At 45.0% G+C, this 72089-nt stretch overlaps 1 long non-coding RNA gene across 1 annotated transcript; it reads left to right on the top strand.

The window, feature by feature from the left end:
• Positions 1–12950: 12950 nt before the first annotated feature.
• Positions 12951–51786, top strand: LOC141165003 (uncharacterized). The gene is made up of 3 exons (XR_012251025.1): positions 12951–13074; positions 23665–23799; positions 50197–51786. It is a non-coding gene; the product is annotated as an uncharacterized lncRNA (long non-coding RNA).
• The last annotated feature ends 20303 nt before the right edge of the window (positions 51787–72089 follow it).

Here is a 72089-nt window from a genome sequence, read left to right as displayed (position 1 = left end):
CCTTGAACAAGAACTGTGAGTAAAACTCGAATGACTGCACTCCACTGCCTCCGTCAGTTATTTCAGCTGCGCCATCCCGACTGCACTGCAAGCCCCAGCATCACCACCCACCATCAAGCTCTACACTGCCCTGAGGCCCGCTCCACCTGTGGGGAGCTGTTCCATCCTAGCTGCCCTATCAACTGCCCCAGGGGTCTGCAGCAGCGCTGGTACAAATTACCAGAAACCACAGGTGGCGTCACAATCAAACTGCAAATCCCATATAAACTATCCCCCTTTTTGTTGACATCCTTGGGCCACGGACCGGGCCAGCCACTGTGACATATTCCCCCCCAGCATCCATAGGCCCGGACACCGAGTACCCCACTGCCCTGGGGGCGCGTCAATTGTAGGACCTTAGGTATCCATGGTTACGACCATTAGCAACTAGCTAACTAACTGTCACTATATCAGTGGTCTTAACCATGGATACGTAAGGTCCTGCACTTGAGGAAAGAGAGATAGCGAATGAGAAAAAATATACTACATTTCTAATTGGAGGTATTTGCTAATATTATTTTTATTACACCTACTACATATTGGGATAGGATCTTGGAGACGGGAATACCCCTTTAATGTTATATCAGCAATAAAATTGAATTTATATAAAAATAAACATACAAAAAAGTATAAGAAAATAAATGTTACACTAATAAATGTAAACTTAACACCCCAATGTATAATAAAAAATATAAAACAGGCAGTGTACATTGAATCAAACTCTTCTAATAAGGAGTAGAAAAATTACTATGGTATAACTGATAATATGAAGAGAGCCAAACCCTTGTATTAAGGGATTAGCAATATCTTAAAAAAAATGTATCAGTGATACAGGCAGAACTGAACCCTCCCAATAAGGAATTAGAAATATGAATAAAATATACTCGGAAATATATAGATGGAACCAAACTGGCCCAATAAAAGATTACAAATATCAATAAAGTATACTCTATGAAACAAATGCAACCTACCCCTTCCAAAAAAGGATTATAAACATCAAGTGATGTAGTAGAACTAAACCCAACCAACTGAGAAAAGAAACTTACAAAAAAGTGTGATTTATTATGAATTAGAACGCATCCAATATGTGATTAGATAAACATAAAATAAATAATATGAAGGGGTAAGACTCAATAAAACTGTAATTCTCTAGTATGTACCATAAGTATGTAAGGGATGGAAAGTGGTTACTGGGATCACAAAATTACTGACCCAAACTCATGGTGTCAATGTAGAGTGCTCCAGCTGACTACACTCCAACACACGTTTCACATGTGTCTCCTCAGGAAGCACATGTGAAAATCACTCCCTGAGGAAGCACATGTGAAACTCGCCTTGGAATTTTGTGGTTTAAATCTTTCTGCTAGTCTCTAATAAGATCTTACTAAGCCTTTCCCAGAATGTAAGATGTTTCAGATTAATTTAACGTAAAAATTACGGTAGGTTAGAAATATCACAAATAACAGAAAATTAAGGAAGACTTGTATGTTTGGTGTAACTTTAGCGAATTTAAACATGTAGTTTTGATCTTTTGGCAATAATCATACTTCCTGTCAGCACAATTGTTCATTACACAAAGTAGTACAGGTGGGCAAAAAATGGTTGTGATCTCAAAAATTGCTATGTAAAGAGCCAAACTATGACATTTCACTGTTTTGTAAGAACTGATATATTTTTGTTACCAAGGTAGAGCTAAATTGAATTAAAATACAATGAAAGCTTTCCCATCGTATAACGTGATTAAAGATATGCCATTAGTTTAGGATTATTCACTTTAATAGGGCCACATTGAATTTAAGTGCAAAACAGGATGGCCGGGACAAGGAAAAATTAGTGAGGAAGTTGCCAAAGCATCAGACCTTTAGTCTAAGAATCTAAAGGGTTCCCGGAGGTTGGACCACCACATATCATAAATTGTTGGCATATCCTAGTGATATGTCATCACTGTAGACAGGAAAAGCCCTTTAAATCATCCCTCCAGTCAAAGGATCATATTTCAGAAAATGTCAGCAGTCTCTAGAGACTATATGTCTAAACTTAGATTTCAGCTCAGTCTTTTGAGGTGGACAGACTATGGACATCATTCATCAGTATCTGCCCACCTACTCCATAATACACTGACTAGTAGAAGGCAAGTGCGTAGATGCCCAATGAGTGGTCGGGGCTGCATTCATGGTCCGGTGTACAGTTTCAGTGGGAGTGGAAACCTGTCAGCTTGGAAATGTGGTGCTGTTTATGAGCCACATGTCATAATGCAGGAGCAGCTGAGAAGATATATATCTATATCTGCAGTATATGTATGGGAAAAGATTCAGTAAACCTTGTACTTTTTGCATTGAATTCCCTGCTCATTTTGGGTACAGAGGTCTAGGGGATGGTCCTAATCAATATGTGAGCATGTTCTTGATACATACACAGATCAGGACTAGTGTTGAGCGAGCATGCTCGACACTGCTCGGTACTCGCCCGAGCATCTCACTACTCGGGATGTTCGGCGAGCACCGAGCATTTCCGGGTTACTCGGGCGGGAGCTCGGGTCTCCGCCCTGCGCGTTTGGCGCTCTTTACAGAGCCAATGAACATGCAGGGATTGCCAGCCAGTCACTGTAATGCCGCAGCCATGTTGTTTGTGCATTACAGTGATTGGCTGGCCGCACAGCGTCACCTCGAGTATTTAAAACCGGGCGCCGCCATCTTGGACACAGTTGCCCGGGATCAGAAAGTGTAGGGTCAGTGCTGCTGAGTTAGGGAGAGATATATAGTGCGAAATAGGTAATGTAGGGTCTCTAAAGCCTGCAAAATCAAACAAACAGTCCTTCTCAGGACTAATATCCATCCCAGATATCAGGCAGGCAGGCTGTATAGGAGACGCAGTAGTTATACCAACAAACAGTGCATTACAGTTCTGTGTGCTTCTGCTGGTCAAATTGCTAGACTTATCCCCCGGTCTCAGGGGCCAGTAAAAATCCTTTTTTTCATCTAAATCCTGTATTTTTTTTTTCCTCAGTCAGACTGTACAAATAAGCATCTTATTAACCTTTAGGTATCCCCCCCTCCCCCCCTAAAAAAAATAAAGTGTGTCTGTGACTGTTCAGACACCAATATATCTGTTTAAAAGAGTCTGGTGTAGGACAGATAACTAGAACTGTGGTTTTGCAGTTCCACGGTTCAAATCTCAGTATTATGTAGCTTTTGGCCTTTTTTTCCGTAAAAAAAACATTAATAGTGTCTCCCTGACTGTTCAGACACAAATATATCTGTTTAAAAGATTCTGGTGTAGGCGAGATAACTAGAACTGTGGTTTTGCAGTTCCACGGTTCAAATCTTAGTATTAAGCAGCTTTTAGCCTTTTTTCCGTAAAAAAAACCAGTAATAGCGTCTCCCTGACTGTTCAGACACAAATATATCTGTTTAAAAGATTCTAGTGTAGGCCAGATAACTATAACTGTGGTTTTGCAGTTCCACGGTTCAAATCTCTGAAATAATCCTGTTTTTGGCTTTTTTTCCGTAAAAAAAACAGTAATAGTGTCTCCCTGACTGTTCAGACACAAATATATATGTTTAAAAGATTCTGGTGTAGGCCAGATAACTATAACTGTGGTTTTGCAGTTCCACGGTTCAAATCTCTGTATTATCCTGCTTTTGGCCTTTTTTTCCGTAAAAAAAAAAAAAACAGTAATAGTGTCTCCCTGACTGTTCAGACACAAATATATCTGTTTAAAAGATTCTGGTGTAGGCCAGATAATTATAACTGTGGTTTTGCAGTTCCACGGTTCAAATCTCTGTATTATCCTGCTTTTGGCCTTTTTTCCATAAAAAAAAACAGTAATAGTGTCTCCCTGACTGTTCAGACACAAATATATCTGTTTAAAAGATTCTAGTGTAGGCCAGATAATTATAACTGTGGTTTTGCAGTTCCACGGTTCAAATCTCTGTATTATCCTGCTTTTGGACTTTTTTCCGTAAAAAAACACAGTAATAGTATCTTGCTGACTGTTCAGACACAAATATATCAAGATTCTGGTGTAGGCCAGATCAATAGAACTGTGGTTTTGCAGTTCCACGGTTCAAATCTCAGTATTAAGCAGCTTTTGGCCTTTTTTCCGTGAAAAAAAACAGTAATAGTGTCCCCCTGACTGTTCAGACACAAATATATCTGTTTAAAAGATTCTGGTGTAGGCCAGAGAAACAGAATTGTGGTTTTCCTCTTCCACGGTTCTAATCTTCTTTATATTACCCTTTTTCCATTGATCGTGCGAGTGTAAGCTATTTTACTTCATTTACAATGGGCAAGGCTCGTGGCAAGGGACATGGAACTGGACGTTCTAGTGATTGTGCGTGGAGAGGACGAGGCCGTGGCCAAGGTGAAAATGTGCCACAACCAACAGCCACATCTTCTCGCTCCCACTTCTTGATCGAATTACTAGGGAAGCACACTACAACACCAGTATTGCGAACTGATGAGTGTGAACAGGTTATTATTTGGATAGCAGATAATACTTCCAGTTACCTGGGCACCACCACCTCTGGTCTGTCTTCCACACGATCAAGTTTTAGTAGCCGTGAGTCTCGACCACATACTCCTCCTCACCCTGATGCTCCTTCCTCCCACCATGCCGAGTGTCGTCAGACAGCAACTGATACCACAGTTGGACACTCTGAAGAGCTGGTCACTGGTCCATTTCCATATTTGTGCCCCTCGCCTGCTCCGCTTGAAGTGGTGGAAGAGGAGATCCCATGTAGCGATGCCCAAATATTTGAACAGCCACGGCCACAGGAAGTCGACGCTGGCAATTTGTCACAAGAGGTGGACGATGATGAGATACAATTTCTACGAAGTGAGGAGGAGGATCGTGGTGCGCAAGTGGAAGAGCAGGAGGTGGTGGATGATCTAGTAACTGACTCAACGTGGCAGGAGGACACGCAGAGCGAGGCCAGCAGCACACAGGGGGAGGGAGGCAGAGTACCCCAACAGGCAGGAAGAAGCAGTGTGGTGGCCGCACACAGAAGGCGGGCAACAGTTCCCCATAGCACCAACACGAGGGACGTTACCAGTACAACCGGTAGGTCTTCTAGAGTCTGGAATTTTTTTAAAAACTGTGCTGATAACCCCAAAAAGGCCATTTGTACCACCTGCCATGCCAGCATCAGCAGGGGTGACAAAACTACTAGCCTGACCACCACCAGCATGATCAGGCACATGTCAGCAAAGCACCCGACTTTGTGGGGCGAACCCCAGGGTCCACGACCAGTGTCAGCGGGTGTCACCACTGCTTCTTCCGCTGTTGTGCGTGTAAGAGAACCGCCTGTTGTGCGTGCAAGGCAATCCCCTGTCCATACTGCATGCAAAGATGCCCCCTACTCTCAGTCTTCACTTGTTATGGCAGTTTCTCAAGAATCAGCATCAACGTCCATGTCCCACTGCAGCGTTCAATTGTCCATATCCCAGACCTTTGAACGAAAGCGCAAATTCGCAGCCAACGCCCCACAGGCCACCGTCCTAAATTTGCACATTTCACGACTGCTTGCGTTGGAAATGCTGCCTTTTAGGCTGGTGGAGACGGAATCCTTCCGCAACCTTATGGCGGTGGCCGTCCCTCGGTACTCGGTCCCCAGCCGACACTATTTTGCTCAGTGTGCCATCCCCGCACTACACAAGCACGTGTCCCAAACATCTGCCATGCCCTCAACAACGCAGTTACTGGGAGAGTGCACCTGAAAACGGACACGTGGACAAGTGCTTGTGGCCAGGGACGGTACATCTCCCTGACGACACACTGGGTAAACATAGTGGAAGCCGGGACCCAGTCGGACCTTGGGATGGAACACGTCCTCCCCACACCAAGGATTGCGGGCCCTATGTCAGTCAGAGTTGCCCCCACAGTGTACAGCTCCTGCGCATCATCCTCCTCCTTCTCATGTTCAGCCTCCATCTCAGATATCACCACATCAGTTACAAGCTGGAAGCACTGTAGTACTGCCTCCGCCAAGCGGCAACAGGCTGTGCTGAAACTCCTAAGCTTAGGTGATAAACCTCACACTGCTTGTGAGTTGTGGACAGCTGTGAAAGAGCAGGCAGATCTGTGGCTGAGACCGCTGAACCTACATCCAGGCATGGTCGTGTGTAACAATGGCCGTAACCTGGTGGTGGCTCTGAGGCGAAGCGAGATCACACACGTACCATGCCTGGCTCATGTGCTTAACCTCGTGGTTCAGCGGTTTCTTAAATTGTACCCCGAGTTGCCAGATCTGCTCGTCAAAGTACGCCGCTTGTCAGCTCATTTTCGGAAGTCGGCTACAGCTTCCGCCGCCCTTGCTGTGTTGCAGCAGTGTTTGCAGCTTCCGGCACACCGACTGGTGTGTGATGTCTCCACACATTGGAACTCTACCCTCCACATGTTGCAAAGGATTTGTGAGCAGAAGAGAGCAGTTGTGGAGTACCAGCTGCAACAAGGCCGTCGATATTCAGGTCAGACTCCACACATAAGACCTCAGGAGTGGACCTGGATGTCTGACATATGTACCATCCTGACAAACTTTGAGGAGTCCACCAAGATGGTAAGTGGCGATGACGCCATCATTAGCGTCAGCATCCCACTTGTCTGTCTTTTGCAACGCTCTCTGCAGAGAATTAAAGAGGAGGCATTGCAGCCAGAGTATGATGAGATGGATCAAGAACACACAGCCCAGCCTCATCTCATCCCAACGTGCATTGGGGGGCAATGAGGGAGAGGAGGAGGAGGAGGAGGATGAGGAAGAACAGTAGCTGGTATCATGAGCTGTAGACGGTAGTACCTGTACAACTGTCATACCGTCAGTTCAGCGTGGGTGGCCGGAGGACAGGAGGGAGGAGGAGAGCATGGTCAGTCGTCATCTTTGTGAGGACACGGAAGTCTTGCCCGTTACCAGTCTGGCACGCATGGCTGACTTTATGTTACGCTGCCTTAACCGTGACCCTCGCGTTGTCAAAATGTTGGGTGACAGTCATTACTGGTTGGTGACACTTTTAGACCCCCGCTACAAGGATAACTTTCACTCTCTCTTATTCCTGAGGTGGAGAGGTCTAAAAAAATGGGGCAGTACCAGAAGCCATCTGAATACTCTAGTGGCAGAGGTCACAGTTCATTGCCCAACCAAGGCGTACAGGCGAGAGAGACGCAACTCCAATCCAGCAGAGGCAGGGGAACACTATCAACGTTCTGGGACAGTTTTCTGAGACCCGCCCAGCTTACAGGCCCTGAGGCGCGGGGTACTCTCACAAGGAGTGGAAAGTTTCAAAAGATGGTGAGGGAGTACCTTGCCGATCGTACCAGCGTTCTCCGTGATTCCTCTGTGCCTTTTAATTATTGGGTATCCAAGCTGGACACTTGGAATGAACTCGCTCTGTATGCCTTGGAGGTCCTGGTCTGCCCTGCCACTGGCGTGTTATCGGAGCGTGTTTATAGTGCCGCTGGGGGAATTATAACTGATAAGCGCATTCGCCTGTCAACTGACAATGCTGATAAGCTGACCCTTATCAAAATGAACAAGGGCTGGATTGGGCCAGACTTCTTATCACCACCAAATGACAGCAGAGTAACATAAAGTCAAATCCAGTGTGTTATTTCGGGAGGTGTATTCCCATGCTCCGCTTCACACCCACACATGGGTATTCGCTTCCTCATTTCGGCTGTGTTTTGCTCTTCTCCTTATCCTCAGCCTCCACCACCACTATACCATCAGGGTGACTGTGGTCCGTGTTGCCAGCATTGCAAGTTCCTCCGTCCTAATTTTTGGCAGCCTTTGCTTGGAAGGCATAGGGAAAGACTATGGGAGACCCACTCCCCAATAATGGGAATAATGTTTTTAATATGCTGTACTGCATGGCTCTTGTAAGGGGCATGAAAACCGTCTTGTTAAGCTACTCTGAACTCCACATCTCTTCCAAGGGGCATTAAAACCGCCTTGTTAAACCACTCTGACCTCCACGTCTCTTCCAAGGGGAATTAAAACAGTCTTGTTAAGTTACTGTGACCTCCATGTCTCTTCCAAGGGACATTAAAACAGACTTGTTAAGTTACTGTGACCTCCACGTCTCTTCCAAGGGGCATTAAAACCATCTTGTTAAGCTACTGTGACCTCCAAGACTCTTCCAAGGGGCATTGATATTGTCTTTTTATTCCACTGCGACCTCCACCACTCTTCCAAGGGGCATTAAAACTGTCTTGTTAAGCTACTGTAACCTCCACCACTCTTCCAAGGGGCATTAAACCATCTTGTTAAGCTACTGTGACCTCCACCACTCTTCCAAGGAGCATTGATATTGTCTTTTTATTCCACTGCGACCTCCACCACTCTTCCAAGGGGCATTAAAACTGTCTTGTTAAGCTACTGTGACCTCCTTGTCTCTTCCAAGGGGCATTAAAACCGTCTTGTTAAGCTACTGTGACCTCCACCACTCTTCCAAGGGACATTGATATTGTCTTTTTATTCCACTGCGACCTCCACCACTCTTCCAAGGGGCATTAAAATTGTCTTGTTAAGCTAATGTGACCTCCACCACTCTTCCAAGGGGCATTAAAACTGTCTTGTTAAGCTACTGTGACCTCCTTGTCTCTTCCAAGGGGCAATAAAACCGTCTTGTTAAGCTACTGTGACCTCCACCACTCTTCCAAGGGGCATTAAAACTGTCTTGTTAAGCTACTGTGACCTCCTTGTCTCTTCCAAGGGGCAATAAAACCGTCTTGTTAAGCTACTGTGACCTCAACCACTCTTCCAAGGGACATTGATATTGTCTTTTTATTCCACGGCGACCTCCACCACTCTTCCAAGGGGCATTAAAATTGTCTTGTTAAGCTAATGTGACCTCCACCACTCTTCCAAGGGGCATTAAAACTGTCTTGTTAAGCTACTGTGACCTCCTTGTCTCTTCCAAGGGGCAATAAAACCGTCTTGTTAAGCTACTGTGACCTCCACCACTCTTCCAAGGGGCATTAAAACTGTCTTGTTAAGCTACTGTGACCTCCTTGTCTCTTCCAAGGGGCAATAGAACCATCTTGTTAAGCTACTGTGACCTCCACCACTCTTCCAAGGGGCATTAAAACCGTCTTGCTAAGCTACTGCGACCTCCACCACTCTTCCAAGAGGCATTAAAACCGTCTTGTTAGGGTACTGTGACCTCCACCACTCTTCCAAGGGGCATTGATATTGTCTTTTTATTCCACTGCGACCTCCACCACTCTTCCAAGGGGCATTAAAACCGTCTTGTTAAGCTACTGTGACCTCCACGTCTCTTCCAAGGGGAATTAAAACCATCTTGTTAAGCTACTGTGACCTCCACCACTCTTCCAAGGGGCATTAAAACTGTCTTGTTAAACCACTCTGAACTCCACAGCTCTTCCAAGGGGCATTAAAACCGTCTTGTTAAACCACTCTGAACTCCACAGCTCTTCCAAGGGGCATTGAAATGTTGTTTTTAATTAACTCTAACCTCCACGACTCTTCCAACGGGCATTGCATTTCCTCCTAATTTTAGTCAGCTTTTGCTTTTCAATGCATAGGCGAACACTAAGGGAGACCCACTCCCCAATAATGGGTAGAAGGTTTTTAGTATGCTGTAATCCACGTCTGTTTCAAGGGGCATTGCAGTTCCTCATAATTTTTGGAAAGCCTTCCATTCACTGCTTAGGCCAACTGTGTACAGGAGACCCAGTTGCTATAAATGGAAAAAACGGTTTTGTTAAGGCCCTCTGACCTCCATGTCACTTCCAAGGGGCATTGGAGCGCCTCAAAATTTTTGGTATGCATTGCACTCACTGTATGCCCTATAACTGTGAAGCCGAACCGCTCCTTTTGGTACAGAAACATATCCTACAAGACATTTGTGGTTGACTGGCCTGATATTTATGTGAATGGTCCCTGTTCCTCCTGCTCTTTCTCCTTTGCCACCACCTCATCCATCATTCATCACCTGAAGCTTTGTTTTAACGGGAGTCATAGAACTGGGATAGTAGCAGGAAAACATCCATCAATCCTCGGAGGAGGCAGGATATGTGCCAAAACGCTGACCACCTCAGGCCTAGCCGCTACTACATACATGCGCTTGCATTCCAAGGAACAGAAAGCTAGGGAGATGGATGGCCTCATGGTCATGAATAATTTACTCGTTGTGTAGGAGGCCGACCACTGCTGCTGTCTACCTTCTGAACTTTGTGTTGAAGCCTGATTGACCCAGGACCCGCAATCCAATAGGTCTGGAGGACGTGTTGCATCCCAGTGTCCAACTGTGTCCCGGCTTCCACAATATTAACCTAGTGTGAAGGCGTCAGTCAGATGGACCATCTCTGGCCACATTTACTTGTCCACGTGTTTGTGGTTAGGCTGTCCTTCAAATAGGGGCGGCTGGGGACTGTTTATGGACACCCGGCCGCCCCCAGGCGCCTGGGAACCGTGTGTGGGCACCCGGCCGCGGGGTGGCTGGGGACCGAGTATGGATACCAGGCCACCGACGCAGCCATGACGTGGTGGCCAGATTCCGCCTCCACATGCCTAAAAGGCCCAATTTCAAGTGCAAGCAAGCAAGCAGTATGGTATTGCAGCCTGGGGGTGGGTGGGTGGCAGGCTGCATACTTGCGCTTGCATTGCAAGGAATGAGGGAGGTACAATTGAACACTGCTCTGGGACAAGGACTTGCACGGGGATAGTTGCAAGCAGGGCCGGCGTCAGCACCCGGCGCACCCGGGCAAATGCCGGGGCCCTGAGCAGGCAGAGGGGCCCACTGGCGGTCGCGCACCCCGCTGGGCTATGGGCGGAGGAGAGCGGTGTCAGCGCCCGCCCTTCCCCCCGCTTGCTCAGAGCCCCGGCAGCTGGATACTTACCTCTCCCCGTGTCCTCCGCAGATCAACTGTCTTCCTGCTCTGCGCTCCCTGTGTCTTTACACCGCGCCCTCCCCTGAGCCGTCACAGGGAGCGCTGAGCGGGAAGACACCGACAACGCTGGAGTTCGGACCCGAGCAGCGGGCAGCAGGTAGCAGGTGAGGAGAAGGGAGGTGAGTATTTGATTTTTTTTTTTAATGTATGGAGGCATGGGGCAGTATAAAGAGAAGGGGGGGTGTGGCATCCTCCATGGAGCATTATAAAGAGAGGGGGGGGGCATCCTGCATGGGGCATTATAAAGAGAGGGGGGGACATCCTGCATGGGTCATTATAAAGAGGGGGGGGTGACATCCTGCATGGGGCATTATAAGGTGGGGAACAGCCTGCATGGGGCATTATAAGGTGGGGAACAGCCTGCATGGGGCATTATAAAGGGGGGGGGCAGCCTGCATAGTGCATTATGTGGGGGGGAACAGCCTGCATGGAGCATTAAAAGGGGGGGGCTGTATGGGGCATTATGTGGGGGGTAACAGCCTGCATGGAGCATTAAAAGGGGGGGGGCCTGTATGGGGCATTATGTGGGGGGTAACAGCCTGCATGGGGCATTATGTGGGGGGTAACAGCCTGCATGCAGCATTATATGGGGGCCAGTATCCTGTATGGAGCGTTATAAGGGGACCGGTATCCTGTATGGAGCGTTATAAGGGGACCGGTATCCTGTATGGAGCGTTATATGGGGGCCAGTATCCTGTATGGAGCTTTATAAGGGGACCAGTATCCTGTATGGAGCGTTATATGGGGGCCAGTATTCTGTATGGAGCCTTAAATGGGGGCCAGTATTCCGTATGGAGCCTTATATGGAGGCCAGTATTCCGTATGGGGCCTTATATGGGGGCCAGTATTCCTTATGGGGCCTTATATGGAGGCCAGTATTCCTTATGGGGCCTTACATGGGGGCCAGTATTCCATATGGGGCCTTATATGGGGGCCAGTATTCCGTATGAAGCGTTATATGGGGGCCAGTATTCCGTATGGAGACTTATATGGGGGCCAGTATTCTGTGTGGAGCGATTCACCGGTTTCTGAGCTATTGTGGAATTTACAATAGATATCACTCATGTAATGTAAGAAGTGAAATAAGAAGTGAAATCTTTGCATTGTAATATATATATATATATATATATATATATATATATATATATATATATTTCTCCGCCGTATCTCTGCATCATGAATCGTGGTATGTGTTAAAGGGGCCCTGGTTGCAAGTCTGCATTTTCTGATGCGGAAAGGATCACTTATGATGGGCACACTTTTAGACAGTGACCTGGATGTCAGAGATGCTTCCAGGGGTCTTCCCCATGCTGTTCCCATGTCTTTTCAGCACTGTATGCATGTGTCACATAGCACATGGCCAGATAAGGTTGTAAAATATTAAAATGACATTTACCGGTGAATGCATTTGTCACGGTTGAAAGCAATACAAAAGTGCAAAAATGCTACTTGTGAACATAGCCCAAGGTGTGGAGGAGTATTTTTGTTTGATTTATTTATTTTACCTTATACACAAGTCTTTACCCTGGAAAGGAAATTCCTTAACATATTTCACAGGAAAGCAGTTTCAGTCTCGTTTTTGAACGTTTTATTGTGAGCTCGTAAAAGTGGCTTAATACCTCTGACCACGTTGTTGACAGCAGTGACCTGGGGGACAGAAATGCTTCCAGGGGCAATCCCCATGCTGCCCCCATGTCTTTTGAGCACTGTCACTATCGTTTTGGGCACTTTTTAGGCTTTCTACAGACTGCCGGGGGTGCCGCCGCAAAAATGCTCGAGTCTCCCATAGACTAACATTGGGCTCGTTGCTCGGGTCGAGCACCCGAGTATCACCGGTGAGCTCGGCCCGAGCTTTGAGCACCCGAGCATTTTAGTGCTCGCTCAACACTAATCAGGACCACCCACTGGACATCTGTGCCCAGAATGAGCAAGGATTTGGATGCATAAAATGCAAGTTATACATTAACTGTTTGGGGACTTTCCCAGTGATAAGAGCAGAGAAATTGCACTGGGTGAAAAATTACTTAACAACCTAATTCTGCTTCTTTCGGGAAGTTACTTTAGGCTCAGAGTCACGCTATGCTGAGCTCACTCATGCAAGAGGATTTCCTTCTCTGTTTTTTACACAGGTAATGCATATGATGGGAATAGTATATGATAGAAATAGTGTGGTTATTAGCAAAAACCTGCTTTAGGCCTCATTCAGACATCCATGAATCTCATATGTGCGCTATCCCTGATTTTTATGGATGTACACATAACTAATAAAGGTCTATGGTGCTATTCACATGTCAACATTTTTTTGCAGGGATACATGTCTGATCAGAGACTAAGAACAAAATCACCTATACGAGTCTATGAGTCTATGGTACCATGAAAGTCACGGGCAGCAAACACAGTGGATAGGAGAAGCTTTGCAACATATATATACAAGTGCTTCTCGCTAAATTAGAATATCAGCAAAAAGTTAATTTATTTCAGTTCTTCAATACAAAAAGTCATACAATACAAGTCATACAATACAAGTCATACAATACAAAAATATTATACAGTCATTACAAACAGAGTGATCTATTTCAAGTGTTTATTTCTGCTTATGTTGATGATTATGGCTTACAGCCAATGAATACACAAAAGTCATTATCTCAGTAAATTAAAATACTTTATAACAACAGCTTGAAAAATGTTTTTAAAACCCGAAATGTTGGCCTACTGAAATATATGTTCAGTAAATGCACTCAAGACTTGGTCGGGGCTCCTTTTGCATCAATTACTGCATCAATGCGGCGTGGCAATGCTGAGGTGTTGTGGAAGCCCAGGTTGCTTTAATAGCAGCCTTCAGCTCGTCTGCATTGTTGGGTCTGGTGTCTCTCATCTTCCTCTTGACAATACCCCATAGATTCTTTATGGGTTAAGGTCAGGCGAGTTTACTGGCCAATGAATCACAGTGATAATGTTGTTTTTAAACCAGGTATTGGTACTTTTGGCAGTGTGGACAGGTGCCAAGTCCTGCTGGAGAATGAAATTTCCATCTCCAAAAAGCTTGTCAGCAGAGTGAAGCATGAGGTGCCCTAAAATTTCCCAGTAGACGGCTGCGCTGACTTTGGTCTTGATAAAACATAGTGGACCTACACCAGCAGATGACATGGTTCCCCAAACCATCACTGAAATGCAAAATTTATTTTCATCTGAAAACAACACATTGGACCACCGAGCAACAGTCAAGGTCTTTTTCTCCTTGGCCCAGATAAGACGCTACTGGCGTTGTCTATTGGTCATGAGTGGCTTGATACAAGGAATGCGACACTTGTAGCCCATGTCCTGGATATGACTGTGTGTGGTGGCTCTTGAAGCAATGACTCCAGCAGCAGTCCACTCCTTGTGAATCTCCCAAATTTTCTTAACAATCCTTTCAAGGCCACGGTTATCTTGGTTGCTTGTGCTCCTCTTTCCACCACACTTTTTCCTTCCACTCAACTTTCCATTAATATGCTTGGATACAGCACTCTGTGAACAGCCAGCTTCTTTAGCAATGACCTTTTGTGGCTTACCCTCCTTGTGGAGTGTGTCAATGACTGCCTTCTGGACTTCTGTCAAATCAGCAGTCTTCCCCATGTTTGTGGAGCCTACTGAAACAGACTAAGGGACCTTTTTTAAACGCTTAGGAAGCCTTTGCATGTGTTTTTTGTTAATTATTCTAATTTACTGAGATAATGACTTTTTGTTTTCATTAGCTGTAAGCCATAATCATCAACATTAACAGAAATAAACACTTGAAATAGATCACTCTGTTTGTAAAAGAGGGGGCTGGAAACAGCAGAGCTAGGGGGAAGCCACCCATGACCAGGGTTGGCCTGGAGGTTTCATTCCCCTCCCAGGTCTGGTAATTTGAATAGAGCAGGTTGGGGATTGGGTAATGGGAAGCTGGGGGGCGGGTAGTGGAAAAGGGGGTATATATAAGGAAAAGTGCGGGAAAACCGCCATTCCCTTAGGAACAACTGAGAGAGTTACCTGTAATGGCGTCCATTCAATCCCTGGTGGGCCAGCTTCAAGTTGCAGCACGATCACGGAGAGAGGGATGGCTGGAGGCCCAGCTATCTGCCTTGCTGGGAACAGCCGCAGTTGCAGAAGCGCAGTCTGGAGCAGTAAGAAGGAGCAGGAGGAGGAGGCCACGGCCCCCGGAGAGACTGTCACCCGAGGTACCCACGCGGAACAGGCGCAGGCTCCGGAGCCCCTACGGGGACCCTGCAGGGGGAGAGCAAGATAGAGTGGTTCCTGCCCGACGCTCTCGCCCCGGCAGGAATCCACCTAGCCGGCCTGTTGCCGCTGTTCAGCATGGAGTGCGGCCTCCACTGGAAGCGAGGGCCACACCGGATATACAGCCGACGGGACAAGCATCGCGGGACACGGGAGTTCGGGCCGTAGCTGGGGGGCGCATCCGTGGCGCGTCTGCCGGCAGCGGCAGGGCCCAGAAGGACTGGAGAAGAACAGGAACCATCGAGGGAACAGTGCGGAGGACGGCAGGCACCACTGGCGATGCTACTGTCGAGGTGCCTGCTGGGACAAACACGAGGAAGACGGGGAGGCAAGCATCCACGGGCAGGCAGCAGTCACGGGATCCACTGCTGCGTGGCTCAAGTGGACGACGCGGAAGGGAAGGAGCGGCGGGCAGCATCGAGCTGCCTGGCAGCGCCGGTTCGGAAAGCACGGACCAGGCCCGTGGGTCTGGGTCCGGGAGTCGGAGGAGGATCGGAGCGACATCCATGATTCCAAGGCGGGATGGTGGAAGACAGTCGCCGAGACGACAACAGCCAGCTGTATCCGTTCAGGTCCCCCCTGGTGACGAGGAGGCCAGGGGCGCGGGCCTGGAGGAGCGAATGGACACAGATGGATCCGACTACAGTAGCGACCGCGATGGAAGGAGTGAGCATCTGGATTCAGGATTTCCAGCTGGCGGGGACACAGCACCTGCGCAGCGGTGTGAGTATAATCATACAGTGTGTTTGGGGCCCGCGGGGGCGGTTTTGCTTGATGAAGGTAGTGATCGGGAGGTAGCATTGAGGGGGAGGGGTTTAGCCGGTCCGATGGGGCAGAGGTATCTCTAATTAGAGATATATTATATAGCATGTCACAGGTTTTGATGAGAATGGAGAGTGCGGCAGCGGGAGGGTCAAGAGGATCCCCCGTGGATGCCTGGTTACCAGGGCAAGGGTTGTCGCCGCAACCTACTGGGGTAGAGGTAGGATCAGCGGCGGGCGTCGAGGGAGTAGCGACTGGGGTTTCAGTCTCAGTACAGACGGAAAAGGACAAGAGTGATACGGTGAAGCTTGATGACAGGGCAAAAGGGGAGGTTTATGTGTGCTTCGAGGGGCCGCTGGGGGCACACTTAAAGAAAGAAGAGAAGGAGAAAATTTGGCGTGATGAATACGTGGAAATTTTCTCCCTTCTTCCCCTGGAGAAGTTTAATTTAGACAAGGGGAAGAAGGATGATAGCAAGAAGGAAGAGGAGGAGAAGCGGAGGTGGCGCTTGATTCCTCAGACTTTTGCGAATTGGCTTCAAGCTTTTGCTATATTGGCCGGGGTCATTGGGGAGAAGTTTCCTGAGAATTGCTCGGGTTTATTCTGCTATTTAGATGCGATCGGGGAAGCGCATCGTACTTACGGGGGACAAACATGGCTGAGGTATGATGAGCAATTCAGACAGAGGAAGGCGGTACGGCCGGAAATCAAGTGGGACCAAAAAGATATTGGGCTTTGGTTAAAAGTAATGGCTCCCGCTAGATACGGGCAGTCCTTTCAAGGGAGTGAGGGGAGCGGGAGTTACTCATCAGGAACGGGCGAAGGCAGCCAGGGAGCACAGGAAGGAAAAGATAAGTCAGGAACATGCTGGCAGTTTAATGACGGCCAGTGTAAATTTGGGAATGGCTGTAAGTTCAAGCACGTTTGCTCCCATTGTAATGGGAGCTCCCACGGGGCGGCAAAATGTTTCAAGAAAGGAAAGGGACGAACGTCGGCGGGTTCTGGTCAAGGGGGCGACTCCGGTGAATCTTCCAAGGATGGCCCCCTTTCTAAATAGATACCCTGATCAAGTGAAGGCCAGAATTATTAGTGATGGGTTTTTAGAAGGTTTCAGGATCCCGCCTCCTGAGCATACGGTCCCCTTTTCGGTTAAGAATCTTAGGTCTGCTTTGTTGCATCAAAAAGGTTGTTAGTGTTAAGTTGGCTAAAGAAGTCGAGTTGGGCCATATGGCGGGGCCTTTTGATAGTTTACCAGTGGAAGGCGTGATCATTTCTCTGTTGGGGGTTGTGCCTAAGAAGGAGCTGAATAAATTTCGTCTGATCCAGCATCTGTCGTACCCAAAAGGTTGTTCGGTCAACGATGGTATAGCCCCAGAATTATGTTCTGTGGAATATACTTCATTTGATGCGGCTGTGGCTTGGGTTCGCAGGTACGGGCATGGGTCACTGTTGGCAAAAACGGACATTGAGTCAGCTTTTCGGCTCCTTCCGGTTCACCCGGACAGCATTCCAATGTTGGGTTGTTTTTGGAACAATGGTTACTATTTGGATAGGTGCTTGCCCATGGGCTGTTCTATTTCATGTTCATTATTTGAAACGTTCAGTACTTTTCTCGAATGGGCTGTCAGGGATGTTGCAGGTGTCCAGTCTGTTATCCACTACCTGGATGATTTTTTGTTCATAGGCCCACCTGATTCGTTGGTTTGTAATAATTTGTTAGCAGCCATGGTGTGTGTTGCGGAACTTTTCGGGGTTCCTTTGGCAAAAGAAAAGACCGAAGGTCCTTGTATGGTATTGAGTTTTTTAGGCATTCTGATTGATTCGGAACATATGGAGTGTCGACTGCCCAAGGAAAAGTTGCTGTTACTTAGACAGGAGGTTGTGAGAATGGTAAAATTGCGTAAGATGACTTTGAAAGAGCTTCAATCACTGCTGGGGAGACTGAACTTTGCCTGTAGGATCATGCCTATGGGTAGAATATTTTGTCGTAGGTTGTCAAGGGCAACGGCGGGAGTGCGGGCATCGCATCACTTTATTCGTTTGAATAGAGAGCATAGAGAGGACTTGTTGGTGTGGAAGCGTTTTTTGGACACGTACAATGGCAGGTCGTTGATTCAGCAGGATTTCCTGAACAGCTTTGATTGCGAGATCTATACCGACGCGGCAGGCGGAGCAGGATATGGAGTTTTTTGTAAGGGAAAGTGGAGCGTAGGCAAATGGCCCAATTCCTGGAAAGAGAGGGGTTTCACAAAAAATCTGGTTCTTTTGGAACTGTTCCCAATTGTAGTCGCGGTCTGGATTTGGGGCGAGTCTTTTTCGAATCGGAGAGTCAGGTTCCATTGCGACAATATGGGCGTGGTGGAAGTGATTAATAGCCTATCGGCCTCGTCCCCTCCAGTCATTAAGTTGGTCAGGGAACTGGTGCTCCGCTGCTTGGAGCTTAATGCATGGATTTCGGCTGTACATGTGCCAGGTGTCAAAAACACTATAGCGGATGCTTTGTCTCGTTTCCAGTGGGAGCGTTTCCGTTCATTGGCACCAGAGGCAGAAGTCGCAGGAGTGGAATGCCCTTCGCGGTTGTGGCAGCTGGTTTCGGACGAGCCGGAAGATTGATCCAAGAGTCTGTGGCGAGTTCAACCTGGGCTGCTTATGAGGCATCGTGGAACATATGGCAAAGTTGGGTGTCACAGTGGGGGGCACTAGAGAGTGACAGGGACAGGACGTTGGCGATATTGTTTTTTGTTGGTAAAGCAGCGGACTCAGGGTGGTCGACATCCAGAGTGAGTAAATTTATAGCTGGGCTTGCTTTTGGTTTTAAGTTACAGGGTTTGACGGACGTTACTAAATCCTTTTTGGTCAAGCAGGCTCTCAGAGGTTTTCAAAAAGGAAACAAGAGTTTGGATAAGCGTAGGCCAGTCACGTTTAGCATGTTGGAAAGGTTAGGTCTGGTTTTGGAAACCATTTGTTGTTCTAATTTTGAGGCGGCATTGTTTAAGTTGGCATTTGCTTTAGCTGTTTTCGGGGCTATGAGAGTGGGTGAGTTGGTAGCCCCTAGTAAGAATAGAGAGGGAGGTCTATTAGCCGAAGACATGAGCTGCTGGGCCTGGGGGATCGATTTTTGGATTAGACGGTCTAAAACGGATCAGTTTGGAAAAGGGAAGCGTGTTGTGTTAGGTAGAGTGGAGGGGGCTCTGATGTGCCCTAGAAGGTGCTTAGAGGCCTACTGGCAATTGTGGTCAAATAAATCGGGCCCACTATTACGGCATCGTGACGGGTCATTTCTTTCCCGTTTTCAGTTTATAGCGGTCTTAAAAAAGGGGGTGCAGGAGTTGGGTCTCAGTCCTGAGATTTACGGATCGCATTCCTTTAGGATTGGTGCAGCGTCGGAGGCTAATAGACGCGGTTTAGGGGCTGAGACGATAAAACGGATCGGAAGATGGAGTTCGGACCATTATTTGTCAGTTCGCAGTTAATTGCCGCAAAAAACTTTGTTAGATGTGGAATAGTTGCTAACCTGCTTGTTTATTATTATTCTTTTAGGTGACGTTCCCTCGTTAGTCTGGATCATTGGACACTCATATGTGCATTGGGGGGCGCTGCGCGCCGACGTAAGGAGGTATGGTAGGCAGTTGGGTTTTTCAAGGGCACAAGCGGTCATAAGGTGGCTCGGTTTTAGGGGCATGGTATGGGGGCGCTTTTTGTCGGAGTTTCATAAAGCGGCTAGGTTAGATCGAACACCGGATATTTTAGTGGTGCATTTGGGAGGAAATGATTTGGGGGCACGGCCAGTGAGGGAGTTGATTAGGGATATTCGTTTTGATTTATTGAGATTGTGGACCTCGTTTCCGGGGATTTTGACGGTCTGGTCAGATATAGTGCCCAGGAAAAAATGGCGGGCGGTTCGATCGGAAAAAGGCACGAATAAAATTGAATAGGGTAGTGTCTGGCTTTGTGGCAAGGAATGGGGGCATAAGTATTAGGCATTTGGAGTTGGAAGCAGGGGTTGGAAATTTGTGGCGGAAGGACGGGGTGCATCTCAATGATATAGGTATGGATATTTGGGCCCTTTCAATACAGGAAGGAATTGAAAGGGCGTTGGTGGCTTTGGGGCACTCACGAGCCTAAGGTTTCAGGGCTGTTCGTGGTGGCGGGGGGGGTGGGGTTCTTGGAGTTGGTTTAAATTGAGTGGGGGGTGATCTGGCAGTCGGTTATGGGCTCTGGACGGGGTTTTACCTCGGGAGCAATTTGTTGGTTGGTCTTCCACGGAATGTGGAAGTTTTGGTGCCCTCGAACTGGTGCTGAACGGCTGAGGGTAAAATGGCGGTTTAATTTTGAGTTATTTAAAGCCAGATCTATTAGCTCCAAGAACCCTCCCTCCATTTATTCATATTTATATATATATATTTATGTTATTGTTATTTGTTGTTTGTTAATAAACGGCCGCTGTGGCCAAAATATTTCCAACAGATAACTTGTTGTGGAGTTTTTATTTCAGGGAAGGGATCAGAGGGATCTCTGGTTACGTTGGATTGAGAGAAAAGGTATCAGTTAAGAAACCATATTGGCCGTAACAGGTCATGACTCTATATAATATATGAGTTTCACTTTTTGAACTGAAGAGCTGAAATAAGTTAACTTTTTGATGATATTCTAATTTAGTGAGAAGCACTTGTGTGTACTGTATCAGCAGGCATGAAAATCACTTGGAGTAAAAACTGACACACTGACCAAACACTCATGAAAATCTAATCTGGCACACTGAGACTAGCTTCACAAGAGCATATAAAAAAATTGTCCAATTTTCATAAAGAAAAAAAAAAAATTTTTCATCTGTATTGTCATTCTTATCTCATCCACATGCAATCTGTCTGTCCGTTTTTGGACCTCAGCAGTTATTAAAATTACACGACCAAATACAGTTTCCTGTGTTAATAATGGCAATGTTTCTGTAAAGATCAGATGCAATGCTGATTATTTTTATGGGGTTGTGTTTTTTTTTGTTTTTTTTTGCACACCCTTAAACTTGAAAAGTCTCATCCGAAATATGGACGAAACTAGTGTATGCTGCAATTTTTTTTTACACAGACATTTGGTCTATGTGCAAAACCTGTCATCTGAACAGTCCAAATGAATACAACTGGTTCTAGTGCTGTCCGAGTGAGGTCGTTTTTTTCATGGACATCACTCCAAAAATACAGTCGCGTGAAAATCAGTTCGTATTTTTCAAATAAACTGATGTCTGAATGAGGCCTAAATAAGCAACAGCTAACCACCAATCTATGGCACTCCTAGGTATCCAGCAAGCTATAACATGGGGAGTACTTCCTTGGGGTAATCTCTGGTTCACATATCACTTCCATATTGATGCCACTGGAGTGAACAAGTAGGAGCTGGGCAGTGAGGCTAACCGCCAGACATGAAGTATGGGAGCAATGTCACCCATGGAGTATGGGTGACAATAAAAGCAGCCCAATTACAGCTTCCAATACCATGAAGCTAATTGTGCTCCTCCTTCCAATAATCCTTAGAAATGTTCCCCCATTTTTCACAATAAACTAAAAGCCACACATAGTTTACCCACAGTATTAAAGGGTAGCCTGTATTCTGCAAACCACTGCTGTAAATTAGGGAGGGAGATTTACAGTTCTAAGCAGTTTGTGGTTCACTTGATTTCATTCTTGTTGGATAAGCACTTTCCTCTTGTGGCAGCTTTCTGCAGAGGTGTGAAGGAGGCTATGATTATTTAAGTATACAGTCACCTCATATATGTATATTACTCATCTCCGTAACGCAAGGTCATATTAAACAAAAGCAGCAGTTTCAACGCCACACCCTATTTACAATGGATTACTGCCCTGTCATTTTAGCAACAATACTACAGATAATGAGTCCCAGACATTAACACAAGTGTATAGCATTAGCTGGAAAATAGGTTGAATATAGACAATAGAGATTTTAAGTGAAGGATATTTATGAGTGTGTATCAGATTAGCATCTGTGGCAATTATCATTTTGGCACTAGGAGCTCAAGATCATGATGATCATGACTTTCTGGTGAGCTTATGCTGATGCGCAGAAGCCAATCTGCAGAAGCCAATCTGCAGAAGCAGAGCTGCATGTATAGAATAGGAGAGGGACAGAGCAGCAGCCTAAAGCCCACCCCAGTACACATTAGACTAATGTCAGCTGAACTCCCCGTTATCGATGGGTTTGGTTGACACTTTAATGTGTATGGGAGCTCCAGACATTTTATTGTTAGGTAAAATTTCAATCATCCATGTCCGATTTCAGACTGCCAATTGTGTTATCTCCCAGAGATAAGCCACCGCCAGAAATACAGTATCTGTCAACAGCTCTCTCATAGCGAACACAGGAGTGCTCGACCGAATGAGGGCACCTGTCTATGGGAGAGCCAGACGAGGTGGCTGTGGCGAAAGATAGGCCAAAACATTGTTCGACCAACAGCCATCTAATGTGTATGGTAGGCTAAAGACTTTGGTTGCTATTAGCTAACTTTCATTCTACCTCAGAGACTCTCTTAAAAACAATATAACCTAGCTGCATTTTCTAACCTATGTACTAATAGAGTAACCCCGTGGCCATCATTAAAGAAAATAATTAGTAGGACATCAATACACTCACTCAGATTTAATGAGAAGCAAAAATCACAAGAAGACCTTCAGTTCCTAGTGTGGCCCTTTGTCTGTTACAGACAATATATTCATTACCTTATGGAGCTACATAATCCATCAACATATTAATGAGGCTTCAACTCTACTCTTAGTAGATCCACAAATATACCATAATTGATTATATTTTCTAATACAGCTTCTACAACACTGAACTGTAGAGTCATAGGGAGAAAGATAGAGGTACTAAAACACCCCAATGCACCTACTGTACGTTTACTTAGGAAAAAGAGTGCTAGGGTGAAGTATGGTCAAGCAATTCCAAATTGTATACTAGTGGTAAGACCACCAATACCTAAAGGAGTTTTCTGGGACTTTGTTTATTTTTTTGCTATAGGGCTAAGAACTTACTACCAGGTAGTTACTAACTACCTCCCTGTTCTGCCCTGCGACGATTCTGCGGATTCCAGTGTCTTGACAGCAGTTTCTTCTTTTTGTTCTGCTCTGTTGACTGGGCATCTCTGGTGATGTCATGTTCATTGACAGCTGGCTCCCCGCTGCCTAACTGCAGGGAGCCGAATGTCATGTGAAATTAGACTCCTTTGACAGAGCAGGCCGGAAGAGGAAGAGGTGCTCTGTTGACGAGCGGTCAAATGAAGCAGCGTAATCGCCGGCAGTATCGGTCTGTGATCACTCTGAGCCGGCAAAGATTTGTGCTGGGCAGAACAGGCAACTACCTGCCTGTCAGATCTAAGCCCAATAGCAAAAATAAGCAAAGTTCTGGATAACCCCTTTAAAAGTTTTCTTCCCTACTATTATTAAGGGTGGGGTATAGCAGCAAGTCAAGAACCAATGTTGTTAGGGCACAGCTCATTTCAGAATAATGGTCAGATGATTTGATTTGTTGCTTCCAGATTCATTTTGTCATTGTCATATTCCTGCCTAACATAATAATAATTAATGTCTGTAGCCGATATAATAGTATTCTCTCTTTTTTATACATAGTGTAGAGACATCTAAATGTGAGCACAAACAGCAGATTAAGGTGATTCTTTTTTTTTTTTTTTAAAGCACTCCATAAACATACTGAACATATAGAACATGGATTACCAAAACATATGCATGTTCATACAAGTGGAAGGAGTGAGAATTTGTCTAAGGATGATCTCAGGAGAAATAACAGTGATAAGCCTGAGACTTATTAAGGTAACAATAACTTATTAAGGTATCAATAAATTAGTATTAGCATTTCACTTTTTAGAGGCTCTAAATAGACAAAAAGGTGCAAACATTTCGACATTAAACTTTTTTAACAATTAATACAATTCTGAAAAGGAGGTTCTTATCTTAAAAGGTGTTCTCCAGAAATAGATAAAACAATAACTAAGGGAAACATAATTATAAATAAATTCCTTAATATCTTTAATTAGCAAATCATGATTGTTTTTTTTTAGGGAGGTAATTGTTGTGACCTAGAGATAACCTATACCCTTGCTGGTGAACCTATGGCACGCATGCCAGAGTAGGCACACAGAGCTGTCCCTAAGGGCACACGCACCATAGCCGCAGCACTAGCGCTCCTGGACCTGGACCGGGCCGGCGACTGAGTACTTGGAGCCCGCCGACACCAGCCCCTACTTCAGCTAGATGTGCGTTCTCTGATACACATCTAGCTGAAGTGTATTGCAGCGCACGAACTTGCCAAACCCGTGCCCTGCAATACATGCTGCTGGCCGATCAGAGGCCGGCAGCTGACGCCAGCGTACACGCGAATGGCAGTGACGTCATGCGCCCCCGTCGCTAGGACACTGAAATCAGCTGCCGGCTACAGGAGAGGATGCGGCGCAGGAGAGGAAGGAAGGTGAGTAGGAGTGTTTATTATGGGTTTTTTTGTTTTGTTTTTTATATGCGATGAACAGTAACAGCTGCAGCAACGGGGGTGTGTGGAGGCAGCATATATACATGGATGGGGGGTGTAGTGTGGAGGCAGCATATATACATGGATGGGGGGTGTAGTGTGGAGGTAGCATATATACATGGATGGGGGGTGTAGTGTGGAGGCAGCATATATACATGGATGGGGAGTGTAGTGTGGAGGTAGCATATATACATGGATGGGGGGTGTAGTGTGGAGGCAGCATATATACATGGATGGGGGGTGTGGAGGCAGCATATATACAAGGATTTGGGGTGTGTGGAGGCAGCATATATACATGGATGGGGGGTGTGGAGGCAGCATATATACATGGATGGGGGGTGTGGAGGCAGCATATATACAAGGATTTGGGGTGTGTGGAGGCGGCATATATACATGGATGGGGGGTGTGTGGAGGCAGCATATATACAGTACAGACCAAAAGTTTGGACACACCTTCTCATTTAAAGATTTTTCTGTATTTTCATGACTATGAAAATTGTACATTCAAACTGAAGGCATCAAAACTATGAATTAACATATGTGGAATTATATACTTAACAAAAAAGTGTGAAACAACTGAAAATATGTCTTATATTCTAGGTTCTTCAAAGTAGCCACCTTTTGCTTTGATGACTGCTTTGCACACTCTTGGCATTCTCTTGATGAGCTTCAAGAGGTAGTCACCGGAAATGGTTTTCACTTCACAGGTGTGCCCTGTCAGGTTTAATAAGTGGGATTTCTTGCCTTATAAATGCGGTTGGGACCATCAGTTGTGTTGTGCAGAAGTCTGGTGGATACACAGCTGATAGTCCTACTGAATAGACTGTTAGAATTTGTATTATGGCAAGAAAAAAGCAGCTAAGTAAGAAAAACGAGTGGCCATCATTACTTTAAGAAATGGAGGTCAGTTAGTGTGAAAAATTGGGAAAACTTTGAAAGTGTTGACAAGTGCAGTTGCAAAAACCATCAAGCGCTACAAAGAAACTGGCTCACATGAGGACCGCCCAAGGAAAGGAAGACCAAGAGTCACCTCTGCTTCTGAGGATAAGTTTATCCGAGTCACCAGCCTCAGAAATCGCAGGTTAACAGCAGCTCAGATTAGAAACCAGGTCAATGCCACACAGAGTTCTAGCAGCAGACACATCTCTACAACAACTGTTAAGAGGAGAGTTTGTGCAGCAGGCCTTCATGGTAAAATAGCTGCTAGGAAACCACTGCTAAGGACAGGCAACAAGCAGAAGAGACTTGTTTGGGCAAAAGAACACAAGGAATGGACATTAGACCAGTGGAAATCTGTGCTTTAGTCTGATTAGTCCATATTTGAGATCTTTGGTTCCAACCACCGTGTCTTTGTGCGACACAGAAAAGGTGAACGGATGGACTCTACATGCCTGGTTCCCACCATGAAGCATGGAGGAGGAGGTGTGATGGTGTGGGGGTGCTTTGCTGGTGACACTATTGGGGATTTATTCAAAATTGAAGGCATACTGAACCAGTATGGCTACCACAGCATCCTGCAGCGACATGCTATTCCATCTTGTTTGCGTGTAGTTGGACCATCATTTATTTTTCAACAGGATAATGACCCCAAATACACCTCCAGGCTGTGTAAGGGCTATTTGACCAAGAAGGAGAGTGATGCAGTGCTATGCCAGATGACCTGGCCTCCACAGTCACCAGACCTGAACCCAATCGAGATGGTTTGGGGTGAGCTGGACCGAAGAGTGAAGGCAAAAGGGCCAACAAGTGCGAAACATCTCTGGGAACTCCTTCAAGATTGTTGGAAGACCATTTCTGGTGACTACCTCTTGAAGCTCATCAAGAGAATGCCAAGAGTGTGCAAATCAGTCATCAAAGCAAAAGGTGGCTACTTTGAAGAACCTAGAATATAAGACATATTTTCAGTTGTTTCACACTATTTTGTTAAGTATATAATTCCACATGTGTTAATTCATAGTTTTTATGCCTTCAGTGTGAATGTACAATTTTCATAGTCATGAAAATACAGAAAAATCTTTAAATGAGAAGGTGTGTCCTAACTTTTGGTCTGTACTGTACATGGGTTGGGGGCAGCATGGGGGAGGGCAGCATATATACATGGATGGGGGGAGCATATATACAAGGATTGGGGGAGGGCAGCATATATACAGGGATGAAGGTTGTGGGGGCAGCATATATGCAAGGATTGTGGGCAGCATATATACATGGATTGGTGAGGGGAGCATATATACATGGATTGGGGGAGGGGAGCATATATAAATGGATCTGGGAAGGGCAGCATATACAGTGGTGAAAAAAAGTATTTAGTCAGTCACCAATTGTGCAAGTTCTCCCACCCAAAAAGATGAGAGAGACCTGTAATTTACATCATATGTAGACCTCAACTATGAGAGACAAAATGAGAAAACAAATCCTGAAAATCACATTATCTGATTTGGAAAGAAATTTTGTTCAAATTTTGGTGGAAAATAAGTATTTGGTCAATTACAAAAGTTCATCTCAATACTTTGACCTCTGTCATTGCCAACAAAGGATATATAACAAACATTTTCTGTAAGTCTTCACGAGGTTGGCACACACTGTTGCTGGTACGTTGGCCCATTCCTCCATGCAGATTTCCTCTAGAGCAGTGATGTTTTGGGGCTGTCGCTGGGCAACACAGACTTTCAACTCCCTCCAAAGGTTTTCTATAGGGTTTAGATCTGGAGACTGGCTAGGCTACTACAAGACCTTGAAGTGCTTCTTACGAAGCCACTCCTTCATTGCCCTGTTGGTGTGCCTGGGATCATTGTCATGCTGAAAGACCCAGCCACGTTTCATCTTCAATGCCCTTGCTGATGGAAGGAGGTTTGCACTCAAAATCTTACGATACATGGCCCCATTCATTCCTTCATGTACACAGATCAGTCATCCTGGTCCCTTGGCAGAGAAATAGCCCCAAAGCATGATGTTTCCACCCCCATGATTCACGGTAGGTATGGTGTTCTTTGGATGCAACTCAGCATTCTTTCTCCGCCAAACACGACGAGTTGTGTTTCTACCAAACAGTTCTACTTTGGTTTCATCTGACCATATGACATTCTCCAAATACTCTTTTGGATCATCCAAATGCTCTCTAGCAAACTTCAGATGGGCCCGGACATGTAAGGCTTAAGCAGGGGGACACGTCTGGCACTGCAGGTTCTGAGTCCCTGGCGGCGTAGTGTATTAGTGATGGTAGCCTGTGTAACGTTGGTCTCTACTCTCTGCAGGTCATTCACTAGGTCCCCCCCATGTGGTTCTGGGATTTTTCCTCACCAATGTTGAGATCATTTTGACCCCACGGGGTGAGATCTTGTGTGAAGCCACAGATCGAGGGAGATTATCAGTGGTCTTGTGTGTCTTTCATTTTCTTATTATTGCTCCCACAGTTGATTTCTTCACACCAAGCGGCTTGCCTATTGCAGATTCAGGCTTCCCAGTATGGTGCAGGGCTACAATTTTGTTTCTGGTGTCCTTCGACAGCTCTTTGGTCTTCACCATAGTGGAGTTTGGAGTGTGACTGTTTGAGGTTGTGGACAGGTGTCTTTTATACTGATAACAAGTTCAAACAGGTGCCAATACTACAGGTAATGAGTGGAGGACAGAGGAGCCTCTTAAAGAAGAACTTACAGGTCTGTGAGAGCCAGAAATCTTGCTTGTTTGTAATTGACTACTTATTTTCCACCAAAATTTGAAAAAAAAATTCTTGCCAAATAAGACAATGCGTTTTTCAGGATTTGTTTTCTCATTTTGTTTCTCATAGTTGAGGTCTCCCTATGATGTAAATTACAGGCCTCTCTCATCTTTTTAAGTGGGAGAACTTGCACAGTTGGTGGCTGACTAAATACTTTTTTCCCCACAGTATACAAGGATTGGGGGCAGCATATATACATGGACTGGGGGAGGGGAGCATATATACATGGATTGGGGAGGCAGGCATATATACATGGATTGGGGGAGGGGAGCATACATACATGGATTGGGGGAGGGCAGCATATATACAAGGATTGGGGGCATATACAAAGATGGGGGTGAGCACATTCTTTATTTTTGCAGTCTCATACCCCTGCTCGTTCTGTGGCTACTTTATGCTGCCCTCGCCTGCTCTCTGTGTGAGTTCTTTTTTTTTAAAACTAAAACCTCAGTACCTCAGTTAATTTCTGTGTTGGCACTTGGCGATAAATAAGTGGGTTTTGGGTTGCAGTTTGGGCACTTGGCCTGTAAAAGGTTCGCCATCACTGACCTATACCATGTACTTCCAACAGGGCCAGTTTTAGACAAAGTGGGGCCCTGTGCAAAAGTTTAAATTAGGGCCCTAAATGCTAACATATTACACCATCACACTCAAACATTTCAGTTACATTTACATTCGGTTGAGATCAGACCATTAAATGAGCAAGATAGACAATATTGAAGTCGTTCGGCGCTTATTTATCGGCCTTTTTACACAGACTGATGAAGAATGATGTGGACAGAACAATCACTAATAGAGCAATCTGTCCCCAGCATCATGTTATGGGCAGCACATCTGCAGCTTACACCGGGCAATGTGCTGCTGAGAACAATGATTTTTGTTCCACTACAAATATTCCAATCACCCGATGAATGAGCAGCATGTTTCTTGTTCTTTGGGCGATTGCTGACAGGTTTACACTAGTGATGAGCGAGCATGCTTGCCACTGCTCGGTACTCGCCCGAGCATCTCAGTACTCGAGATGCTCGGAGCTCGCCGAGTTCTTTCGAGATGCTCGGGACCCCATCCTGCATGTTTGGCGCTATTTAGAGCACCAATCATGCAGGGATTGTCTGCCACTCACTGTAATGTCACAGCCATGGTGGTTGTGGCATTACAGTGATTGCCCAAATCGATGGGAACAGTGCTCACAGTGAAACATGAAAAGCCAGCAATTCAGCATCGGCATACACCGGTACCCGACAATTTAGAACAGAAAGAATAGAGCATCACACATAGATTAGATAGATAGAAACATGTCAGTCACATAGATAATAAGTGCAGTGACAGTGTTGGTTACTGTACTTGTTATTTAGTGTTAAAATAAAGGATTTATTAAAAAAAAAATTGGCGTGGGGTTCTCCATAATTTTTGTCTCTAGAGGAGGTTAAGCAGACGGCTGGGGCAGATGTTTGAAGCCTGGGAAGGGGATAATACCCACGGAGCTTCCCAGGCTACTAATATCAGCCCTCAGCTGAATACCTAGCCTTTACTAGCTATTAAAATAGGGGACTCAAAAAAAAAATTACGTGGGGTCCCCCTATTTTAATAGCTAGCAAAGGCTAGGCAGACAGCTGGGGGCTGATATTAATAGCCCAGGAAGGGTGCCATGAATATTGGCCCCCTCCCAGGCTAGAAACACCAGCCATCAGCCGCCCCAGAAATGGAGCATCCATACGATGCGCCAATTCTGGCACTTAGCCTCGCTCTTCCCACTGCCCTGTAGCGGTGGCAGTGGGGTAATAGGGCTGGGGATGATGTCAGCTTATAATGTCAGCTGACATCAAGCCCAGGTTAGTAATGGAGAGGCGTCTATAAGACGCCCCCATTACTAACCCCATAGTGAAAGTTAAAAAAACACAATCACCCAGAATAAAGTCCTTTAATTGAAATAAAGACACAATTATTTAATGTTCTAAATTAAACTCTACTTACCGTCACGCCCATTCCAGCTGAAGCCAACGATCTCCTGCAATAAAAGTAAAATAATAAACCAACCTCATCCTTACCTTTCCATGGTTCCCAGGACGGCTCCAGCACTGCTACATTGACATGACAGGCTGGATCGCAGCAGAACGCTGCCATCCAGCTTGTCATGTCGCAGACACTGAGAAGCTCCTCAGTGAAGCTCCTCAGTGTCTGGCTGTGATGGTATCCAGATGAGCCGAGTTCATGTCCAAGGAACTCAGCTCACCTCATGCACGTCACTGACAGCGTGGGAGAATTCTCCTGCGCATGCGGTGCCGGCAAATGACATCACCGCTTGAGCATGAGAATTCTCCCACGCTGGGACGGCATTGAGATGGCAGGCTGGATGGTAGCAGAACGCTGCCATCCAGCATGCCATCCTTCAAAGACACTGAGGAGCGCAGGCATGCTAACTGCATATCTTCGCCGTGCTCAATCATAGGTTTCATTCGCCGCTGCTGAATGTCTCCAACAAACAGGTAATCCATGCATGTGTTGCAGCTGTCAAACAGCCGCGAGACATGCAGCCACAGCAACTTGAACCTATTTTTCGTGTGCCGAAGATACTCGGTTAGCACCCGAGCGTGCTCTGATAACTCCTTATCCGAGCCCGTTCGCTCAACACTACTGAAGATAATACAGATGCTAAGATCAGAACATGGTGGACAGCAGTGTGAACAGACTCTTCTTACATCAGGACCCCTGGTATCTCCAGTATTAGATCAGTAGGACATGATGAATAGCAGTGTGAGCGGCATCTTCTTACCTCGGCACCCCTCTTATCTCCAGTATTAGATCAGAAGGACATGATGGACAGCAGTGTGAGCCGTCTCTTCTTACTTCAGGACCCCTTAAATCTCCAATATTAGAGCAGATAAACAGGGTTGACAGCTGTGTGAGCAGCCTCATCTTCTGATTAAATACTGAAGATAACTATGGTGCTGAAATAAGAACATGGTGAACAGCAGTGTGAGCTGCCTCTCCTTAAATCAGCACCCCTGCTATCTCCAGTATTAAATCAAAAAGCATGGATAGCGGTATGAACAGATTCTTCTTATTTCAGCAACTCTGGCATTTCCAGTATTAGATCAGAAAACCTGGGTGAACAGCAGTGTGAGCAGTCACTTCTTCCCTCAGCACCATTTCAATCTCTAATAGTAGATCAGAAAGACAGGGTTGACAGCAGTGTGAGCAACCTCTTCTTCTTATTTAATACTGAAGATAACAAGGATACTGGGGTAAAATATGGTGGACAGGAATGCGAGTGGCCTCTAGTTACGTCAGCACTCCTGCTATCTCATGTATTAAATAAAAAATATAGGGTGGATAGCAGTATGAAGAGCTTGGCATCTCTAGTATTAGATCAGAAAGGCTAGGTGGACAACAGTATGAGCGGCCTCTTCTTACCTTAGCTGTCCATTCTGATTTAATACTGGAGGTACCAGGGATGCTAAGTGACTCAGTGGTTATAACTGTTGCTTTGCAGCGCTGACCCAATGGGGACAGTGATGATGTCTGTAAAGAGCTGCGGAAATTAACAGAGCTATACACGTGAGTAAAATAAATAAAATGGTGGAGCGCAGTGTGACCAGCCTCTTCTTACCTTTGCACACCTGGAATGTTCAGTATTACATCAGAATGTCCACTAGGAAAACATCTTCCTAAACATAAAGGGAGGGGGTGCAGCCTCCTACTGCACATGCTCATAGGCAGATGTCCAATTGAAGGGGTTGCCCAACTATTGAACAATCCCTTCTTATTTACAACTGTGTCACATGTAAAATGAAAACAGCATATAGTTATTTGAAGGACCAGTGCATTGTCTGCCTGGGCTCCTGTGACATTTTTATGGTATGTGAGTGCTGCACCGTATCAGCGATTGCAGATGGATTGCAGAACTCACACTTCCCTAGGACAAAACTCAGCCACTGATAGGCTGAAAAGCTCAAGAGATATGACCATGTCAGGTGAGTGTAAAGTGACCGAGGACGGTAGCCGTGGACGTGCTGCTGCTCCATAACGACCTGGCACTTTACAGGAAAATTGTGTCCCACTCCCAATTTGCTATCATGTGTGGGGTGCATCACACTCACTTGTAGGCTGCAGGCCTCCACTTTCTCCATGCCTCTGTGTTACCCTGGCCTGGATGCCACAAAATGTAATAAAGCTGTGTCTGAGAGCAGGGGGGAGGTTCTCTAGTCAGGGGAACATTAGCATGCAGTACCTCCTGTCTCAGGCCAGTAGGGGGAGCAGGCTGCCCCTATAAAAGCTGGTGCTGGGGGCAGGGTTAGGGAGAACTGGACGACCTGTCTCAGGACTGAGACTTGTCCCAGAGCAGAGCAGGGACAGAAAGTTGTATTGCACCTAAGAGGAAGTGTGGCAGGAGGAGAGCCACAAGCCAGAGACAAGAGGCGAAGTGAGCCTGTCTTGGCAGATAAAGGACTTAATTTACCAGACTTTGGTGTCTGAGGCTGGGAGGATTCCACATCCTACAGCAGATAATCAGTCCGCAGGGGACTGTATATTCCTTGGCCTAAGAAGCCTGGAGGCTCTGCCACAACAGAAGGGACCAGCACAGCCGTACCAGGCCGGGAGCAGAAAGGAACCCACGTCGCAGGCCATACAGGCGAGAGTACACGGAAAGCTTGGAAACGTGGGCTGTTAGCCTATAAGGAGGAGATAGCCACAAGGAGCGCAGAAAGCACGGTAGGCCTACACCCTCACCCTGACCAGGGCCAATTTCCCCATTGCTCTCAGACATCTAGGTCCCCACCTAGCCGGGACTGTTTGTGGGTCAGTTTACCTGTTCTAGTAAAGACCCTGGACTGCAACCTGTCGTCTGTGTGCTCCTTGCTCCTCCAGCACTATCAGCACTGGGACTCTCACCACCATCACTCCCACCATCCACTACACTGCCCTGGGGCCGCACTCTTCCCGTGGGGAGTCACACAATCCCAGCTGCATACATCATCAGCCCCAGCGGTCTGCCTTGCAGCGGCGGTTCCTAATGACAGCAAATCCACGGGTGGCGTAGTCGGACATAATCAACAGCGCATAACGGACTACCACTGGCCTGACCACCCTGAGCCATGGAACCGAGTTGCCACTACTACTCCCATCGTTCCCCTACTGCCCGGATCCGAGTGCCCCACGGCCCAGGGGGCGAGTCACCTCCATCTTCTGAAGCCGCCATACATAACTCAGGGGACACGCAGTTCGTTTCAACAAGCAAACTATTACTGGACAGTTCAAGTTCATCAGATTGTAACACGCAATATTGGGCACAATACTTTTTAGTCCTTGTTTCCTTAGTATAGTACATCTTCAGCATTACTATCCGTTCCTCCTGGACTATGCCTATATTTACTGTTCCAGTCAGCCCCATGGATTTCCCATCCAGCCTGACAGTGCACCTGGGATCCATTACCTTCCCTTCACGTGGTTCCACGTCTATCTTCCCCTGTATGCCAGAGGATAGAGCACTCTTCCTAGTACCTGTACCGAGCCTTGAGCTCCGTACATTGCAGGAATATCCACAAGGGATTCCAGTAAGGCTTCCCACTGCCCCGAACGATAGATGCTGGCCCACTGCAACTTCAACTTGACCTTGATAACTTCCCTATCTCATATGCTGTTAGGAAGCAGTCCCTTTTTACTGGGTCTTGCTCCTCTCACTATGGGCTAGTCCCACACTTTTAACTATGTCTGCCCTTATGTCTGTAGCTGACAGATATACTTTTACCAACACCATGCATTGCATTTGCATACATTAAACATGTTACATATATACTGCTTACCAAAGTCTATCTTATCCTATGGTCACAACCTTATGTCCTAAAACCTAACCTATGCATTATACCACTTGTCTTATACTTTACATTCCCTATAGCCGCGCTGTACACTATGCCTATTATATTAACAATGCTTATCACACTCTATACATTACAAAATATATCTAAGACAGCATGACACTATTCACATTCTAATATACAGCACAGCGCGATTGGTATCTTCAGGGGTAGGAACACAATAGTCCAGTCCACCACTCTTACAAGAGCACTGGGAGCTACAATGAAAACATTGGCTCTGGAAATGCCCGGTCCAGCAGGAGAGTATGTTGTACATATGCTGTATGAGTGTGTGAATATGCTATACGTGTTTTTCATGGACCCATAAACTTGTAGTGGCCCTTTTCATCCATACCTAAGAAAAACGGACATATATTCGTGAATTTTGAACGAACACAAGGTCCGTGAAAACACACATACATGTGAAGAGCCCCATAAACTATAATGGGTATGTGTTGTATCCGTGAAGAACATGGACATGCAACACGGACGTTTGAATGAGATCTAAAGAAAGACAATATGGAATAAGATGTATAACTTTCTACTTACTTTGTCACTGCTATTGTTTCACAGTTTTTGTAATTTTCTACAGATTACTTTTTAGCTTTCCTGTGTAAAATGGCACAGATTAGCAGAGTCATCATCAGAGGAGAGTAATAACAGATGACTAGATTTTCAACTCCTCCTTTTATATGTCAATAGAATGTGTGCCTCTTCTTATGTATAGCCTGATGCATAAGAACTTTTAAAAAAAAAAAAAAAGTACAATAAGTGACTGAAAATAAAACAAGCCCCAGAAACTTAAAGCACTGCTCCAGCAGGTTTTTTTTTCAGTGCTGGAGTGGTGCTACTAATGTAAGATCCCTGCACCCAATATTATACCACCCATTGTCTTTAGCTCTTCTCGACGTCGCTCCGGTATCACGCCGCCATCTTGTGACCACTACTTCTGACTGACCGGAAGTCAAAAGTAATAGTCACAAGCTCTCAATGCAAGTCTATGAGAGTCAGAAAAAGGCTCTCATAGACTTGCAATAAAAAGTGATCCGGCAGGTCACAAACTGCTGGAGACCACCTGGAGCTGCGCAGATGATGAAGACGGCGGCTAGTAAGTATGAGACTTGGTGCAGGGACTTTACAATAGTTGACCCACTCCAGCATTGCAATAAAAAAAATGCTGGAGTGGTGCTTTAAACCACAAACTGCTGGAGAAATATCATGGCTGTTTTATATGCAAATTACATTAACAATTATGATATTACCTAGATCAATTAGGCCTCATTTAGATATCTGTGAGTCATGAACATGTTCTTTACTTGATTTTCACAGATATAATACATTATAGTGTATGGAGCTATTCCCACGTCTGTGTGTTTTTACATACTGTGTGTGCATTTTTTTTTATCCAATACACCAATCAAAATGATCTATAGAATTACAGTGGCATGTAAAAGTTTGGGCACCCCTGGTCAAAATTACTGTTATTGTGAACAGTTAAGCAAGTTGAAGATGAAATGATCTCCAAAAGGCCTAAAGTTAAAGATGACACATTTCCTTTGTATTTTAGGCAAAAACAAAATATATATAGTCATTTTTTTACATTTTAAAAATTACAAAAAGGAAAATGGGCCGATGCAAATGTTTGGGCACCCTTGGAGATTTGTGTGCTCAGATAACTTTGACCAAGGTTTCAGACCTTAATTGGCCTGTTAGGGTTATGGCTTGTTCACTATCATTGTTAGGAAAGGCTAGGTGATGCAAATTTCCCAGCTTTATATAAACCCAGCCTCCTCTAACCTTGTGCCATAAAAACAGCAGCCATGGGTTCTTTTAAGCAGCTGCCTAGCACTCTGAAAATGAAAATGGTGGAGGCCCACAAAGCAGGAGAAGGCTATAATAAGATAGCAAAGCGTTTTCAAGTTGCCCTTTCCTCAGTTCAAAATGTAATTAAGAAATGGCAGTTAACAGGAACAGTAGAGGTTCAAATCAGAATCCTCGCTTGACTACAAAAGCCCTTCAGAAAGATTTAGCAGTGACGCGCCCCCTGGGCCGTGGGGTACTCGGCAGCCGGGCCTCTGGTTGCTGGGGGATATCACGGTAGCTGGCCCGGTCCGGGACCCAGGGCGGTCAGTAAAAGGGGAATAGTTATAGGGGATTTGAGTGTTCGTGAAACCACCTATGGATTGCGGCTAGAGGGAGCCGCCACTGCGGAGCAGTCCTCTGGAGCTGGTGTTATGGCAGCAGGGATGGTGTGGCTCTCCACAGGTAGAGCTCGCTCCAGGGCAGCGTGGGGTGTAATGGATGGTGGTGCAGGGGAGAGACGGACACTCACACGGGGGTAAGCTTCAGTATCTTTACTGGTGATGTTGCAGGCACGGTCCAGGGTACTCCAGGCGAAGGGCACACTTTTGGACTCTCCCCAGTGAGCGGGTATAGGGCCTCCTGATCCGTTGCTTTATTCTCTAAGCTTCTGACCTGCCTGGAGCTAGGCCTAGCTTGGTTACTGTCTCTCTTTGCACCTGCTGACCTGGTGGTAGGGCCTTCTCTTTGGAGATCACTCTCCCTGGACGCTGGGGCCTCCGTGACTCCTAGCCTTGGTACTGTAGTCAGCGTTTGGTAAACCTGGGACCTGTAGTCTTCCAGGGGTTCCGATGGTTCCTACTGGGTATAAAGGGTCCCTGTAGGCGTGGACCTGGTGTCCGGTATATATCTCGGGGTGAGCCTGGTATGCTCCTCTGCCCCCTCGCTACTTCTTCCTTCTCCTCTTGCCTTCGGCCCACTCAAGGCCCTCACTAGGCCTTCACTTGTGCTGTAGGCCTTGGCTTGCCTAAGCACTGCAGCCAGCTTGCTGCCTCTTCACTGCTCTCTGAGCGTCAGCACGCTCTCTGCTCAACTTTGAGCTCTGTCCCTCTCTGTGTCTAAGCAGGAACTAATCTAAGCTGCCTGGCTCCACCCTCCCTATATATATCCCTAACGGGCTCCCTCTGCTGGTCTGAGGTGGTAGGGTGGAGGTGTGTGAATGTGTGAGGGCCTCTTGTGGAGAAGTCCATCCATGCACCCTTCTGGGTTCTGTGGCACCAATGCGCAGCAGGGCGCCACAGCAGACTCTGGAGTTGTGGTACATTGTTCTACTGTTCAGAGACGCGTGCACAAATATGGCCTTCATGGAAGAGTCATCAGAAGAACACCTCTCCTGCATCCTCACCATAAAATTCAGCATCAGAAGTATGCAAAAGAACATCTAAACAAGCCTGATGCATTTTGGAAAGAAGTCCTGTGGACCGATGAGGCTAAGATAGAACTTTTGGGCCACAATGATCAAAGGTATGTGTGGAGAAAAAAGGGCACAGAATTTCAGGAAAAGAACATCTCGCCAACAATTAAGCATGGGGGTGTATCAATCATGCTTTGGTGTTGCGTTGCAGCCAATGACACTGGGAACATTTCACAGGTAGAGGGAAGAATGGATTCATTGAAATTTCAACAAATTATTGATGCAAACATAACATCATCTGTAAAAAGCTAAAGTTGAAAAGAGGATGGCTTCTAAAATGGATAATGATCCTAAACACACGTCAAAATCCACACTAGCCTACCTCAAAAGCCACAAGCTGAAAGTTTTATAATGACCCTCACAGTCCCCTGATCTGAAAATCATTGAAAATCTGAGGCTAGACCTCAAAATAGCAGTGCATGCAAGATGACCCAGGAAAATCACAGAACTGGGAATCATTACAATGTATTTATTCTTTCACACGAGAAAATCACTGATGAAATATTGATGGTAAAAAATTACACTGATCAAACACTGATGAAAATTGGATCCAAAATGCTGATGAACAATGATCTGTTTTTTTTGCGTACGAGAAAAGTCACTGATGGCTGAAGGAGGCCTTAGGCCATGATCACATGTTCACTATTTGGTCAGTATTTTACATCAGTGTTTGTAAGCCAAAATGAGGAGTGAAGCAATCAGAGGAAAAGTATAATAGAAACACGTGCACCACTTTTGCATTTTTCACCACTCCCGGTTTTGACTTACAAATACTGATGTAAAAAATACTGACCAAATACTGAACATGGCCTTATAGTGAAAAAGTTGAAAAGATTTGCAATGACATAAATTAGCTGTTGATGCTGTGGAGGGAAGAGAGTGAAAAGTGAGGACACTAAGCAATTTCACGGTAATCACAATGATAAAACGTTCAAACTTTGTACAATTTGCAGAAGATAACAAAGCAGAATGTGAAATTGACTTCAGATAAAAACTTCTGTTGACATTTCTTTCAAACTGAATGATTAAAAAAGGTTCAGATGTGAGAAGCTGCAGTGCTGCATAAAATCATGTGTGTGTAACATGGTGCGGGGCGGTAGCCGTGGGTGAGGTACTCGTTCTACGCCCCGACACAACTACAGGAAAATGTGGGTCCTTGTTGGTTGTGTGGGCTTTACCTGTAGGGGTGCTAAGCCCTTGCTGACCGCATGATGCTGGTGACTTTGGCTGGTTGTTATAAAGCTCAATGAGGGAAACCAACACTCAAAAACAAACTGTCTTTTACTGAACAAGAATGTGGGGAGGATTATGTATAGTGGATAGTGGGTTCATGGAGGTTTCTCTTAAAACATAGAACATCTTCATACACTTTCCTTTCTAATGTCGCTCCACTCTTTTTCTGTTAGCCTCTCTCTCTAGCTTCACAACCACCCAGCACAACACTTCAGGAGCTACCCTAGTCTCCAACGAAACCAATAAGCAAGTCGTTCTATTCCTCAACCTACGGTTCCGTGTCCTTATTCTCTTAGGGGAGCTACTTGTGCCACTATGGCCATTACTTAGCTTCTCTGCTTGCCAGGCCTTAGAACTGCCTCATGGGGCATTCTCTCTTCATCTCGCTTTCCTTCTCAGTGCTGCTTTGTCATTTGACTGTTCGATAACTCCGTACCATCTCACTGGGCTTCCTGCCCCAGACTTCGCCTCCAGAGAATCTCTCACTCCTAATGTTTTTCCTTGTCTCCCCTCTGGATCACGCTATCTGTTATCTCAGTCTCCACTCACTCTCGGGACACCCAATCCATGCCACTCTGCTGAATACTCAGACCAAAGATGTGCTCTAGCTGCTGGCTAGGCCCTAACTCCCTTCCTGACAGGAAACTCCCCCTGCCCCTTCACTTTAGTCCCTCCCACCCTGGGCTAGTCCCAACCGTTAACCTTAACTGTCCCTAGTAACTACCTGTGGCTGGGCAGAACACAACTTATCATTAATAACACACTTTACTAAACACATTGCACATCAAAATACATTGCAATAATACACATGTCTTCAAGGGGAACATGGCCAGAACTTCCATCTTCTTACTTGTGCACTGGTACCTGTCCTAAAACTCCATATCAGGAAGCATTTATAGTCTGGCCATTGTTTAGAAGTGGGGAATATCAGAATATATTGAAGGGAGGCTGGGTGAATTCTAATACCCTATTATTAAAGGAGTTCATTACACCTGATTACATTTTTGACAAGTCCTGCAGCTTCCCGAATCCTAGTGGTCACGTGACCACTCATATGTGATTTCCATACCTACAGTTGCGTACTGACAAGCTACTCTTCCTAATTCTCTCAATGTTCAGTGAAATACTACAGCCCCTGCTTCATTGAGAGATGCAGGAAGAGAAGCTAGTTGTCACATGGCTGTAACTATGAAAATTGCATATAAGTGGTCATGTGATGACTACTGGAATCGTCATGCAGAGTTGAATCCTGACAGTGAGTATAATATAAGGAGGTGGACAAGAGAGAAGACGAGTATAGTTGATGCTGCTTAGCTGAGTTACTGCAAGTGAACATCGCCATCTGCTGGTCAAAGGTGAAAGTGAAAGTAAAGAAGGAATTATAGTGGTAGGAACCCTAAGAGTAGAAGTGCATGTTCCTGGGAAAGAGATTGAAGAAGACACCAGGTCAGGTGACACCTGCGTCACAGTTACTAATTATAAAAGGCCTGGTCGGGCCGAGAAGGGGAGAGTTGGCGCCAGTACCTGAACCAGTCAGGTCGTGTGACTGCAAGGTGGGCTAAGAGCTGTTATGATCTGCAACATAAACTAAGGAAAGAAATGGAAAAGCTACAGTAAGACTAAGCTGAATCCCTACGATGTAGCGGGCAGCCTGTTCCTTGTAAACAGCCCCTCCTTCATCCTCGGCTAGTCTGAACGGAGACCTGTAGAATAAAGGGAGGGGTCCCTAAAATAACTAAGGACTGGGACAAAAATGGGACACCTCCTAACAGAAGTTGTTGCAGAGCAAAAAGACAAACTGACAAAAAGTACTAGAGGTCCCAGAGGACCAAGCGAACTAGACAGAGATAGGCACCGAAGCACCTGGCTAGAGAGACAGGCAAAAAACACTGAAGTCCAGCAAAGCCAGAAGGGCGGAGCTGGAATATATAGGCAGCTGGTCACGTGACCGCAAAACAGAAGATAGCAAAAACTAACAGGAGGGTTCTAACAGTACCCCCTCTTCTATGAGGATCCTCTGGATCCTCCAGGCCCAGGCCTATCAGGAAACATCCTGTGGAAAGCTTTAACCCTCCGTCAGGGGCAACTGATCTGACAGGCGCAGCTCACTTAGTTTAATTTCTCTATTTTCAGTGGTTTGTCTGGGAAACACCCTCCTCCCAGTATCTTCCTAACTTTAAAGGCTGTGTGAAACCTGAGAAGCCATTTATTACATTCCTATTAAGGTAACTGATCACTTTTAGAGCATTGAAATTTAAAAAAAAGGAAAATATAGCCAATTTTCTAGCCTGTGTCTGACAGGCGCAATGCCCCTAAACTCGTTATGAAACATATTGCCCCTGACGGAGGGTTAACAAGCCTAGGAGCAGAGACATCATCCATCCTTACCCAGGAGTTGTCTTCGGGACCGAAACCCTTCCAGGAGACAAGATACTGTAATTTCCCTCTATGCCATCTTGAATTCAAAATACGAGAAATTTCATATTCACCGTCTTCCACCACAGGAGGAACTGTGACAGTGGCGTCCCTATTAGAAACGTCAGCCTTTTTCAACAAGGAAACATGAAACACAGGATTAATCTTCCAGGAAGTAGGGACATCCAACCTGACAGCAGATGGGTTAACAACCTGAAGCACTTTAAATGGACCCACAAACTTAGGACCCAGTTTTTAGAGGGAATCCTCAACCGCAAGTTCTTTGAGGACAACCAAACCATGTCACCCACAGTAAACTAAACCTCTTTACGTTTTCTGTCAAAATACTTCTTGGACTTCTTGTTAGCCTCTTGCAGGTTACAACGTACATTAGTCCAAACTCTCTCCAAATCACCGGAAAAATTCTCCGCCTCCGGCACCGCCGACCCCAATTTGGAGAACGAACCAAAAGACGGATGTCTCCCAGTGCAACAAAAAAAAGGAGAACACCCAGCAGAGGAGGATGTATGATTGTTAAGAGCAAATTCTGCGAGAGGCAGAAACTCAGACCACACCTCTTGATTGTCTGCCACAAAACAACGCAAAAACTGTTCAACATCCTGGTTCTTTCTTTCAGTCTGTCCATTAGACTCAGGATGATAACCAGATGAAAATGACAAATGAACTCCCAACCTGTCACAAAAAGCACGCCAAAAGCGAGCCACAAACTGAGGTCCTCTATCAGAAACAATATCCGTGGGAACGCCATGGAGCTTGACAATCTCCTTAACAAACGCCTTAGCGAGTGTCTTGGCGCAGGGCAACTTAATGAATGGAACCAAATGACACATCTTACTAAAACGGTCTACGACCACCCAGATGACAGTAAAACCCTCAGACACAGGAAGATCAGTAATAAAATCCATAGTGAGATGCGTCCAAGGCGCACTAGGAACCTCCAGAGGGCAAAGCAACCCCGCAGCAGGAGTATGTGAAGCCTTTGACCTAGCACACACAGTACACTGACGCACCCACTTAATGACTTCCTTCTGCCATCCAGGCCACCAAAAACTGCGACTGATAAGTCTCTTAGTCTCCAAAACTCCTGGATGACCTGCCAACCGAGACTCATGACACTCCACAAACAAATCTCTCCTAAAGGCTCTAGGCAAGAACAACCTTCCATGGGGAGTGTTAGATGGAGCATCATCTTGAGCATTCAGAATCCCATTCTCCAAATCGGAGTCCAATGCCACCACCACAACTCCTTTCTGCAAAATGCTCTCCTCCTCCTCGGCACTGACCGTAGGAGAGAAGCTGCGAGATAAAGCATCGGCTTTAACATTCTTAGTACCAGGGATATAGGTAACAGAAAAATGAAACCAAGAAAAAAAAAGTGCCCACCTAGCTTGACGGGCATTCAAGCGCTTGGCAGCATCCAGATAGATCAAATTCTTATGATCTGTGAAAACCTGAATAGGAAATCTAGCACCTTCCAAAAAATGACGCCAGTGTTCAAACGCAAGTTTAATAGCCAGCAACTCCCGATTTCCAACATCATAATTCAGTTCGGTTTCCGAATTTTTTTTCGAAAAGAAGGCACAAGGATGTACTCCACCCTTGTTCTCCTGAGACAAAACTGCTCCGACTCCCACCGATGAAGCATCGACCTTGACCAAAAAAGGTTTGGTCTCAGGCTGTATAAGAATAGGGGCAGAACTGAACCTCTCTTTGAGATACTTAAACGCTTCAATGGCTTCAGTAGTCCACTGGGTCGTATTCGCACCTTTCCTGGTGAGATCGGTTAGAGGTTTAACAATTACAGAAAAATTCTTAATGAATTTCCTGTAATAATTGGCAAAACCCAAAAACCTCTGTATAGATTTCAAACCAATAGGCCTAGGCCATTCCTACACAGCCTGAACCTTCACAGGGTCCATCTCAAAGCCCTCGCTGGAGACAATGTAGCCCAAAAAACTAATTTTCTGCACAGCGAACTCACATTTCTCCAGCTTAGCAAAGAGTGAATTATCACTCAATAACTGCAAAACTTCACGTACACTCTGCCAATGGGACTCTAAATTTGGTGAATAAATCAAAATGTCATCCAAATACACAACCACATTCTTACCAATCAAAGGTCTCAGGATGTCATTAATAAGGTTCTGAAAAAATGCAGGTGCATTGTTAAGACCGAAGGGCATCACCCGATTCTCAAAATGACCTACCGGAGTGTTAAGTTTTCCATTCATCACCCTCCTTCACACGTAACAAATTGTATGCCCCTCGGATTTCAATTTTTGACAACCACTTGGCTCCCACTAACTGGTTAAACAAGTCAGGAATTAACGGCAATGGGTAAGAATTGCGTACGGTAATCTTATTAATTTCACGAAAATCCAGACATGGACGTAAACCGCCGTCCTTTTTTTTAACAAAGAAGAATCCGACTGCCACAGGCGACTTAGAAGGTCTAATGTGACCAGCTGCCAGGCTAGTCTCTATGTACTACTCCAAGGCCTTTCTTTCAGGGATAGTCAGATTAAACAAGCGACTTTTGGGAAGAGTAGCACCCGGAACAAACTCAATGGCGCAATCATAATCCCTATGAGGAGGTAAAATTTGCGACTCCTCCTCCGAAAAAACCCTCCAAAAATCTTGAATAGGTACTGGTAATTCCCCTTTTTCCACAGCCGCAATGCGACCATTACAACATTTATAATAGCACTTCGGACTCCAAGACTTAATCACATTAGTAGACCAGTCCAACAAAGGATTGTGCAGTTTTAACCAAGGCAATCCTAGAACAACTGGAGAGGGCAAATTATCCCAAACAACCAAGTCCAAAATTTCTTGGTGAACACCATTGATAGTGAGAGGAAATGCAGCAGTCTTGTGTGAGTAATACATTTCAAAGGAGTGTTATCAATTGCAACCACAGAAATAGGAGATGACAAAGGTTTGGATTTCAATTTAAGTTTTTCCAAAAAAAACCTTTATCAATCACATTAAGTGTTGAACCACAATCCACAAATACCTGAAATTCAATCAAATCTCCCTGCAGAGTAGTACACCCAGAAAGGAATACTCCTGCAGAGCGTAAACAAGCTATACGGGCGTAACTGACCTTTTTTTTTTCTTTACTTAAACGACGCTCACAATACTTAATCAAATGATCAGCTTTACCACAATAAAGACACAAACCTTCGGCGAATCTCCGATCTCTTTCTTGAGAGCAGAGTGACATCGCCCCAACCTCCATTGGTTCTCCGCTGTCAGAGTAGATTTTCTGGAAACTAGGACCTGAAGTTACAGGAGTTTTTACATCATTGACCATGGACCTTATTCTCCTGTCCACACGAACAGCTAACTGCATAGCTTCCTGCAGAGTCTCAGGTGCAGGGAATGCAATTAGCAAATCCTTAACCCTTTCACTCAGACCAGCAAGAAATAAACTTTTCAGCGCCGAATCATTCCACTTAACTTCTGAAGCCCATCTCCTGAAGTGTGTGCAATAAATTTCAACATCATCTGACCCCTGATTCAAACGTCTAAGTTCTGATTCAGCAGATGAGATTCAATCAGCGTCGTCATATAATAGCCTCATAGCAGAGAAAAATTCTTCAACAGAACTTAAACACTGATCCTTAGGTTGGAGAGAAAAGGCCCACCCCTGTGGTTCTTTGCTCAAAAGTGACATAATAAAACCAATGCGTTGTGATTCATTCCCAGAGGATATTGGTCTCAAACGAAAATATAACAAGCATTTTTAAAGGAAAAAAAATCTTGCTGTTTACCATAAAAAATATCAGGCAGTCCTACCTTGGGTTCGACAAAATGCGCTCGAGGACAGCTACTCACGTGTTGCTGAAGCTCGGCCACCTCTAGAGACAATCCCTGCAGACGTTGAGCAAAAATCCTGGACAGAAACCATACTGATCCCCGAATTTTTTTCCTTTTAGTTTTTTGTTTTTTTTTGGGCTGGACTTACTGTTATGATCTGCAACATAAACTAAGGAAAGAAATGGAAAAGCTGTCCCTACAGTAAGACTAAGCTGAATCCCTACGATGTAGCAGGCAGCCTGTTCCTTGTGAACAGACCCGCCTTCATTCTCGGCTAGTCTGAACAGAGACCTATAGAATAAAGGGAGGGGTCCCTAAAATAACTAAGGACTGGGACAAAAATGGGACACCTCCTAACAGAAGTTGTTGCAGAGCAAAAAGACAAACTGACAAAAAGTACTAGAGGTCCCAGAGGACCAAGCGAACTAGACAGAGATAGGCACCGAAGCACCTGGCTAGAGAGACAGGAAAAAAACACTGAAGTTCAGCAAAGCCAGAAGGGCAGAGCTGGAATATATAGGCAGCTGGTCACGTGACCGCAAAACAGAAGGTAGCAAAAACTAACAGGAGGGTTCTAACAAGAGCCACCATTGCCACAGAAGGGTCCCTGAGCAGTCAGATGCCAGAGAAGGCCTGAGCTGTGAGAAAGATCTGTGACCAGTGACAATAGAATAACCATGACCAGCACCAGTAGAAGACCATAAGCAGTGCCATTAGAAGGCCGTAAGCAGTGTAGGAGGGTGGCAGGCTGACGAAGATGCCGTGTCAAAAAGAGGTTGATAGAGTTAAAGTATTATGTTGAATGTGTATGTTATAAGTTATGTGATAAAGTTGTTTGCTGTGTTTTATCCCTTTGGCCGTTATTGTATGCCGGTTCTTCTATAGGCTCTGCCTAAGGCCGTCCCTGGGAATGCGGGAGGTCTGTTCACTAGGTGAACTATACAATAGGTAGGGATATAATTTACATTACATTACATAGACATTAGATAGTTAATTCAGGGATCAGATCACCAATTGGGAGGGGTTAGAAGAGTTTTTATAAAAAACAATTTCCGGGTTCCAGTCAATGAGTTAGGGAGTTCAGGGTGTAGTCCATGACACGGACACCCGAGTAATGGGTTCACGACCCTTATAGAACGGGATCGGTGCAGGTCCCCTATGAGAGAGAGTGAGTGTAGAAGGAAGGCTGAACAGACAGTGAGACAGGTTAAAGCAGCCGATACACCGGTGGAGGAAGTATTTTATCAGTGTAAGGTTTCTGAACAGAATGAGGACACGTTTGATATTCGATCTGGATGCCGGCACAGTGCTGGGCTTAAAGCCTACAAGAGGAACTGAGAAGCAGGCCTCTATCCCTCATGGGGAGATTCTCAGCTGGGTCGCTGAGAAAGTGGAAGATGGTGGATCTCAGGACAGGATGAGGACGAACACTGGAAAGGCACATAACCAAGGGTACTTCACAAACAAAAGACCATGTCTTAATTTGTATGCTGCAGCCATGTGTAGAAGAATTGCACAGTTAAAGTGAGTTAATACGGATCTAAGATCTTCTGTCTTGTTTGAAGTCGGTTCCGGTCCCATGGACAATGTAACAGTGAGTAAAGAATATCCTCCATCACACTATACACTCCACTCTCAGTCTGTTATAGAAGAGGGGACACAGGGCGTAAAGAACTCAGTTCCGGCCCACAGCGTGTTGATACTGGCCCTGTGCCTCCCCTCTTCAGCAGCACCAATAAAAGACCGTGACCTGATCTGAACCAGGCTCAAACAGCGATTCGGCTGTAGTAGAGGACCATTCCTGTGGGCCGTTACTTTTCAGTGCAGACGTATTCTACAGGGTGTGAGCTGGGACGCGCTTCAGGCAATGGAGACGGCCAGTGCAATAGGCACACTGTATATCCAATGACTTGCGACCTAGCGGGAAATATCGGTGACCCTTGCTTGGACCAGTGTAATGATCAGAGGAACTTTCAGATACTACGATGGGGATGGGCCTAGTACTAAGAGTGAGGCCCGTTAAGCTAAGACATGAAGACATTAATAGTCATTTAACTGCTAGATAATAAGAACATTAAAAACCGTGTATATAATAGAACATTGCATAGATATTATATTTAGTGGGATCACTGTGTTCTAATAGTGTCATAACATACTGTATTGACCTTGCTACTGTTACCCATAATATAGTGCATACTTGTACATATATACAAGAAGAAGCCTAAGGCGAAACGTCGTCGTCGAGGTAAAGACCAGCAACACCACCCATTCTCTGATATTATACACTTGTAAGTACACCTTTATATTCGTACCCATATAGATGTATATGTAGGAAATACTAAGGAAAGACCCCAGTGTGACTATAGGATCATTGAGTAATCCTTTATGGTTGAAAAGGAGTTCAGCATTAGCACTTTTATCCACATATGGAACCATTAATTAATAGTCATTTGTATATAGGGGCATAAAAGAGGTATTTAAAAACTGCATTTGCACTTTGTAGCATATTTGCCCTGGAAAATTTTGCATTTTGCACTTGGAAGCCTACTTGCACCTTTTGATATGGGGACAGGTGTAATATAATATTAGAATAGCAACTGATGGAATATAAATAAATATATATATTAAAATTATAATTGATCAGCCTGGGGCTGGTGGTGTATGTAATTTGAAAGTACCTGAATTTTATTTTTAATGTATTTTAAATTATTTTCAAAAATATTCATTTTAAAATTATGTTAATTATTGTGTATCTTCCTACTCTTGAAACTGGTGCGACAGCACACGGGTTTCTCATTGTAGTTATATATTGATTGGGAAGCAATAATTTTGGACCGTATTGGAGTGCATATACAGTACAGACCAAAAGTTTGGACGCACCTTCTCATTTAAAGATTTTTCTTTATTTTCATGACTATGAAAATTGTACATTCACACTGAAGGCATCAAAACTATGAATTAACACGTGGAATTATATACTTGACAGAAAAGTAAGAAACAACTGAAAATATGTCTTATATTCTAGGTTCTTCAAAGTAGCCACCTTTTGCTTTGATGACTGCTTTGCACACTCTTGGCATTCTCTTGATGAGCTTCAAGAGGTAGTCACCGGAAATGGTTTTCACTTCACAGGTGTGCCCTGTCAGGTTTAATAAGTGGGATTTCTTGCCTTATAAATGGGGTTCGGACCATCAGTTGTGTTGTGCAGAAGTCTGGTGGATACACAGCTGATAGTCCTACTGAATAGACTGTTAGAATTTGTATTATGGCAAGAAAGAAGCAGCTAAGTAAAGAAAAATGAGTGGCCATCATTACTTTAAGAAATGAAGGTCAGTCAGTGCGAAAAATTGGGCAAACTTTGAAAGTGTCCCCAAGTGCAGTTGCAAAAACCATCAAGTGCTACAAAGAAACTGGCTCACATGAGGACCGCCCCAGGAAAGGAAGACCAAGAGTCACCTCTGCTTCTGAGGATAAGTTTATCCGAGTCACCAGCCTCAGAAATCGCAGGTTAACAACAGCTCAGATTAGAGACCAGGTCAATGCTACACAGAGTTCTAGCAGCAGACACATCTCTACAACAACTGTTAAGAGTAGAGTTTGTGCAGCAGGCCTTCATGGTGAAATAGCTGCTAGGATACCACTGCTAAGGACAGGCAACAAGCAGAAGAGACTTGTTTGGGCTAAAGAACACAAGGAATGGACATTAGACCAGTGGAAATCTGTGCTTTGGTCTGATGAGTCCAAACTTGAGATCTTTGGTTCCAACCACCGTGTCTTTGTGCGACGCAGAAAAGGTGAACGGATGGACTCTACATGCCTGGTTCCCACCATGAAGCATGGGGGAGGAGGTGTGATGGTGTGGGGTGCTTTGCTGGTGACACTGTTGGGGATTTATTCAAAATTGAAGGCATACTGAACCAGCACGGCTACCACAGCATCTTGCAGCGGCATGCTATTCAATCCGGCTTGCGTTTAGTTGGACCATCATTTATTTTTCAACAGGACAATGACCCCAAACACACCTCCAGGCTGTGTAAGGGCTATTTGACCAAGAAGGAGAGTGATGGGGTGCTACGCCAGATAACCTGGCCTCCACAGTCACCAGACCTGAACCCAATCGAGATGGTTTGGGGTGAGCTGGACCGCAGAGTGAAGGAAAAAGGGCCAATAAGTGCTAAGCATCACTGGGAACTCCATCAAGATTGTTGGAAGACCATTTCCGGTGACTACCTCTTGACGCTCATCAAGAGAATGCCAAGAGTGTGCAAAGCAGTCATCAAAGCAAAAGGTGGCTACTTTGAAGAACCTAGAATATAAGACATATTTTCAGTTGTTTCACACTTTTTTGTTAAGTATATAATTCCACATGTGTTAATTCATAGTTTTGATGCCTTCAGTGTGAATGTACAATTTTCATAGTCATGAAAATACAGAAAAATCTTTAAATGAGAAGGTGTGTCCAAACTTTTGGTCTGTACTGTATATATACTGATAGATTTTCTTTCTGTGTTAATCAAATAGTGTTGGTTAAGTACCACTGTCTCCTCAGTAGTTAGGCAGTGCTGTGGAGTCCCGAGTCATGGACTCGGAGTTGGAGTCGGAAGTCAGGGAAATTAAGCCGTTGGAGTCGGTGGTTTGGCTTACTGACTCCACAGCCCTACTTACAGTATTACACACTGTTATCAATTATCATCTTACTGTGGACCATACAGGAACCCCAGGACTGATGAGACACAGTCAGTATCAAAAATTAACATTTACATCGAGATATCTTAAAGGTGACATATCCACAGATTGGGGTTGTTCTCCTTTTTCCTCCATCTTGGTCAGATGCCATGATGACTTTTCACATCCACAGCTTGTCTGTCCAGACTTCCATCTTCTCTAGTCTTCTGCAGCACATTCCAACACGATGCCCTTAAAAATAACAGGGTAATAATAATGAATAAAAATATCTGCCCTACCCTGTATCCCTGAATAAATAATTGCCCCACACTGTGCCCCCTGCACAAAATATGTCTCCCACACTGTCCCTGTTATGATACATGCCTTCCACACTGTCCTGTCCTTTTCATACTGGGCTCCTCTTGTCTGTCACAGCCTACAGTGGCGACCAAAAGTTTTGCATTTTTTTTTTAAAGTGTGATAACTTCTGTCTGGTTGTTGTGATGCCATTTTCCTGGTGATTTTAGTAAACCACAAGTAAATGGTTGTCAGAAAATTGTGTTTGACATTGTTTTAGCCCTTTATGTGTTAGTTTTCAACATTTGCTGGGCCAAATGTTTTGCATATTTTGTCATGGATAGTCAAATTTTACCATTTTTTTTTTCTTTTTGTGTGTGTGTTTTAGGTTAAAACATGGCAAAGACAAAGACAGAGCCAAATTTATCACCAGATGTCAGGAAGCTTATTATTCTGAGAGAGAAGTCAGGCAAAAGCCAAAAAGAGGTCGCTATGGAATTCAACTGTCATCAGAGTCAAGTGATACGCATATTAAAGAAAGAAAAAGAAGATTATGGAACAGCTGACAAACCTAGAAGTGGACGACATCGGAAAACTTTCTCCAGAGTTGATCACATTATTAAGAAAAAGTCAGTATCTGATGTGCATAAAAGTGCTGTTCAGATTTTGCACAAAATGAACGAAGAATATGGGGTCAAAGTGAGTCACCAAACTGTGGTGCCACAGCTAAGAGCAGTAGGGTTGAATGCATGAGTTCCAGTCAAGAAGCCTTTCATCTCTGCAAAGAATCGGAAGGTCCAACTTGAGTTTGCCAAAGAACACAGCCAATGGAAAGAGATAGATTGATCTAAGGTGTTGTGGTCGGATGAATCCAAGTTCAGTCTGTTTGGTAGTGATGGCAAGCACTATATATACCGCCCAGTTGGAAAATGTAATGATGTAAGGTACCAAACACCTACAGTGAAACATGGTGGTGGCAATGTCATTGTTTGGAGCTGCTTTTCTGCATCTGCCATTGGCCCTCTGCTGTCACGCAAGGTGTAGGAAAGACTAAGTGCAACACAAAGGAAAGGGGAAAAAGGGGGCCCAGTTTCTAGGGAAAGAGGGTACTGGAGACATCCTAGGCTGACCTTATATCACCCTGTCTCCCCTAATGTCCCTATGTTGGTTCCGCACCAATCGCTGCACAGGCACTTTGCCCTGTCTTTCCCTGGCATATGGCCCTGGCTAGGGAAGGGAATGTACGAGGGCTAGTTGATCCCCACTGACAACTAAAGACAACAAGGGGTAACAAACAAGGGAAGATAGCTTAGCTTTAGGCGACTTCAGAGAGATGAACACATGTCATCTTTGCACCAGAGAGGAAGAAGTAATGCACTTGCTCCAAGCCTTCACCAGTGGCCATGTGAGTATTGCCGGCACCTACCTCTAGCAAACAGTAGGCCAGGGTGTTAATTAGCAAGAGGAAGGTAGCCGCTGGGTCCTAGAGAGACAGCTTTTAAGAAGGTGTCTGTAATGACAAACGAAGAGATCTCCTGCAACCAACTGCAGGGCGACTGTTTGTCACTTCTGACACACCCGTGACATCTGCATAGAATTGATGAAAATATGAATGCTACCATGTACAAGGCTATACTGGAGAATGTAATGCAGCCACATGGTAAAACCAAAGTAGGCAGGAGATGGAAATTCCTGCAAGACAATGATACTAAACACACATCCAATTTAGCCTGTTGCAATGGCCAAGCCAATCACCTGATTTATACCCTATAGAGCGCCTTTCGGATGAGTAAGGGCAATGAGTTGGGCCCCGTGCCCATAGCAATAAAGATGAATTGTTTGCAGATTTGCAAATGGAATGGAGCAAGATCCCTCAAGATGTCTTGCATACCCTAGTGGCTTCAATGCCCCGTCGGTGTGGTGCAGTAATTAAAGCAAGATGTTATGCTACAAAATACTATGTTATGGCATTGTAAACAGTGAATTACTCTCTATGCTGTGATCAATAAATTGTATATGCAAAACTGTTGGCAGTCCATTTTCTTTAATTAAATGGCCATACCTATATTCAAAAGCATTTTCGTTAAAATTAAGGTCTTTCAGTTCATCATCAGGAAAATGACATCACAACAACCAGACAGAAGTAATCACACTTTTAAAAAAATGCTAAACTTTTGGTCGCCACTGTATATAATGTACTGTGTCCTCTTCTCACACTCTCACCCCGCTGCATACAGTTACTCCATACTGTGCCCTCACACTGTCCCCCCATGATGTCCCACTTCTATACTGTGCCCCTCACACTTTTTTCCCCCATACTTTCTCCTCACACTAGCCCCCTCAATACTGTCTCCTCACACATCACTTCCCTGCTCCCCATACTGTCTCCTCACATATCCTCTTACTACCCATACTGTCTCCTAACATATTCCCCTGTTTTCTCCGCACTGTCTCCTCCCACATTCCTCCCCTGCACTCCCCATACTCTCTCCTAACACTTTTCCCCCCTTGCTACCCATACTGTCTCTTAACACATCCCCCCACAATCCCCATACTGTCTTCCCTCACATCCCTTGCGCTGTCTCCTCACCAATTCCACCAGTGCTCCCCATACTGTCTCCTCACACATTATCCCCCACTATATATTGTTTCCTCGCCCGACCCCCCCACTCTCCATAATGTTTCCTCACACATTTTCCCCTATCCATACGCTAATCTCAAATTTATCCTTCTCCTATCCTCCACTGTCCCTCCACAAGATTCCCCATTACATAAATCTTCTGCTTCTTCAGCTCCATTATAGCAATTACTGTACTGAAATTCATTCACAGCGCCTCTGCGGCTGCCGAGAGTCATGTCAGTAGTGTGAGCAGATGACCTCATCACACTGACAGCCAGCTTAGAGAACAGGAGGCCAGCTCACTCGGCAGAGTGGCAAAATGCAGGCGATCGGGGAGACAGCTCGGACCGCCGTATCAAGCGGCCCAGTGATGCCTCCCTGCCGGCTGCACCTGGAGCAAATGCCCCTAGATACGCTCCTGCATAGTTTTTTTGGAGGCGTTCAAAAATCACAGTTTTTTCAAGTGAGAACCGCTGCAGGAAATGCTCTGGAGTTTTTGGAGGAAGTTTTCTTCTAAAATGTTTTCTGAAGAATATACGAAGAGGTTTGGAACAGTTTTTTTTCCTGAAGCATTAGTTGCAGCCTTTTGCTTGGACAGTGCCTAATTTGGATAGGTTTTCTTCTGGAGCGTCTTGAAAGAAGGAATATTCACTTTTTTTTCCACCAGGTGTTTTTCAAAAGCTCTTCAAGAGGTATAATTTAACTATGTCTGCTGTAGTTACTCTTTACGTTAAAACCTCATTCACACTTGCTAGTTGTGCCACACTGCAATAAAAAATAACACATTTTGTGTGTTCATAAAATAATTCAAAGTCTACATTTTTGTTAATGAATCTGCTGTAGGAAATGTCCCTAGAGTTACTTATACATGGTGATCTATATGAATTTTCATGGCACAATTGTTTTCACTTTAGTCAATAGTAATAAAAGGTAAAAAAGACCATTAAGTGCAAAGAAAATGCTACAAGCAACACAAATAAAATTTCCAGTTACCAGTTTTTAAAAATAATTAAAAAAACATAGTTATGGGAACAGTCTTTAAAACTGTCCAAAACACAAAGTGGGAACAAAGGTATAATATATTTTTTTAAATAAAAAACACAAATAAATTACTTTTATTTTGTTCTTGACTTCTTTAAATTTGAGTGTAAATCATTTTAGAATTCAAAGTTATTTTTTATGACTTTTTTATTTCTATTTTTTATAGAACCTTCAGGTAGACAGTCACATCAGGCCTATTAAGCATACCTGTCTTTTTGTTTCCAAAGTGCAGAAACAATAAAAAATAGAATCCTGCTGATTTCAAGCATCTCTATAAAAAGTCTACTTTGTAACCCTCATCTTCAGTACTTCTGTATTTATAAATCTCTGTTCCATTCCATCCTATCCATTTGTGTCATAGATGACCCAGAGCAGATAATCTTTTTATCTATTGTAGGGCACCATCTTCTATGTCTTTATCTATGTTTTGTCTTCTATTTCTAGTACGTACTTTATGTGGTTAAATTCATTCGTCTGTAGTGTAACCAGATGGATATAGTAATGAATACAGGAGCAAATACATTTATGAAAAATAAAGTACGGTATTTTGTAAAACTTTCATTTTTCTTCATAGTAGTAACCCAAACGCTAGTTTGAATTGACCACAATATAAGAAAATGTATTAATTGTGCAAACATCAACAACCATGCCCCACTACTCAGTGTGATTAGCCTGAATGCCAATTGTTAAAAGAATCCCAACTACAGTTGAAACCAGAAGTTTTGGAGTGGCCATCACAAATCCCTGATCTTAATCCTATTGAAAATTTATGGGCAAAGCTGAAAAGGCAGGTGCGAGCAAGGCGACCTACAAACCTGGATCAGTTACACCAGTTTTGTCAGGAGGAATGGGCCCAAATTCTGACCAACTATTGTGAGAAACTTGTGGAAGGATATCCGAAACGTTTGACCCAAGTCATTCAGTTTAAGGGCAATGGTACCAATACTAATGAAATGTATTTTTAAATTTTGACTTTGCAGTAAGTAATAAAAATGCCTTAAAACATTCTCTCTCATTATTCTGGCATTTGGCAAATATTAAAAGTTATGGTAATCATAATTGACCTAAAACAGGAAAGGTTTATTCTGATTTCATGTCAGATATTGAGAAAAAACGTGCATATGTGTCTTTTTATATAGTGTGTGACAGAGTCACTGGTGTTATATGTGAGGGAAGGTATGTTTCGCTACGGCTACTAGCCTTTGTGAACTGAACTTACAACTATTCTCCAGCATGTGATATGTTGGGGGTTTACTTCACCATTGTGATGGGAGTGGTTTGGTGTGAATGACATAGAGACGGGAGGGACGTCATTCACCATACCCCCTCTAAGGGTGTGGCTGAGCAAGTTTAAATGCTCAGTCCTGTTTTTTTTCTGTTGTTGGTGAGTTTGGAGAGACAAGTTTCCAGGCTGTGTAACTTCGGCTCAGAGAGGAGTTGAAGGTGCTGCAAATTGGTGCAGGGCAAACCCGCACACATATGGACTGTGTTACCATTTGTCTTTTGTTTTACTTTTATGCCAGCAAGGATGGATTTATTTTTGCTGAAGTCTGCAGTGCTTTAGGCTGACATAATAAACCTGCAGCTGAAACCGTTCCTGTGTCTACTTCCGACTGCAGCCGAGTCAGTCGTCTTGCCACAGTTGGTGTGAGAGTGCGAGCAAGATTCCAGGAACACATATACCTGCCACAGGGATTGGTGGATGTCCTGGGTAAAGGCCGCCAGCCAGCCAGAGATGTCCGGCAGCATGGAGGAACTCCTCAAGCACTTGCTTCACAGCCAACAACAGCAACATCAACAGCACTTGCAGAGCCAACAGAACATGCAGCAGCAGCACCGGGAGCTTCTACACCAGCAACGAGAGCAGCAGCAGCAGAGCCAGCAAGTACCTCAAGAGACCAATAAACTCCTCATGCAGCAGATCCAACAGCAGCAATGGCAGATGGACCTCATAGCAGGGGAGATCCGCAGCAAGGAAACCGATCCTCCCCCAAGTCCAGGTGGTGTTTCATACGTCAGGAAGGCTGTAAGGCATGTGATTCAAAAGATGACTCCAGGGGATGATGTTGAGGTGTTTCTGACTGTATTCGAAAGGGTGGCAGAGTGGGAAAGACTGCTGCTGGAGCAGTGGGTGGAGCTGCCGGCCCCTTATTTAACGGGTGAACCCCAAAAGGCCTACTATGACCTGGCCCTGCAGGATGAACAGGAGTATGCCAAATTAAAAACAGAGATATTGGCATGCTTGGGAGTGACTATGTCTGTCAGAGAGTAAAGGGTCCATCACTGGGCGTATGCTGGCGACAAACCTCCTCGCTCACAGATGTTTGACTTGCTACATCTAGTCCAGAAGTGGCTGCAGCCAGACTCTTCCTCTCCTGCCCAGATGTTTGAGCGTGTGGTGATGGACAGGTTCATCCATTCCCTACCCAGGCCGGTGCAGACCTGGGTTGCCCAGGGCGACCCTTGGAATGCGGACGACCTCATGGGCCTGGTAGAGAGGTACCAAGTGGTCGAAAAATCCCTTGGGGAAGCCGGACATAGTCACTTCTCCGTACTGGAGTACCCAAAGGGGGGCGGGCTCGCCAGGTAAGGGGTCTAGAGTCACAAATGGGGGTCGTCCCAATCCCACTAAGGGCCCGGCAAAGACTGCTGTGAGGGATGTAGTATGTTGGCGGTGTCATAATCCAGGACACATAGCCGCCCATTATCATATGTCCTCTGAACCAATGGACTGCAGCCTAGGATGGCATTGTTTCTATTATGCCTATCCTGCCTGTAGTGTGGATGGTCAACCTGCAGAGGGGCCGCAGGTGTGTGCTGTGTCCATTAATGGGGTGATGGTGATTGGACCGTTGGACTCAGGGAGTCTGGTGACCCTAATCAGTGCCACCCTTCCCCACCAGCTGATCCCTGCCAAGACTGTGGGTGTTTGCTGCATACATGGGGATGACAAGGACTACCCTGTGGCCAGAGTGACAGTGGGAACAGACTGTGGTGCCCAATCCCATGAGGTCGGGGTGGTCAAGGACCTGATACATCCCGTCATATTGGGCGCGATTTTTTTTTGTTCTGGGACTTGTGGGGGAAGGGAACCGGACTGAGTTGCGTGACCAAAAGCCAGGTCTCTAGGGACATACCCCCATAGAAATCTGAAGTGGTGGAGTTCCCATTGTGCGTCCTTGCCGGCGACGAGGACGAGACTGTGACTGAGGAGGCCGACCTCCCTGAGTTAGAGGTGCCCTTTGGGTCTGCTTAAGTTAGGGACTTGACCTTTAAGGGGGCGTGGGACAATGTTACTGTCTGTAATGGGGTTGCTCAAGAGCCGGGGGCAGACACCAGGTACCCACACTTTGCCATTCAGGGGGAGTTAATATATCGAGTGACCAAGCCAAGGGGTGATGAGATAGTGGAGCAGCTGTTAGTTCCAGGAACATACCGACGTTGGTTATTAGATATGGCCCATTCACATGTTCTGGGGGGACACCTGGGGGTCGAGAAGACTCAAGAGAGGATATTGAGAAGATTTTATTGGCCAGGGTGTTACCGGGAGATTCTAAACTATTGTAGGTCCTGCCCCACCTGCCAGATAACCGCCCCCTCTTCCCACTTCCATAGTCCTTTAATCCCACATCCTGTGATAGAAGTTCCCTTTGAGAGGATTGCCATGGACCTACTGGGGCCCTTAGTTAAATCAGCACGGGGCCACCAATACATCCTGGTGGTCATGGACTATGCGACCCGGTACCCGGAAGCAGTACCACTAAGGAACTCGTCGAGTAGGAGTGTAAGGTGCCTCGGCGAGGTAGTCGTGGGCGAGCTGTAGCCCCTGCTCGCTCTGGCACCCTACAGACAATACGTGTCCTCCCTCTGATGTATGGCTGTGTGTGTGGTGCTCTCCACTTCCAACCATCCGATCGCGACTGTCTCCAGGCATTTCTCTTCTGGGACAAGGGCAGCAATAAATTCAGAGGACACAAGGTTCTTAACCATAACTTGGACTTTACTTGGGGAAGAGGAATATGTACAATATTTACAGGTAGATATAATGGATAAGGCCTGACAGGTTATTATCTCCCTCACAGGCGCTGGCAACATCTTCAGCCCTGGTTCCCTCTTTGGGTGAAGCATCTCTGTGACTCTAATCTCTAGCCCAAGAGACTCTTCTGCAATACCAGCAGTGTTCCGGATCCAATATCTCCCCCACGTCTAAGCCTGGAGTCCTATTTATCTTCCTCTGCTACCTGCAGACTAGAAGTGCCCCGGGTTCTCAATACCTCCGTTGAGCTTCTCCGGCCAGCTAACAGGACTCTTGCGCAGGGAGATCTTTACACTGATGATCTCACTATCTGAGGGTATGGAGCTCCCGTCTACCCTAGCAGCCACCATATACTCAGGCTGCCCGTATGGTTCACTGTCCTAACTCTTAATGAATCATCACTTCCTGCTTCTGCAAACTAAGCAGAGATTTTCCTAATGTGCCCACCCTCTGTGGGCTGTCATCACACACCATTAACCCCATCACTGTCTGCAATACTGCTGGCAGACCCAACCTGGCATCTGCACCTGGTACAGTGGCATCTTGTGGCTGGTTACCAGTACTGCAGCCCACAAGGAATTATGTCAGCTCTATAAACACTCGAGGCTTGTTCATGGCACTAAGTTCCCCCTCTACTCTACTGACCGGACCACTGCAGCTAACCCCTTAGCTTGGCCTACCAACAGTTCAGAGAGGTCTAACTCCGGGAACATTCTCTTTCAACTACATCAGTGCTGAAAGAAGGCTACGTCCTTCCCCATTATTACAGGAGCATAGCCCGGGAACTTGTCCATATATTCGCCAGGACCGGACTGCCGAAGGAGATGCTAATGGACCAAGGAACCCCATTCATGAGCAAGGTAATGAAGGAGCTGTGTAAAGTCCTCCAGATTGCCCAGCTCCTTTATGCCAGCAAGGCTGAGTTTATCTTTGCTGAAGTCTGCAGTGCTTTAGGCTGACATAATAAACCTGCAGACGAAACCGTTCCTGTTTCTACTTCCGACTGCAGCCGAATGAGTCGTCTTGCCACAAGTGTATGTAAACTTCCGGTTTCAACTATATATTATATATTGCCTACTACTTCCCTTGTCAGTTCTGCACAGTTTGACAATCCCAATTAGTGGCTTTAAATATGATTTTAGTTTCTTATGATCTATTGCTACTACTATATATTATATAAAGGGAAGGGAACAGACATGATGGTAATGTTACAAGAATGAAATGCTGTAGCTTGCCGATCATGCCCACAGGCAAAACCATCTATCTATCCACAACAATACAACTCCAGCTTGTCCCACCATCCAGCTGCATAGAATTTTATAAACAGGTGAGTAGACAGATTTAGGATATGTTAACATGTTGCATTTGTGGTGCCCCTGTGGGTCCAGTTGCCACAGAGGTACTGCATCTCACCCAGAGGTGTGGTACCCCACTCTCAGGTAAGGAGGGAGCACTACACCACTCCAGACCAGCAGGCGCGGCAAGGTGCACTTGGTCACTGCTGAGCCCTGTCCCTGGCTGGAAGGGGGGGGGACCAAAAGAGAGGGAACCATGTAGTGGGTGTGGGTGGAGGAAGAAATTCAGGGGAGCACTGAAAGGAAGAGTATAAAAGGAAGGTAGAAAGTTCTAGAAGGGTCCAGTCCTGCTCAGGGGAGCAAGGAAGGAGTTCAGTGGAGAGGAGTGAGAGAGGAGAGGAGCCCAGTCAGAGAGGCCCAGGAGGAGGAAAGTGAGGAAAGAAGACAGGAGCAGGGAGGAGGGCTCCAGAGAGACAGAGGGGATCCCAGGGGCAAGGCGAGTGCGGAGGCCACCCGTGCCCCCGAATTCACGCTGGCATGGAGGGATCAGGCCGCAGTAGGGGACTGGCCCCAGCCTAGTGGAAAACTTTAGGTCTCAGCTAGCAAACCGGAGGTTGCAGCATTTCAGGTGCGGTAGCCACACTCCACACTTAATCGCCGAAAAGGTGGCCATAGAGGACCAAGGGGACAAAGAGGACGTGGCCCGACAAGGCCCACGGCCACTAGCTTGGGACACTGGGTATGAACTATGAGTAAAGCCTGAAGACTGCACTCCACTGTGTCCTTGACTCATTACTGCATCACCAGCACTGCACTACACTGCACCGACAAGATCTACCTCTAAAAATCATCTACACTGCCCTGGAGCTTAGCTCTGCCCGTGGAGAGCTGAACCAACTCTGCTGCGTCACCATCAGCTCCAGTGAATCTGCACCGCAGCGGCGGCCCCATATAGCCGTATACCAAGGGTGGCGTCACAAACATTTTCCCCAAAAACTTTATTCCCCTTTTCTTTAACTATTTGACCTCCCAGGGCCACGGACCGGGTCACTGCCACCGTGACTACCCCAATACAGGACCGGCCCGGCTACCGAGTACCCCACAGATTCCAGGGGGCGCGTCAACTTGGCGTCACCAGCAGGATAAACCGACCCATTAACCGGGTCCTGTGTGCCACAAAGACTGTGTATAACTGTATAAACTGCAGCCATTACTGTAGCACATGCAGAGTTAATGATATGTGGGGTGTCCCATAGTGAGCAAAGCCTTGGAAATGGTGCCAAAATAGGCCCCTCCCACTTGCATAGACTGTACCAGAGTTGTCTGTCACTCAGGCTGAAAGGTGCCAGCCTTCTTCCCCTTTGCATCAGACTGAGGGGGGAGATTGTCGCCTCCCCCTGCAGAGGGCTGTGTAATCCCATCCATCCAGCTGCTGCAGCTCTGTGCTGTGTGATCCCATCTATCTGCTGCAGCTCTGTGCTGTGTGATCCCATCCATCCATCCATCCATCCCAGCTGCTGCAGCTCTGTGAATACAACACAAGTGTGAGAATGCTGGGCACCGTAGTAAAGTTCAACCTGGACAAGGGCTGGGGTTTCATTCGGGAGCCCAATAGAGCCCAGGACGTATTCGTGACCAGGAGGGATGTGGAGTCGCACCTCCAGCAAGGTAATCCCGACCGCGATCTATACCCTGGAGACAGGGTCACCTACACCAGTCACCATGGAGAATGGGGGTGGTACGCCCTGCATGTGCGTAGGGTGGTGGAGGAGGAGAACGCACCCCTGCCATCTGAAGCTGATGACCCGGCTGAGCCATCCTGTGGTGGACCAATGTTCCCCCGGAGGGAGCACCACTACTAAACTGAACTAATTAAACATCAGAAACTGTATATAGTTACCCGGAAGGGTATTGATATAATCATTTTGTGTGTTTAAAGAAAAAGTTTTTGTTTGTTTGTGTGTGTACCCGGTTAAGGTACAAGGACATTATAGGTTGTGGACAGTGAACAGCCAGAACTTTAATTGTAAAAAGTTAGCACTTCTTAATGTGCCTACTGTTGGTTTTAAAAGACCACTGAACAAAAACCCGTTTGGTGTGGCCGAAGACGTGGTCCAACGAGTGGATCAGCTATGCCCTGCAGCTACGCCCAGGGCCTACGTTGGGGTTTTTCGAACGGGTCCCTCATATTACACCAGTGAGATGGACACCCTGTAAAGGATCTCACTACCGCCTACTGAACTTGTTGACAGAATGTTATTAAAAATAGTTTTAGCTTGTTTTATATACCGATAGGAATATGTAACGTTTAAGAAAAGTGCCTCCCATAAAGGGAAGAAAAGTTATATAATTGTTGTTCTTCTATGTAATGCATCCAAAAATTTTGCATGTCTTAAAATACCTGTGTTTTTACTCTGCTCCAGCCCGGGGACGTGCTGTGTTTAATGGGAGGGAATGTGGCGCCCCTGCGGGTCCAGTTGCCACAGAGGTACTGCATCTCACCCAGAGGTGTGGTACCCCACTCTCAGGTAAGGAGGGAGCACTACCCGGGACCCGCCCACCTACATCAAACACTACACCACTCCAGACCAGCAGGCGCGGCAAGGTGCACTTGGTCACTGCTGAGCCCTGTCCCTGGATGAAAGGGGGGGAACCAAAAGAGAGGGAACCATGTAGTGGGTGTGGGTGGAGGAAGAAGTTCAGTGCAGCACTGAAAGGAAGAGTATAAAAGGAAGGTTCCAGTCCTGCTCAGGGGAGCAAGGAAGGAGTTCAGTGGAGAAGAGTGAGAGAGGAGAGCCCAGTCAGAGAGGCCCAGGAGGAGGAAAGTGAGGAAAGAAGACAGGAGCAGGGAGGAGGGCTCCAGAAAGACAGAGGGGATCCCAGGGGCACAGCGAGTGCGGAGGCCACCCGTGCGCCCGAATTCACGTTGGCGTGGAGGGATCAGGCCACAGTAGGGGACCGGCCCCAACCTAGTGGAGTACTTTAGGTCTCAGCTAGCAAACCGCAGGTTGCAGCATTCCAGGTGCTGTAGCCACACTCCACACTTAATCGACGAAAAGGTGGCCATAGAGGACTAAGGAGACAAAGAGGACGTCGCCCGACAAGGCCCGCGGCCGCTGGCTTGGGACACTGGGTGTGAGGCGCAGGGCAGGAGGGCGAGAGCCAGCGCAGTGAGACAACCTGGAGAGGTACACAGAACGGGGTCCCGTCCAAGTGCTCCTGAATTACCTGAGAGTTTGCTGGATCACTACCCCGGAGGACACAGAACGACGTGGGCGGTTATAACCGGCTGCAGCGGTAACCTGGAACTGCCTAAGAACTGTGAGTAAAGCCTGAAGACTGAACTCCACTGTGTCCTTGACTCATTACTGCGTCACCAGCCCTGCACTACACTGCACCGACAACATCTACCTTTAAAAATCATCTACACTGCCCTGGAGCTTAGCTCTGCCCGTGGAGAGCTGAACCAACTCCGCTGCGTCACCATCAGCTCCAGTGAATCTGCACCACAGCGGCGGCCCCATATAGCCGCATACCACGGGTGGCGTCACGAACATTTTCCCCAAAAACTTTATTCCCCTTTTCTTTAGCTATCTGACCGCCCGGGGCCATGGACCGGGTCACTGCCACCGTGACTACCCCAATACAGGACCGGCCCGGCTACCGAGTACCCCACGGCCCCAGGGGGCGAGTCACATTTTTACAGCATTTTTTTCTGCACAAAAAAAACAGAATGGTGGTAGGAAAAACGCTGTGAACAATACACGCATTTTTGCCACATTTTTACTTGTGTTTTTTTCATTAGAATGGGTGAAAAACGTTACAAAGTTACTAAAAGAATTGACATGCTGGAGATTTAAAAAAACGCCCAGGAAAATAAAAAAAAACATTGTTTGCATGAGATTTTTGAACTATCATTTACTTTGCAGGCCCTGTTAAATGCATGTTCACACATGCTGCAAAAATGCCATATGTGAACATACTCGAAAGCAGTTTTTTGAAAATAATGATCTGTGAAGTAAGATAAAAGATGACTGATAAGTGGCAATTGAAGTCTTTTTTTCTAATAAGATATTACAAAATGTCTTGTCTACACGTATACTGTTAATTGTTGCTGAAAGTATAAGTGTAGTTACTCCTTAAGGCCATGATCATACACATTATGGGACACTATGGCTTTGAAGACTATATGTGTCAATATAGAGCCTTGGAATTGTGGGTACCATGGTTATGGTCCTATTGATATGCTGACTGCAAGGGCGCAGACGGCCGTATAACACAGACAACAATCGTATCACAATGCTTGGGCTGGCCATCGGCTCTCCTGACCCAAGTGTGACAGATGCATAGAAATACAGACTGTTATGCCCAGGTCACAAAAGCCGCTGGTCAGTCCGAGCATTGTGATACGATCGTCGTCTGTGTTATACGGCCATCTGACTACGACCTAAGCACTATAATTGGCATCATTGGATACAATGTCGTTATGGGGCACTATGGCTGTGGGCTGTATAACTAGCTTAATGGGGCACTACTGTTTTAGTCATAAAATGTATGTCAACCATTCACATTCATTTGTAGATCTGCCCATGGATTTTCAACACAGTCTCTTGCAAGGCAGCATGCATCATTAATAAGGGTGCAGGGTTAATGAATTTCATAAGGGGAATACCAATGTTTGGTCAAATAGTTTCAAAAAGTTTTAGAAATCTTTAATCAATGAGCTGCACTTGCCGCAAATCTGAAGCTCCAACTAATTTTCCTGATACATTTGCATGTGCCAGAAAAAGAGGTGCAGGAACTAAACAAATATGGCAATAGACCAAAAAATATTTTTCAGTGTAAAAACTCTAAAAACATACAGTTCAGAAACTTTAACCCAGTATACTTCATACTGTGGCAATTTTCCAGCAACCTTACTGTTCTGTAAGGCCTTATGGTGGCCACACACCTGAGACATCTGTTGGACGGACATTTTATTAGGCTTATAGCTATTTCTCTTGACTTCCCCATATACAAGAGCGCACAGCTGAGCATTCATGTGTTTGCAACTGGGAGGGAGCCAATAACTACTGCCAAATACATTTACCCTAAAAGCAAAATGATCATGGCCTCTCTAAAATTGGTGGGCTTGGCCAACTTTCATATGGGGTCTATGGGGACTTTTAAAGTATACTGTAAGCTCACCTCTGCTAAGAATTGACACCATTTCCAGATCAAAGAAATACAATATTTTTATTTTAAAGAATTGTGGCCCCACATGGTATATCTAAAACAATGGAGAGAAGGAAATTTCCATTCCCTAGACTGTGTAGTGACAAAGAATATAAAGCACCTGACTATGCAGTCACATTGAGAAATGACTCAGATAGGATCAATGACCTGGTATCTCCTGTAATTTCTTTTTATAGATAGGGAAATCTTGTATGCATACTGCGATTACAGGGTCAGAATACATTTATTGCTGCATTTTCAGAGTTACAACTCTAGTAAAGTTTTCCCAGCCCAGATTATATGTATTTAATCTGCTTTGTTTTTACATAGTAGTGAGAGTACATGGAGCAAACTGTTCAGAGATGCACAGCAGCTGGGAGTATATTTACCCAGCAATATTTCATTCCTCCACCTGTCACCACACTCTTTATTTGCCACGTCTATTGCAAACAGCACCACAATTGTGTATAATAACTAGATAGATGTAGCCAACCAGTCCATTAATCGTGTTTTTCAGATATGTCGAATCTTAAAGAAGTTGTCCAGTACTTTTTATTATCTCCCCAATATATTCATCCTGTGCTCATAAGGGTTTTTGTAAATACCTTTGGTTGTCCTTCTTACCTGTGAGTGGCGCTATTGCTGGCCGCTCACAGGCATCACTTGACCCCCAGCTGCAGCTGGCTTTTTCTTCTGCTGATGTCACGTTAAGTGAGGCAGGCCATCAGTGACGTGGTCTCCACAGTGGATGTTGGGTTGTGGGCTGAGTTACCCCGTGCGTCACACCCAGCATCCACCACGCGCTTTCCCAATGAATGAGGAGAGGGGAAACGAGCGGTGGATGCTGGGTGTGACGCAGGGGAATAACCCCGCCCATAGCCCATCACTCACCAGGGAACGCAGCACTGAGTCACCCCCGGCTGCAGCCCGGACGTGACACCAGCGGATGTCAGAGCCGGCTGCAGCGGGGGTCATGTAATGCCTGTGAGCGGCCAGCGATAGCGCCACTCACAGGCAAGAAGAACAGCAGAAGGTATTTACAAAAACCCTTATGGGCACAGGGTGAATACATTGGGAAGATAATAAAAAGTACTGGACAACTCCTTTAAATTGTGAACCCTGCCAGTCTCAGTGATGAAATCAGTAAGAGTTATGGGAATCTATCTAGTGTGGGAATGATGAGATGCTGCCTTTGTCTGTACTGTACATAGTAAATCAAGGGTATTGTGGCAACTACCGCTTATAAAAAGAAGTAGAGGCCCATTCCTGTAAAGGGGCCCACCGGTTCATTCACCTATTCTCCTGTGGGCCAGTCCTAGTCTGTCTCTGTCTTTCTATCTATATAACTAATCTATTACCATGGGTGCTGGATTATTGAAATCATCCTGGTTTTGCTAATCCTGTGTTGCTTCAAATCTCACACACAGAGCTTTTCTAGTGTAGAAATCGATGCTTGTCAAAGGGATGCTGAGAAATCAGAGTCTCATGTACCATGATTTAATTGATTACTTGAATTTGATACTACAGATTTTGAAGACATATCACCAGATGGTACAATATAGATGCTCAGATGTCTTTTTCATGTTATAAGGCAGGTAATTGGCAACCATTGTTCTTATGAATGCTCATTTTCCTATTTTCAACTCATATAAATTATCACCATTAGTGATAAGTTGCATTTATGTTGTAACCCCTTTAACAGACACTATAAGAGAAGATGTCCAATATCTGAGTATGAAGCCCCCCACCATATGAACAAAGTAACAGTCTAGACAGATCTTGTTGCTCACTCCAAATGCGGGATTGTATGGTAAGCTTTAGAAGGAGACTGTTCAGACGTATAATAATAGTCTCCAATTAGGACTAATGTAATTATAGATGCCGGGAAATATTGAGAGGATATATTTGAATGTGTGTTTTCAAGATCTATTTTAAGTATTTTTGCATTTGGTTTCACAGTAACTGAAATATTTTTCTTTAACCATACAGCTCAATATTCATCCGCCATAAATTGCATATACTTCAATTATTCATGCAAGCTCAAGTGAGTCAGGATGTGTTTGGCCTCAAAAGCTTGGGTTGTTTAATCAATGGATGTGTATTTCTGTGTCTGAAAACCTGATAGTATGCAGCTCTGATCTCATATCTGTATGAATGTACCCAATTCCTATCCTTTTTTCAGTAAGCGAGATGATAGATAGATAGATAGATAGATAGATAGATAGATAGAAAAAAAGAAATCTCAAGCAGTACTTGCAGGCAAAGACCAAAAAGCAGGGTACCCATCCTACAGGTATGTACCAAACCTTCTATGTAGAATAAAAAATTATGTAGACAGCACTCCTTCAAGAAAAGGTGATTTATTGGCTCAAAAGCTTTTTTTGAGCTAATAAATCACCTTTTCTTGAAGGAGTGCTCTCTACATAATTTTTTATTCTACAGTAGGGAAAAAAAGTATTTAGTCAGCCACCAATTGTGCAAGTTCTCCCACTTATAAAGATGAGAGAGGCCTGTAATTGACATCATAGGTAGACCTCAACTATGAGAGACAAAATGAGAAAACAAATCCTGAAAATCACATTGTCTGATTTGGAAAGAATTTTTTTCAAATTTTGGTGGAAAATAAGTATTTGGTCACCTACAAACAAGCAAAATTTCTGGCTCTCACAGACTTGTAACTTCTTCTTTAAGATGCTCCTCTGTCCTCCACTCATTACCTGTAGTACTGGCACCTGTTTGAACTTGTTATCAGTATAAAAGACACCTGTCCGCAACCTCAAACAGTCACACTCCAAACTCCACTATGGTGAAGACCAAAGAGCTGTCGAAGGACACCAGAAACAAAATTGTAGCCCTGCACCAAGCTGGGAAGACTGAATCTGCAATAGGCAAGCAGCTTGGTGTGAAGAAATCAACTGTGGGAGCAATAATTAGAAAATGGAAGACATAGAAGACCACTGATAATCTCCCTTGATCTGGGGCTCCACACAAGATCTCACCCCGTGGGGTCAAAATGATCTCAAGAACGGTGAACAAAAATCCCAGAACCACATGGGGGGACCTAGTGAATGACCTGCAGAGAGCTGGGACCAACGTTACACAGGATAGCATCAGTAACACACTACGCCGCCAGGGACTCAGATACTGCAGTGCCAGACGTGTCCCCCTGCTTAAGCCATTACATGCCTGGGCCCGTCTGAAGTTTGCTAGAGAGCATTTGGATGATCCAGAAGAGTATAGGCAGAATGTCATATGGTCGATGAAACCAAAGTAGAACTGTTTGGTAGAAACACAACTCGTCGTGTTTGGAGGAGAAAGAATGCCGAGTTGCATCTAAAGAACACCATACCTACTGTGAAGCATGGGGGTGGAATCATCATGCTTTGGGGCTATTTCTCTGCCAAGGTACCAGGACGACTGATCCGTGTACATGAAGGAATGAATGGGGCCATGTATTGTGAGATTTTGAGTGCAAACCTCCTTCCATCAGCAAGGGCACTGAAGATGAAACGTGGCTGGGTCTTTCAGCATGACAATGATCCCAAGCACACCACCAGGGCAATGAAGGAGTGGCTTCACAAGAAGCATTTGAAGGTCCTGGAGTGGCCTAGCCAGTTTCCAGATCTAAACCCTATAGAAAACCTTTGGAGGGAGTTGAAAGTCCGTGTTGCCCAGCGACAGCCCCAAAACATCACTGCTCTAGAGGAGATCTGCATGGAGGAATGGGCCAACATACCAGCAACAGTGTGTGCCAACCTTGTGAAGACTTACAGAAAACGTTTGACCTCTGTCATTGCCAACAAAGGATATATAACAAAGTATTGAGATGAACTTTTGTAATTGACCAAATACTTATTTTCCACCAAAATTTGAAAAAAAAATTCTTTCCAAATCAGACAATGTGATTTTCAGGATTTGTTTTCTCATTTTGTCTCTCATAGTTGAGGTCTACCTATGATGTCAATTACAGGCCTCGCTCATCTTTTTAAGTGGGAGAACTTGCACAATTGGTGGCTGACTAAATACTTTTTTTCCCCACTGTATATGGATAGATAGATGCAGTAGATATATGGATAAATAGATAGATGGATAGATAGATGGATAGATAGATAGATAATAGATATATGGATAGATAGCTATTTGCAGCATAACATGAGGAGACGCATGTGACCCATAGAATGCTATTGAGTACTTTATGTAGGATCTATAACATCGCTATTGATGTAAAAGGCATAACTCAATGTTTCCTATTACTTTTATTGCTTTTTATCTATGGGTAGTTTCATCCCATTCTATGTTTCAGGTGTCACTTCACTGGAACTCAGCCATTAAAAGTGCAAGACGCAAATCCTTAATAAGTCTAAGCAATCATTAAAATTAACGTTATGGAAATATGTGGCAATGAAATTTGAAAGCATGCACATGTAGCTACTCCACGTGACACACGTGAGAAGTATTTCATTAAGTCACACCCAAGGCGTGCAAACAGTGAGGCGTGCTATGACGAACGAGCTGGAAGCTTGGCAGCGATGAGATGAATCCTGTACTATGTAAGCCTGGGAATTAATTCTATCAGTGTATGGGTTAATAGGAACCTTTGTAAGCTTCGGTGCTTGATACAAGCCTGTGCTTCACTACACTCACTATAACCCTGCAGAATGCCTCTTTTATTAGTGTCGCACCATGTAATGACAATGGCTTCTTACACTTTAACATAAAAAAGAAAACATCAAGTGCTGTTTTTTCATATAAGACATGACATGTTTCTGTAATGTAGCAAGGGGATAAGATATGATCAGTTGATAACTTTTTAGATCCAGTAGATTTATCATATTTTAAACCATTTTCTTAATCATAAACTTTTACGATCAGGGCAGCTTGTGCCATGAGATGAGATGAAAAACTTTCCTCCTAAAAACTAATCTTCAAAGTTGGTCACAGTGTGTGGAGCTGGCTTGGGAGCTCCACACGTGGTAGATGCCGGCTATATTACATACCCAGCATCTTTCCCTAAAAGCAGAGGCCTTTGCCAAGCGCCTATCACTGCTGTTAACCATTTAGATTTTCAACAATTTTTGACAGCACCATTTAAATTAAGAAGTCTCCGGTGCTTGTGAGCACTGGATCCCATCGGTGCCCGTGACAAGATCGCTAGGTACCACAAGTTTGTCATGGCAGCCAGAGGCCTACTGAAGGCACCTCTTGCTACCATATTGACTCCCATTGGCTTAGCTTCATTGCAGTATGTAGTATAAGCAATCCATCCTAGGGAAACTAAAAAAAATCAAGTAAAAAATAGCAAAAAGTTTTAAAAATATATACAATAATTCTAATTACCTCACTTTTCCCCCATTGAAAATAAAGAAATAAAAAAATAAACATATTTAGTATTGCTGGATCCATAAAAGTTTGGTCTATTAAGTTATCAAAATCTAAAATTATTTAACCTGCATGGTAAATGCCTTAAAAAGAAATAAAAATTAAAATGACAAAATTAAATTTTTTTGGTTACCCCAAGTTCTTAACAAAAAATGTAATAAAAAGCGATCAAAATGTTGCAAGTACTCCAAATTGGCACCAATAAAAATGTCAGCTTGTTACACAGAAACAAGCCCTCACCCAGCTCTATTGATGGAAAAATGAAATTATTACAAGTCTCAGAAAATGGCGACACAAGCCAAAAATTTTTTTTCAAGAAAATTCAGAATTTTTATTCAGCACTAAACTGTACAAGTTTGGTATCACCATAATCGTGCTGATCTGGAAAAAGATGTTGACAGGTCATGTTTACCACACAATAAACTCAAAATCAAACGCCTTCCCAAAAAAATATGGTGGAATTGTGTTTATTCATTTAGCATCATATTGCGTTGTGGTAAGGGGTGCCACTTCAATTATCACCTAAGGCAGCAGGAAAGCTAGAATACTCCTTATGATTCATTCATTTTTTTTGGAAGAAGATTAATATAATGTAATATAGGTGGAATTGGGCATTCTTCGAAGACATCTATTCTGAGAGTCTTCCTCTTCGGTTGACATATGTGCACTGGCTTGGATGAGTGGGTGGACACATACCAATAGCATGTTAGTGTGGGAGGATGGAAAGCTGAACTTGAAAGCATTTCCGATGCTAAGGAAGCAGGAGTGGGCTCAATTTCTTACATCAGTTGAGTTAAAGGCTGGACATTTATAGCATCAATGAGTTTTATGTTAACATAGATATGCAGATGTATGGGAGTGAAGGGAGTGTAGGGTGACGAGGCAAGATGGCTCGAGAAGCAGGCAGAGCAGTGAGAACTTATTGGACACTTTTGATTGATGTGCCATGTCAGCAAGTCTTTCACCCAGTTTCTGGCAGTCGCTCAGCAGCAGACTCTCAATTATATTTCTTTTATCCAAAGATTTGAGCAGCTTTGGGAATTTGACTAAGAAATTTATAATCATACATTTAAAAACGTGATTTCATTAAAGAAAGTGTACATAAATAGTACCACCACCAAACAGCAGTGTATGTAGGTGATTGGGTTGTCCTCTACTATCAGGTTGTTAACAATTCTATTCAGCTCTTTACTTAATTACATAGTTGGCACTGAATATGCACATTGCCTCTTAAGAGAGTGTGAGAGAAAAGAATCCATCTTGTTTATAGTTGATAAGGGATAAGTGGTTACAGGAACATGACGCAAACAAGTACTCCTGGTGGGAGAAACATTCTCTTTCCTGAATCCCACCAATTGGTTCAAGGGTCTAGGTGGGGGGCTCTCAGGGATTATACATGTATGCAATTATTATTATTCTGCGTGTTGATATATGTAGCCGTAAAAGCGCTGATTTATGTTACACCTAAGTTTCTCAGGTTTATATGTAAGGAAAACCGTGTCACAGAACCCCTGATTGTATACTATGGACCCCAAACAAGAAAAGATCCATTGTTGTGATACAATTATAGGTGTTTAGGTAGGGAACTGAGGCGAAGCAGGTAGGAAAGTCCCGAGGACGCGACTAGCGCGCTCCTATATACCTACTGAGATGCCATAATTGGTCACAAAAGGGGGGAAATGTGAGAGAAAAGAATCCATCTTGTTTGTCTGTGGTATCCATTTTGTCTTCACTCTTATGTAATGGTCATCAGGTAACACTGAGGGGCAGTGAGGTTTCACATTACTGTTCACTCCCCTAAGGTTACTATTGGTTCATAGGTCAGAGAGAACTATTCCTTTGTCTCTGACCCTATTTAAAGTGTCACATGTGTTAATAAAGCAGAAGTCTTTTTCTAGTACACCATTATAAGGCTGTGCTGTACTGATTTCCCGAGCGCTCGTAAAACAAATCTTATTAATTTGGAGTTCGGAAGGCATAGAGGAGAGCATATTTCGCTCACAAGAGGAAGAGGACTAGAACTCTATAGCGCCACCTATTGGAAGCAGCAATTCTATAAGTCACTATCGACCCTTTAACAAGCCTTGCAATATGCCTTGGGATTAAAGCCAAATCAGAATCTCAATTTGCAGACACAGTGTTTTGGAGTATTGCCCCTCGTCAGTGCAAAGTATGAGATCTGTGCTTCATGATCACTAGTGATGAGCGAGCACTAAAATGCTCGGGTACTCGTTGCTCGGGTTGAGCAAATTGGAATACTCGGGTGCTCGACCTGAGCAACGAGCCCAATGTAAGTCTATGGGAAACTTGAGCATTTTTCAGGCGGCTCCCCCCGGCGGTCTGCAGAGGGCCTAAAAATTGTCCAAATCGATGGGAACAGTGCTAAAATGACATGGAAACAGCATGGGGAAGACCCCTGGAAGCATCTCTGACTCCCAGATCACTGCTGTCAGCAACACGGTCAGAGTATTACACCACTTTTACGGACTCACAATAAAACATACAAAAACGAAACCAAAATATTATTTTTTGGCAAATATGTTAAGGAACATCCTTTCCAGGGTAATGACTTGTATATAAGGCAAAATAAATAACCAAAAACAAAAATACTCCTCCACAACTTGGGCTATGTTCACACGTAGCGTTTTTGATGCGTTTTTGCACTTTTGAATTGCTTTCAACCAAGACAAATGCAT

This window comes from Phyllobates terribilis, unplaced genomic scaffold, assembly GCF_046119375.1.
Source record: "Phyllobates terribilis strain yellow unplaced genomic scaffold, ASM4611937v1 Scaffold_11__3_contigs__length_659146591, whole genome shotgun sequence".
NCBI lineage: Eukaryota > Metazoa > Chordata > Amphibia > Anura > Dendrobatidae > Phyllobates > Phyllobates terribilis.
This window is presented reverse-complemented; position numbering and strand designations above follow the sequence as displayed.